This window comes from Chaetodon auriga, chromosome 13, assembly GCF_051107435.1.
Source record: "Chaetodon auriga isolate fChaAug3 chromosome 13, fChaAug3.hap1, whole genome shotgun sequence".
NCBI lineage: Eukaryota > Metazoa > Chordata > Actinopteri > Chaetodontiformes > Chaetodontidae > Chaetodon > Chaetodon auriga.
This window is the reverse complement of record NC_135086.1, coordinates 19,904,944-19,977,032: the sequence shown is the minus strand read 5'-3', so window position 1 is coordinate 19,977,032 and position 72,089 is coordinate 19,904,944. Positions and strand designations below refer to the sequence as shown.

The window sequence follows — 72,089 nt, the reverse complement described above, 5'->3', positions numbered from 1 at the left end:
CAAAGAGATTTTTTTGACGTTTTACAACCCACCGTTTCCCCTACAAGACATAACAAACCCATAGAGAACTTTAATAGACTGCTAGTAGACAATGTATGACAATGGGATGTATGTGACCATAGAGTAGACTTGTCTTTTTGGTCTTAATCCAGGTGCAATGCACCGCAGAGTATAATCCTGAATCCTTCAGTACATTCCAGTCCTACAATGTTACAAAACTTCAAACCAACTTTAATCAATTGCAGCCATCTGACGCTCAAAAATAGTCAATTTGTTTCAATTTAGGCATCTCAAAGGTTAAAGTGCTTCAATGCAGAAGCATTAGCGTTGACATGTCTGTAATTTAATGATAATACAACCATGTAAGGCAGAGAATTACCCTATCAATTTTTTGATCAAGTACAGAAATACAAAGACAACGATCAAAGATGGTTTTCAGGTGATGGAACGGAGCCCCACTGCAGACCAGATGGTGGTGCTAAAGCAGTTTTCTTGTGTACTAACCAGAATGGAAGGAAGAAGAGACACCACTGTTAAATTATTATCAAGGGTTCAGTGTGCATGGAGCTACCTAGGATATGTTTGAATTCACCTGCATTTGTGTGGCCATAGCCTGAGTCAGACACACACCTACAGGCCAGTTTATTAGGCACACCCAGCTAAAACTAATGCAGGCTAATACAACAGTCCTGCAATAAATCCTCTTTTCATGAAGGTTATGATGTTCAAACTGTTTTAAAGAGTTGTTGATACAATTCGTAATTATTTTGGAGAATGTAGTTCATGGTGCTGTTGAACTGTACTGTGTTCTACAGAGAAGTGTTTCTGTTATTTTGCCTACCCTCATTGATATAAATGAGGTGGACGAAAGACAGAAATACCTGTCAGTGGAACACCATATTAATAAGAATGTTGCCCAAGATCTTCCTTACATCTCACTGTGTGTACAGTATCTTTCATCTTTCTGGTGTATACTGTGTGCTTTGTGACACAGAAATGCCCTGAAATATCAGATGAAGATATATTATAATCAGATTATAAATTAGATACTTGGCAGGATTAGCCCATTCATACTGAGGCACTGAGGCTGAGAAAAAGTGTGTTTAGAGTATTATGTCGCTCAGTTGTTGCTTTTGATTATTGGAAACAAAGATGAAATTTCACTGTCTAAATATATTCCAGAACCTTCTAAACATCTTCAAAAGACTTTCAGCACTCTTAAATTAATTTCACCATTTTTTCCCCTGGCAACAATTGACAGCATTACTCCAACGAACGTGACACTTTTTTTGTCCGCACAAGTTTGGTCACGGACGCACTATGGACACAAACTGCCAGCTGGCCTGCTTTGCGTAGTGTGCAGCTCAGTCTAGCCTCCGTCTCCCTAAAACAAGCATCTGGAGGCCTGGGGAGTGAATACAAGTGTGAATATATTCATCCTCATGCTGCTTTGTTAAATCTCTGGGCGTAAAGCTGTTGTACCCCCGTGCCCTCCTTGGTGACCCCCGAGGATCAGAGACCAGGTTGTCGAAACATTTGTAACATTTGGCCAAAGCAAATCTCAGGCTGCCTGTTGAATTGAAGCTCAGACCAAAGAGGAGAAAAAAAAAATCCCCCTGGAACCCTCAAAACACTTCTTACGCTGGACCAGGACTCCCCCCCCCCTCCACTTTCGTTCCTTATCCCTCACACACACACACACACACACACCGAGCATGGAGGCTCAACCCCTCACAACCTCCAGCAAATCCCCTTTATCTTTTCCCAGCCAGATGGGGCCGCTGGAATAATAGCCGAAGCCCAATGAGTTCCATTCAATTTGTCATGCCGTCTAAAGGAGCTTGTAAGCTTCCCATTTGCAGTTATGTTATAGTAACCATGGGAGGCTCTGCAGTGTTAGGACTTAATTACCTCCTAATAGCTGTTGTAGAGATAAAGCCCCCAGCCCGCATAACCTAACACTGTCCAGCCCCTGAGATACAGAGGCCTGAAGACTCCCTCAGCAGCCAGGATCCACATGGTTCATCATGTGTTAGATGGCCTGTGCCAGCCGACATCGGTGACCTCTTCACCCCACATGTACAGATCTTTAAGACGTAGGTTAGCGCATTTGTCACCAGGTTGATCAGACAGTCAGACACTCGGGAAGAACTCCCTTGAGGTGAGGTAGAGCTGCAACTGTCTCTAAATTAGTTTTTTGTTAAGTACTTTTCTTGTAAAGGACATTTTCAGATTGTTTTTCTCATGAACCATCTTATGTATTTATATTCTGTACCTGAGTGTTTTCTTGTCTGTTTTTATCCACTGAGCTGACTGTAACTCACTTTGGTCCAGGCTGAATGATCTCAACATGTATGCATGGATGGATGGATTCCCTGGAATCGATAGTTTGGAGCAGGAAATGGCTAACCAATGAATCTTAAATGACTTTATTAGAAACTGGATAGCTGTTGAACTGAACATCTAAGCAATTAATAAATAAATCTAGTTAGGAGCGATTATTATTTTTTGAGAGATTGTTTTCCAAGGCAACCTGAGATTCTCAGGTACGCAGTGATGTTACCTTGACTTCCTGTTTGGAGCCTCCATGCTAAACACTCTTTAGAGATGGGCAGTATTTCTGTTACTTGTATTTGTCCATATTTCACTTTTGAGTATTTTGTAATGGTCATTTAGCAGGGTTGAAAACATTCTAATGTAACTTGTAACAGGATGCTTTAGAGTGGAGTAATTTTGTATTTTCAAAATACTCGATATACTGATACTGAATACACGATTCATAAAATATATATAAACAGGACTAGGTCAAAACCTAGTGTGAGGCTGGACTGTGTGCAAAATCCTGGAGACCTTTCAATATTGAAACAAAGGCTTTTTATTTTAAACATACACAGGACGTGGAGGCATTCATCTGATCAATGGTGTAACTTCATCAGTCACTCAATCATGCCCTTTTGCTTTGATAGGCCTGTCCCTGCTATTGTGGTCCAGCCAAAAAAAAAAAAAAATAAAATAAAATCATGTGGTACATCTTGAAATGAAAAACAATACACTTAGACACGCACACACAGCAGAGCCGGCCTGCTTTCTCTGGGGCTGTACACACTGATCAAGCTCCTTTTGGCTCGCTTTCACACAACCCTCCCCTCCTCTGGTGATATACATCCCTGCATGAAGGCTGCATAGCTATCAGCCACTCTGGAGCCAAGTCCCATCAATATCGATTGCCGTTAATTAATCTAATCAGTCTACCTATAGTACAGATATTGGTCATCCTCTGACTCCTACCTCTAGCGCCACTTTGAGGTTCATGTCTGTGGTTCTGTCTCAGAAGCTATCAGAATGGATTGCCATGAAATTTAGCAAAGACATTCATGTCAAAGTGAGCAGAACAGACAGCCTTCAAATTTATTGGCACCTCTTCATGTACAGGTGATATTCATCGGGCTGAAACAGGCAACTTGTGCCAAGTTTGTCGCAGAATAAAGTGAAGAGAGTTTGAGGATAAGAGAATGAAAATGTTCATGCGTGAGGTCCATTGATTCTGAGCATGCAGACATTACTCCTGGGGTGTTTTTAGGGCCAAGCAGTTTTTGATTGGCCAAGTCAGTTACATGACCTTAATCTGGTTGATCATCTGTTTCACCTGGTGAAGACCAGACCAAGGGCAAGGGGCCGGTGAAACATGAAGAGGTGAAGCTGCTGGCATCAAAGGCCTGATGGAGCATCACCAGAGACGAGTCACTGACTGAAGGGTTTGTCACACGTATTAAACCAGACGATTTTATCTGTTGCTATTTAACATTACTACTATGTCACTGGACAAGAGGGCAAGACAGAGACCTACTAAATGTAGGTCGACTTTTGCAGACATTGTGACTGAGAAACACACAAAAAGCTTCTGCTTATTCAACTACTTTCTATTGTTATGGGGAGACATATAGCGTTTTATAATGTATTTACCTTCTCTGGGAACATTCAGATCAACACCAACTCTAAACAATAAAAGCTACACGGCCTGAAAGAGACTGATGCAAACTCAGGACCCTTTTTTTTTTTTTTTTTTTTAGAACATTATTCCACTTCCTGTGCCAGCACTTAACTTTGTCATTAAATGTACAGTAAATCGCTAATGTAGGAGAGCGGCAAGTGAATCTAACTAGGAGACAATGTTACACACACACAAATACACACACACAGACAGAGTAACAGTGGTGGTGGCGGGCAGCATCTCACGTTCCTCACTACAGATTTCAACAAAAGCGAGAATTTTGCTTCATTTCGTTCCAAGATTTCGCAGAGAAAGGGATCGAGGGGGAGAGCCAGGACATTATTCATGTCTTTCAGTTCATTTGGCCTCAGCCGGTCAGCTCCCCAGACAGAAAGAGAAACCTTCTCTCGTGTTTTTCCACCCTCCTCTCTTTTCTGCTTTTTTTTTGTTCCTTTTCTTTTTTATTTTGGAGGCAGATTAGCAGGATTAAGTATGGCTCACATATGCTCCTCCTCACTATTGGTATTCACCACGGCACCGGGCCTACCGCCACCCAAGACTGATGGACAGAGAGAGGAAGAAAGATGGAGATGACGGTGAGGAGAGGGGGAGTAGCTGGTGAGAGTCAAATCGAGGAGGGAATGGGAAATGTTACAAACACCGCTGTCCACATACTTTTAGCTTAGGGCTGTTTTTCATAGTTTCATTTGGGCCCCTTAGCTCCAATCAAGTGGACTTTCAATGCCACAGTATACAAAGATCTTAAGTTTGTTGTGAAAGAACTTCACCGGACTGAACAGAACTCTGATCACAACCCACCCAACACCTTTGGGATGAACTAGAATACCGACTGTACGCCGGACCTCATCACCCACCATGAGTGTTGGAACTAATGCTCCTGTGCCTGAATGAGAGCAAATCCCAGCAGCCAGGTTCAAAACATGGTGGAAAGCCTGAAACCAGAAGAGTGGAGGCTGTTATAGCAGCAGATGAATGCCCACAGTGTGGGGACACACATGTAATATGTTTATTTAGTTATTTATTTTTGTGAAAACAATAACTTTTTATTGAAACTAATTTCAGGCTTTCCTCTGGAAATGTATTTGTCTGCCATAAATCTCACACAGTGTGATAACTATGTAACTGAGGCTCTTTCTGCTGCTGCAGATTCTTTGGAATTTATGCTTTTACATGTTTTTGTTGTTTTTGTCCAGCTCAGCATTGTTGTCTAACAACCTGGGAAATATTTCTGACCAGTCGTGATGTAACAATGCAAACTGCTGAATGGAGGGGTGAAATGCACTTTACAGTTTAACAATAGGACTACTGATTTATGAAAGTTACAGAAAATTGTGTTCTCTCTGATACGCATCAGCTTTTATCTAAGAAAAAAAAAAAAAACTGGGAGAGCACAATTCCATTTCTCTCAGTTGGGTGTTAAAGTTTAATATCACTAACAGCTGCTTTGACTTTTGGAGTCAAAATATCAGAGTTTTCAGGAAATTTGATGAAATTCACTCACTGTTTGATTTTTCAAAATCTCTCAGGTACAAGAAAGAAAGAAAGAAAGAAAGAAAGAAAAGAAAAGAAAAGAAAAGAAAACAGTGTTACTGGGTGAAAGTGGTGGATTAGGTGGATTTCATAACCCAGAGTTTCTCAGTGCTGGTTTGGGACTCCAGTGAGCGTTCACTGGATATTTCTAAAGCTTATGGTAAGCTTATATTCATTTGATATATTTAAAATAACACTTTGTGATGTAATATTCATCGAAATCATTCCAGGCTTTAAAAAACAGAATAAGAGCATTTCTATCCTTTGAAAGCTCTGTTACATCAAATATTTGGACCTAAAAATGAGACGAGCTATAAATGGTTGAGGAACTCTTTTTTAATCTGTGGTTTAACGCTAGCAGCCATATTAATATTTCTGAAACAGCCAGAGAGGGTTCTGACAAGGCCTCCACATTCCTGATAATTGTGGTAAATGACTTAAAAAGATGACGCGTACTGTCCAGTGGTCTGTGTCTCATTGTGAGTTCAGTGCAACAGTGAGACTGTGGGAATGTCTAATGAAGCAAGTGGTGGCACAGATACAAACCTCCTGATCTAAAATGCCACTTTAAGCGCCTTCATTACCATAATCTTATTTAACGGGAGTAAACACGCGAACGCAACGGCCAGAGGACGGAGAGAAACACAACGATGAGAGGAGAGGGGCCCGCGCGCGTGTGCGTGTGTGTGTGTGTGTGTGTGTGTGAGAGAGAGAGAGAGAGAGAGAGAGAGAGAGAGAGAGACACTCATCGGGGTATCGACCTTGATGTTGTGACATCGCCGTGACACTTGATTGACGGTTACGGTCGCGGAAAATATTCGTTGCTGATTGGCTGGCAGGTGACCGTTGAAAATAGTTCCGGTCAACTGTTTAACAACGTTCGAAATCAGTGCGCAAGGTATGTCAAACTGCAGGTAACCATGGCAACAGCACATCGTATTAATTCGGGAAATTAATTGGAGGTAAGTGACCACAGGAAATAAATACACATACAATTTTAGGGTATTTTGATTTTTTTAATTCATGCGGAACAAAAAAAAAATAGGCCCCGCACCGTTAAAAAGAAAAAAATATATATATGTAATTGAATGTTGCTGTATTTTCAGTTTGTTTTAACATTTGTTTTACATCTAAAGAAAATCTGAAATGTTCTGATCACTTATCTAAATCAAAAGTCACCTTTTAAAACCGTCCTACAGAGAGCTGAGCCTGAAGGTATTAACTTAAAGTTCTCTCGATCGCTTTTATTTCGTCAGTAAATAAAGCGCCTGTAGACAGGATGTTCAGACCAGTCTTATGAAAACACATCAACGTGTGGAGGCAATTAGCGCTGATTGCGTCTGACTGCACAGTAGGCCAACAATTTGTCACATTTTGGGACAATGCTGCTGTCAGTTTCAGTTACGTCCGAGAGCAAATCACCGGTTTGGGCCCTTCTGGCAGTCACAGGCCGTCTGAGCGCCGGCAGCAGGCCGCACTGTTATCTCTCACGCAGACTAATTGAAATGTTACCGATCATAACCGTTAAAGACAATTTTGCACACTTCATTAATTAACGTTAAAGATGCAGTTGAACAGCAGCTGCTGGCCGACAGCGGTAAAAACGGAAAACACCATATCAACAGCCAAACTGCATGCAGGAAGCATATTGCGCTGCTTATTAAGCTTCGATCCGTTATTAATGTTCATTTGAAGGGGCGACGTGGTTTCACGGTCGGATAGGCTGCAGCTCGGCGGGTTTAATAACAACAACAACAACAAAAAAAAAAAAAAAAAAAAAAAAAATGAGAGATTGAGATGAACGAATTTTCAGTCATAATAATGGCACAAATATTTTACGCTTTAGATTATTAAAATTATATATTATTAAATTACATTTTTAGACTTTTATTTATTTTTATTATTATTTTTTTTAAACCCAACAGCTTTTTAGTCAGTTTCTGCACCAAACGAATTAATTACCGCTGAAATCATTAAAATGTATTCTGTTTTATTGTATCACTGTTGATCCTGAATAATGCATTAGCCTGCTTTTCACTTATGAAAGGCAAAATGTGGCTTATTCTGCGTGTTATTCTAATAAAATCCATCCACACGCGGGCCAACATTTTCACAAGAAGGGGCCATATGTAGGAGGGAGTGTGTCTGATTTCACTTAATGCTGTGTGTTGGTAATTACATCAGGCTGGAGGACCCTCTGTCACCCTCCTCCCACGTCTTCCCACCCTCCTCCCTGCATGGAGCTGATTGGTCGCAGGGAGGCAGCCGGGACAGAAACGGCGTTGTCCTGGTGACCTGGCCTCTGTGCGCCTCAGCCCGCTATATAACCCGGCGGTGGCACGCAGGCGTGCCAAATGGGCTGTCAGATGCGCGTTGGAGTAACAAGTGGATTTCACGTTGAAGGTTTTCTCCCATCGCGCTTGGAAACACTCTTGTAAGTGTTTAATTATTTGTTTTTAATCATTCTGGTCGATATTGAGTGTTATCTTGCACAGATTTGATGGCTGTTCTCCCTCTGCTTTATTTATATCAACCAGAGGCGTGTAGAAACGATACGGGCACTCATTAATAACTTATTCCTCATCTGATGAGACAATATAATATAAAAATTTCAAAAAGCTACAGCAAGAAAAGCTGAAGAAAATTACTTGAAAGTTGTGTGTTACTGTTAAAGTTCTGCAGCATTCAGGATAAATGATCCGCTACCACTTCATCTACAGCCGAATCCAGTTTTTAACCTTGGCCTACTTTTAATTATTAATTAAGGATTAAACAGTAAGAACTTTTTACCATTAGTCCTCGTGACCCTCAAAGTAGATATAGTGGCGCTGGCACAAGATGAGATGTGGATTTTGGGGTTCAGTAAATTAAATGAACTAAAAAAGTGTTTTGTCTTCAGAGCACAGTGCTGGACCAGGACCATGGACTCTGATACGAGCCGCGTGTCGAGCAGACCGTCATCTCCCGAAGTGGACGACATCTTCCTCTCCACCCTCAAGAAGTCAGTGCACGGCTTCTCCGGCGCCGTGTCCTCCACACAGAGCGACTCTCCGTCAGATATCGCCAACCTGCGCGGCCTCTCCGCCGCGGATGAGGAGTCCCTCGCCCTCCGGCTGGCCAAGAAAGACCGTAAACTCCTGTCAGAAGGCGAGCTGCAGTCTATCCGCCTCAAGATCAACAGCCGCGAGAGGAAAAGGATGCACGACCTCAACGTGGCCATGGACGGGCTCCGGGAGGTCATGCCCTATGCGCATGGACCGTCGGTGCGCAAACTCTCCAAAATCGCCACCCTGCTTCTGGCTAGAAACTACATCCTGATGCTGAGCAACTCACTGGAGGAGATGAAGCGGCTTGTCAGCGAAATCTACGGCAGCAGCGGACACCACAGCGGCTTCCACCCGTCAGCCTGTGGGACTATGACACACGCAGGGCCCGTGCCGGGACACCCGGCGGCTTCCCACGCCACACACCCGGCGGTGCACCACCCGCTCCTCCCGCCGGCGGCCGTCTCCACCGCCTCTCTGTCCGCGCCCGGCATCGCCGCCGTCACCTCGGTCAGACCCCATCACGGACTCCTGAAAGCTCCCACTGCCGGTGCAGGGCCACTGGGCAGCAGCTTCCAGCACTGGGGCGTCGGTGCCGGGATGCCTTGTCCGTGCAGCATGTGCCAAGTCCCGCCTCCGCATGTGTCCAGCATGAGCACCGTCACCATGCCGAGGCTGGCCAGCGACTCCAAGTGACTCCAGACTCAGTGGAGACGAACTGTTGGGGCTGTCACAAACTTTCTCTCCCCACAATATTCCACTTTTAATTTATCTTTGTTGTTGAGTCGACAGAGCCAGTAAAGACCAATGCGTTGGTTTTCCTCACTGGGACTTTGGGGTTTTGCAACTAACTTAGTGTTTTCTGGTAATTAACCTCAACTGTAACAGGTGTTTCTTCACAGAGCTCCCAAAGCAGCACAAAACTTCAGCTTCTTACTGGAAATCTTCGATGGCCCAGCCGTCCGTGTGTCTCCACACTTATTTAAAGATCAAACTGAATCGCTGGTGAAGTCGCTTTTCCGCTCTGGGGGCCTGCAGGGGGAAAAGGTCCCAAAATCAAACCACAAATATAGAGTGTAAATATGTAGATGGATTATTCTGTTCAAATAGTGGGAGATATTATATATTAGAGTCTTGTTATTGTGTGGGGAGAGCCCCCCCCCCACCTCCCCACCCCGCACGTGTTGCACCTGCTTTATTCTATCGTCTCACTCGATGCTTCTCTCCTTCTTGTCTGTCCAGTAGGCTGTTATTCTCTGTCCGACGCGAACAATGACCACTTCTTTATTTTTTTAATAAAAAATGAAAATGATATTTATTTACTTATTTTGGACGGGAATTTCAGATGAATATCTGATTATGTTGGGGTTTGAAATGTAAAATAAAGACGATTCATTGAAAAGGTAAACAGACTTTGGTGATCTTCTTTTAATCTTTTCTTTTAATCTTAAATGATGAATGTGTCTCACTGAGGTTAAAGCAGCACTGATCCACCAACAGGCCGACGGAGAAACACTGAACACCAACATTACTACAGAGAACAATTATCTTCACATCACACAAACAAACAAACCTGAACAGGCTTTTTTTTTTTTTTTTTTTAATGTAGAAATACACCTGAAACAAACTGCTCCTTTTTGGACACACATTGGAGTAAAACATACAACGTACAGGCTTTAACAACTTCACCTGAAAGCTGACTTATATTATTATAATTCTTGGAATTTTTAAGCAAGAAGGCAACAGAGGGATGAGCAATAGCATGTAGAAAGGTCCATCTCTTTTCCACCTTAAAGAGAAAAGTGGCCTTCATTATATCCGCCATCAATAAAACAAAATTAAGAATCGCCTCATTTCATGGTTCTTAGCTTAATGAGACAGTTTTGTGATTTTGTGCTGGATAAATAAAATCTAGTTTATTTTATAGAAAATCATTCTAACAGTGTCTGTGGACATTCAAAATGTATCCAGGAATAAAAATATATCTGTAGCTTTACAGTTTGGTTCACAATAACTTAAATCTTAACCTCATGATTAGTCCTACATAAAATCATAATGCGTATTTCATGAAACAGAAGACAAATAAAAACAAGAATTTTGTTGCAGAGTTTTCTTACATTTAATGGAAAAAATAAAGCTGTTTGATCAGAGCTCGTCTCTCCTGCTGGGTGATACTTAGATGTCATCAGAGTCAGTGTTTTGTGATCCCTCACAGCTGCGCACAAGGTGACTTCAGCACGTGGAGGATCAGCTTCATCTCACACACAAACTCAACGCTGTCATTTTAAAGGCACCTGTACGTCCGAGTGAACTGTCTGTCCTGCAGAAATTATCCGCTATAATGAGCTCAGATATCGACACATTACATATTGATATTGATCATTGATATTCTATCTTCTAACCTGGATGCTGTGACAAGAGGGCGACCACGAAAAACTGCATTTGGAATCGTCAGTTTAGTAAATATGCGTGTAAACAGGCGTAGAGGACGCGCTCAAAAAGCTCTGCTGGCAGAAAGGAGCCAGTGATGAGTAAAGGCCGGTACACTTTAGGAAAAGGTAGCAGCTGCATAGCAGATTGTGCATGCTGTTGCAATGTTTTCCAAAGGCTTTTGAAGCTGGAACGATATGAACTAAATCTCTGAATATTCATGCACGCATTTGTTTATTCTTCTCATTACTGGAATTGAATTATTCAGAGTCCTTCAGCGTTTTGTAGGACGTTTCAGAGAGGAAGAGGTCATTTGGTGCAATACCATAATAATAATAATAATAATAATAATAATAATAATAATAATAATAATAATAATAATAATAATAATAAAACAGTCTATTTACAGGTCAGCAATGACAATCATTCTTTAAAAACTTGTAGGAGTGTGACTGTGGTATGTTTTCAAAGCTCATTAAGCCGCTTTGATGGCAGCATTCAACAACACTTTGACTATTTTTGATTTTCCTGCAGAATCAGATGGATCCATGATTAGTGACACACTAGCAGGCCACCAACCAAAAACCAGCCACAAAAAGTAGCACTTTTCACCATTGCTCATTTGTTCATTTGTTCTCAATGTAGATGTGATTTAAACTATGTAAAATACTGTTGAGTTCTGCCGGGGGGGGGGGGGGGGGCAGAGCTTATAGGACAGTTTTGATGTTTGACACTCACACCAGCAGCCTGTTAATTCAGTCACTTTCATGTACTTTTTCAAAACAGGCTGCGCCATGAACTGTGTTATTGAGGGCAGAATGGATTTTTTTTTTCTTTCTTGAAAACCATTTTAGAGAGCGAGAGAACCTTCAAACAGCCTTAAAAGTTCTGCAAACATACACAGGTGTTTTCAGTGATTTTGATCAGGCGACTGGTCAGCTTTGTGCTCTTGAATTCTTCAAGTTTTCTCAATGGCAACATGAAATAGTTAACAAAAGACATGTATGAAACATGAGTGGACTCTATAGATCCTTCAGACCTCTTTCATTATCATCATCCATATCACAGTGTATCTACAAAGCCTTTTTCACAGCAGACAGTTTAACTTGTCATACCATGAAATGCACAGTTGTTACTAACAACATTAATGATGGCTCTGCTCTGTTCAAGTGTGCAGGTAAGTCATGACATCATGCACAATGCCAGGACCCTGACACTGACGCATATGACATTTTCTGTTCAGATTTTACCACAATCATTGGCTGGCTAACGGAGACCTCATTGGTTACTCATATATACTGTATAATAAATAAATAAATAACCTTCTAACCTTCCTTCTATACTACCTTGTACTTTGTCTTTTAATTCACCAACTCAGATACAAATGCACATGCTCTTTATATGCACAACTGGGCAATGTAATTGCTACTTGCTGCTTTATTTTGTCTTTTCCCTTTAGTGTTGACGTCATGTTGACAGATTCCAGCACAGCTTCAAAACAGTATGACAGCAGATAGTTTTCACTTGACTAAACATCACAGTCAGTAAAAAGAAAATGGACCTTCTGTCAAATCTCGACATTTTGCCTGCACAGAAACATTCCCCATATACCCCTCACTCTGATAACTTAGTGCAGCCACAACACAAAATGACACACAATGACTCACTGACGTTTTGTGTTCTCTCCACCTACAGTTGGACATGGCACATCTGATTAAGTTCTGCAGGTGATGAAGTAGAAGAAGACGTGGTGGTTGAAGAAAAGTTTGTACAACAAAAAATGTAAACTACACTTTATAACAATATAACATCTGGAGCAGACTGGATAGACCGATGATACAGAGTGAGGATTAAAACACAAATATCAAATAATAAAGACATAAGCTTAGGATATTTATTCTTGGAACAGTGGTTTCACTTAGCCCCAGAGCCGCCCAAGCACCAGAGCAAAACACAGTTAACGTGGAGTACAAAATATCATGTTGCAACAATAATTAGATCCCCCTCTCCCCCATGAGCCCCCCTCTTTAGTCTGAATTTCAGCATTGATCTATTCTACTCTTAATAACTTGGATATGTAAGAACAGCAAATTCCAAGCTTTGCTGGTCAGGAAGTTGTGATTATACAACAAACAGCACCAAGTGACAGCTAGAATAAATCAACAGATCTCTGTTTTCATGGATAAAGCATTAGCTGTTACCATTGTTATTCGAGGTGAAATTTCAGCCTTACGCTCAAGGTAGGAGCAGTTATTCAGAAAGCTAGCTGCTGGCTGGCCATTCAGATTCATATCCTTATCTGTATCTGAGTCTAGCGGCCATTTTGGCATCATTATTAAGAATTAGCTTTATTGCTAGCTAATACATACAAAATGTCTATACACAAAACATAATTCTAATGTTAGCATTAGACGAGATAAGCCTACCTCTACACTGGTTACATTGGTACATAGGTTAGCAAGGGGTTGTGGTCTTGGTTAGATATCCAAATGTTTAGTTTGGGATTCTGTGAGTTTTTTTTTTTTTTTTTTTTTTTTTGGCATGTTTACTTTTTCAGTGTTCAACCTAAACTGCTATCTTTTTTGACCATAACCAAAGTGTTTAATGGCCTAAACCCCCTGATCATGAGTCAAACGCAGGTTGTGAAGCCCAGTCTCTGGTGTCAGTCCTGCACGTTACCCATCATCCACTCTGATAAGACTGGTCTTTCCTCCTTTGGAAAAACCATTTAGTATAAATGTTGTTTCAAGCAGGATTGGTGAATAACACAACTGGCATATGTGTCCAAAATCTCCCATACCTATTAAAGTGGGTTGAGATCTGGTGATTGTCAAAGCATAAGATCCACATAATGTTCATACTTATCAAACCTTTCATTCCCTGCTCATTTATTCAACTAAAAAGAACTTTAGTCCACAGTGACTAATAGATAGTTAGGCTATACTCAATCAGATGGTTAAGATTATTTGTCTTGTTGTCTTTCTATGTTGGAGACATTTTAGAATAAGTTGGCAGAAGTTGCAGCTCTGCCTTGGCCAATAGCAGCTGGGCTTCACATGCCTGTGACTGGATTTGAATAAACAGCTCCTTATACACTGTTGGTGGCAGGCTGACTTATCCATTGATGCTGAGAGTCTGAGGTTGATTCTGTGACAGTTTAAATATTCATAACTTTGGACAGAAGGGGAGCATCAGTCTTACGCTGTTGTAACTGGATTTAAATCTTCCTGAAAACACTGCACAGATGTACACTCTTTCAGCTCTGTACATCATGTTGTGTTAGCTGAAAGGATTAAAGGTTGGTGGGATGCATCAAAGGTGGCGGAATAACAGAAGGAGAAACAGAGTCTATGATGGAGCAAAGGAGGAATAAGGGGAGAAGATAAACAAACAGAGAAGCTGTCAGAGACAAAAGTAGGATTTAACACTTACAAGGGAATAGATTTCTCTCTGAGGTGAATATGAGACTTCAGAGGTCACTCTTTCCCATGGGACTGAAGTTTATTCCAACACAGCCTCATCTGCTCGGCTTTAACCACCATTAAACACTGCGGCGGACGCTGACACACACAAAGAAACACTGACTATGTGGGTTAGACAAGCAACAAGTGGCTGCTTAACTGAGTATTTAGCTGTTTTTTGTTTTGTCTTGACAACTTCTTATGCTGTTAAAGGAATATGTCGACATTTTTAAAAATGCAAAAAGATTGATGAGAAAATTGATTCTTATCTGTCTGTTGAACATGAAGCTACAACTAACAACTGATTAACTATTGCTCGGCTAACGTCTGTATAACCACAAATTGTTGTTTTGACACTTTAGTTGCATGAATTTGACAAACAAGATATGAAATGCTAATGATTGAGCTTTAGAGATGCTGTTCGGTATGTTTTTACCCGCAGACAGAGCCAGGGTCAATCTTCTAAATCTCGCAGCAAGAAAGTGGCAAAATATTGCTTTAAATATTTGTAATGATTCACTAACAAGTGAGCTAAGCTTATTCTTATTATCACACCAGCAGCGTGGCTCTAAGGATAGTAGTGTCAGTTTGTTCACGCACTACTTTGGTCCAAACTGAAATATCTTGACAATATTTGGATACAGGTCTGTATAATTATGTATAGACATTCATGTTCCCCAAAGGATGATCCTTCTTGTTGACATTTCTGTTTTTAAGTGAAATACCTGAGCCTGGTCTCGTTCCGCACCAAACACTGATGCAGATGGGTTTACATGGGATGGGAGTTAGTTCAACGCCCGCTGCGTCTCATACAGGCGCTCAAGGGTACCTGAATGTGTATGAGATCATCGTCAGCCTCAGGTGATTTTGTTTGTTGCGAATTAGCAAGTGTTTGTATGCTACTCCATGCCTCTGTTAACATTATACTTCTATATTAAACCATTGTCACATTTTAGAGAGTTCACTTTCGCATTTAGCTCAAAGCAACGCTGCACCAGGTGTTTCAGGCCCTGGTGAGATGATAAAATACCACCCAGGAATGTGGTTTAACAAATAGATCTGCAAGCTCAGAGGATTTTCAGACACTTAAACACAGCAGTTAATAATACTAGAATATAGGATTTTCAGCAACGCAGCAGTAGCAGAAGACTTGCAAGTGTATGAGAGCCAAGTATCCTTGTGTAGAGGGAGCTTCTCTCAAATGTACTTCTTGATTAATACGTTTAATGTATTTGTTGTAGAACTTTCAGATCACATTGATGTTGATTTACAAAAGAAATGACTCAGAGATGCTTTCTGCTGGATTTTGAAGAGGGTGAATGCAGGTGGAGATGCATGTGAACAAAATCTATTGAAAACATGAAGGGGTGCGGGCTCTGCCTCTGCATTCTGAATATGCTAGCACTGTGTTGTCTCTTTGACACACTTGTTTATTTTGCAGGATACTATGCAGCCATGCAGTCTCCAGCTCTTCAACATTTTCCTCGACAGCAGTCAGCTCTGAACCTGACTGATTATAGGTCTGGGTCAGTGCTGTGGGTCTGATATTAGCAGCCTGGGTTGGATCCAGAATGATTTAGAGATCATTGCTGATAATGGATCACTTATGAGCTTACAATCTGAACCCATGCCAAATGCCTAGCCTTGGTGTGATGTGCAATGCACCTTGCAAGGAGTTTATAAGGTGACAGTTAGAGCAGCTTAATTTCATTAGGTGAGTCTCCTGGCATTCCGAATCCATGTCAATAAATGATGTTTTCATATTTCCTCATTAATTTGTACCAACTTCACATGATGTTCACAACTGGGCAAAAATCTGAGGTGCAGGTAGTTGGTACCATTTATAAATTCATCAGGAGAGTCTTAACAACTTAACAATTGTGTGTGTGTTTGTGTGTGTGTCCGGTAATCTATGAACAGAGGCAGATGAACTCCTTGATCGGGTGGATCAATGTGTTTAGTAAAAGCCCAGGGGGACAAAGCCAGAAGGGAGCGAGAGAGAGTAAAGGAAAGCGAGAGAAACAAAGCAAGAGAGCAGAAGATCCATTGAGTGTGTTTTTTGTGGCTGAAGAATCGTCCCCAGTGGCTTTGAAAAGAGGGATAATCCTGTCAAGTAAGCAGACCTTTGGATATTCATGACTGGCCGAGCGGCTCTGCGGACTGAAGGAGGACACAGTCAGGATGGGATTAAACATCAAAGTGAATCCGAGGAGTGCAGGACTGGGACATGAATCAACCAATGCAAAAACACAGAGGTCTCAGAGGGGTGTGCTGGGGGCCAGTGGGGACCAGTTGTCTGGTGGGTGGACAGCACTTTGAATGACTCTAGGATGAGGCCCTCCCGAAGGCCATTCAGGAGAGTGATGTGGTGTGGTGTGTGCACCTGCCCCCAGCCTGAGAAACATATACACACAAGCATCGCATTTACTAACAAACTAAGTTCTTGCTGCTGTCGTCTGTCAGTCTGTCAGGAGAGTTTTGGTGGCAAAAATGATCAAGTGATTAGACACACCTGTGCTTTTTTGTGCTTTTGGTCTGGGTCTTTCTTTCATGCTTTGGACCAGGTCCCTCAGTTCAAATGAGGGGGAATCTTAATTCTACAGCATGAGATATTCTAGACAACAGTGTGTCAAAAGTTCGGGGAAGAACATTTCCTGTGTCAACATGACAGTATCCCATGCACAAAGTCAGGTTCATACAGAAATGCTTTTCCCAGTTTGGTACTGGGAACCTGACTGGCCTGCTCACAGCGCTCATCTCAACCACATTCAACACCTTTGGGATGAACTGTGGGTCAGGATGGAGGGATGGCTCAAATACAGGACTTTCATCCAGGAGACCAGGGTCAGTGTCCTGTTTCAAACCAAAAGTCAATGTTGACATTTCTAAGTTTACCTCCATATCTTATTTAAGTTATGTCACACACGTAACATATTTAACTAACATCACGTACTTATTTTAACAAAAACCACTAACTTTTTCTAAACCTAATTGCATAGTAAACTGTGACTATTTCACAATGCAGAAACACTCAGGTCTTAGACACTAAAGGATTCTGTCTGTGTCTGCATGAGATGCCGAGGGGCATGACACAACACACACATACATAGACAGGCACACTGATGTGAAGCCTATATTTTGGAAACCAGCAAAATGTGTGTGTGTGTGTGTGTGTGTGTGTGTGTGTGTGTGTGTGTGTGTATGGACGTGCACGGGGACATAAATCTGTTTTACTTATGGGAACAAAACACAAGTCCCCTTAATGTAGAATCATTAAATCTTAGGATGAAGAATTGGGTTAAGATTATGGTCAGGGTAAGTCTCCAGGGAGTGAATGGGTTAGGGTCTATATAATGTCCCCAAAAGTGATGGAAACACAAGTGTGTGTGTTTGTTTGTGTGTGTGTGTGTGTGTGTGTGTGTGTGTGTGTGTGTGTGTGTGTGTGTATACCATGTAGATGACATCCCATATGGTTTGTTGACCATCCCATGCTCTGTCCCCTGGCAGCGGCCCAGCCAGCTCTGACTGCTGGCAGCTGGGACGTTTGGACAAAGAAACTCAACATGACAGGACTCGAAGACGAAACTGAGGTGCTGTTTGGACACACACACACACACACACACACACACACACACACACACACACACACACACACAGTGTCCTGCAGTTGGCTGGAGAGGTTTGAATCTATGCTAAGACTTTTATGAGATGTCTTACACTGACATTTATGTATGGATGGATTTGTACTAGAGAGTGAATCACAAAAATATCGATTTGCATTTTGGAAGTAAACATTTCCATCCTTAAAAAAATGCACTGTTTCTCATTATTGATCTGATCTGACGATGCTGTCCTGGTGATGGAGGCCTTGTAAAACCGTAACATATGGCTGTCTCCTGATCTGCCACTGCCATGGTTACGGTTGGGTTTAGGCAAAACTTGCTTGCAAATGTACAACTCAACACAATACCTGCTAAACAAAAAGTTAACGTCGTCATTGTGACCATATTAGCATGCTGACATTAGCATTTTGCTCAAAGTAGGGCTGTGCTGAAGTACAGCCTCACAGAGGCCCGAGATACAACACACATTCTCTCATACCACTTGTATTTTCCAGAGCTTTCCGTAACTTTCTTGAGCTTTTCTTGGTTAAGTCAACCTAGTGTGATTTCTGCCTCACAGTAGCCATGCCACCATGAGATGATTTAATACCTACAACTCCAATTTGTCAAGTTACTGAAGCCCGCTATCATGTTGCGCTGCAGCATATGTCTGCTCTCTGAGTTGTTGCCTCCCCTGGGCTCCCTGTTTCACAAATCAAATTATCGCCACACACAGAATTGCTGCTATCTGATTTACAAGCAAACTGGACAGAAGTAAAATAAAATAATCTTTTTTTTCATGTTTAGGTCTGTATTCAACCATTTAATTAATATAGTCGTAAAAGAAAAGAAGTTAATGGTCGTCAGTGGGAGGCCAGTCATGAGTTGGGACAACATCTGTGATAAACCTGCTGTAGTTTAATCAGAGTGGGGGCTGAATAGAAAGGGAGAGGCTGCTTCAGTCTGATCTCTCAGGTCTTAGTGGAGATTTGAATGTGCTGAGAGGCTGTGAGGAGCAGGAGCACAGTGGGAGGTGAATGAGCTGCAGGAGGAGGAGGAGGAGGCTGTAAGGTATAGCAGAGGGGGGAGGGGTTAACTGGGTGTGGGTGTGTGTTTGTGTGTGCGGTACAGGGTGTGTAGGCTGACAGATGTGTCCATCAACGCCTGAAAGAATCATCTTACATCCACTGCATCCATCTGCCAGCTTTTTTTGTGAAATAAGAGCAATGTCTCGAAACACAAAATGATGTTTGATGTTTGATGTGTGATGACTGTTTATTCAACAAGTGGGAGAAAACGTGTGCAGATCACTTTAACCTTTGAAACTCTGCCAACTCCACCAGTAGGTGCAAACACTTAGTGTGCAACTAAGTGAAAGTAAAAATACATATATTTAGGTTCTATCCAAGACCACCAAGTTTCATTCAAAGAAAAACAAGGAGAAATTTCTGATTAAATTTGCCTGTTTAAGAGGTTAAAAAGACATGGAAACAGGCCATAGTAAATGACTAGACATTTAGCACAAATAATTTGTGGAAGGAGTGTAGTGATCAGTGGGTGAATGGCTGCTTGTGCACGAACTCTGTCCACCTTGAGCAAACTAAATTTCCATTTATCCACAGATCCATTGACCATCCATTCATTCACAGCGGAGCATTTAGAGCACCAGACACCTTTTACCTCAGCAGTGTCTTTCATCTCTTCCTGGTGGCTCCCTCAGTGCTCCCCGGTCAGCTGGGAGATGTGATCCCTGCAGCGTGTCCTGGTCCTGCCTCGTGGTGTCCTCCCAGCTGGCCAAGCGTGAAACATGTCCAAAGGGAGACCTTCAGGGACTATCCCAACCAGGATGTGCCCACACAAATGTACATAATTTTACTGTTATATGCCAGAGTTTTAATGATTGCTCATACACAAAACTACCAAGCCATGTCTGTCAAATGATAAGTGCAATGAGTGCAACAGGATTCACTTTCACTCACCATCTCCAGAGGATATTCTCAGTATTTATTCAGAAATTGTATTTGTTTGGATGATTGACCAAAGAAAAAAAAACATGCATAAAATATAGTGACTAAAGTGTGGATTCATTTATGAAGAAGAACAAACAAACATTAACAAATCCCTCAACCTGTCAGTATATGAGACATTATGAGATCAGACAGGCAATTACTCAATCCTGTCTTAGCTGCTCATTACTGCAATCAAAATCTTAAAGGATAAGTCTTATAGTTGTCAAACCCTCAGGATAAGTCTCCAAATAAATTGCTGAGATCTTGGATTGTGTTATCAGGGCAAGAAAGGAGAGCAGTCAAACGATCAGACAGGTTGTAAACAAACCAGCTCTTTATCCAAATTATCTAACACATTTCTAACTGAAAATGAGTGCACAGAAGTATTACAACTACAGCAAGTACATTAAGTTTCTGTGATGGATGTTTACAACAAACTGTTTGGGTAACAATTTTACACTTTGCCTTAATTTTTCTTTCTCCCAAAATAGGTTTGGCTAACTCAGAGGTTTGATCTGTTGCCTGACTTCTCGTGAGAAAGAAAAAGGTTTGTAGAGATGCAGCCTGTGAGTGTTGTTGAAGTCAAATTTTTGTCGCTTGATTGCACATTTTAAGTTGAGACTATCCAGTCTTACACAGTGTTCTGCTAATGGACCACAAAGGCGAACCCCACATTTCCACCCCGCAGCAGGTTTTTGTTGTAGCCTCTTTATTTAGCACAGACACATTCAATGTCTTTTCCCCTCTCCCTCTCTAAACTGCTTCACTTTCAGAAGTCTAATTTCAGGGACTTGTACCCTCATCCATCATACTGCTATCAGCTTTCACTTTAACAGTGACTTTGGTCTCGCTGCACCGCCCTCCATACAGATGGGGATAACCTCTGAAAACCCACTCTTGGCCTTGTACTGCTAATAAAACCCAAAAAGAAACATCTGAACCCGCCCCCACTACATTTGGACTTTAACTGGGGTGCTCCTGGCCTCGATTGCTTAGTGAGAAGAAGGAACTCTGTGTTTGACTTTGAACAAGGATTCCTGTGGAAGTTTAGTGTCTGTGAATCCATCATTGTCACGGTTAAATAGGATCGGGGGGTTTAAGGATACTTTGTGGGGGACGGGTTAACTAACACTTTCCTATTAGCAGGCACCCTACAGATCCATGGTGGCATTGTTTCAGAGAGGAACATCTGCTATAACAATAGACAGTCGCTGAGTTAGGTTATATTAAGGGTAATTTTAAATGACCTCAATGAAAGACTAGAGTACTCTGGCTGATAGTTGTAAACAAATCAATGTAAAACTTAAGAAAACATTCCAGAATATTTTTAAATGCCGCAGCATTTTCAGGCCTTTCCTTTCAGAGTAACAACAATTTAGGTGTTATAGAAAAACAGCGCAACAAAACAAGCCAAAGATCGGTGACAGAAAGTGTCAGTGGAGCACTTAGACACATGAAATATGAATGTGGTAAATGTCCATCTGTATTTAAACAACCGTGACCAACTGAGCGTGTGCAGCTATTGAGAGTGAGGCATTTAGGCTCTCTTTCACAAGCAGCCTGAGGGCTTAAACCTTACACCCCCTCCCACCTTCATTATCCCTGCCACACTATGATCAGCACCAAATGCCGACTATCCCAGGCCAGCGCTCACAAAGCATGCTGGGAAGCACAAAAGCAGACCTTCAGCTGATTGGTTCCACCTTATTAACAGCTTGTAATCTTCTCATGTCTTTGGCCAGGCCTCACAGAGCAGGAGTTAGGGCGAATAGACAAGTGTGTCCGTCGTCCCTGCTTTGATGCAGAGCAGCCTTTTCCCTCTGAAAAGTCCATTTTCATTGTTGCTGCTGCACCTGTTTGCCCACAGGGACACATGGAGAAATCAGTCATTGGCAACTGTTAATTTCTCATTAGACTCTCTCTGCGCATTGTAATCAGAGGACAGTTCGGGATGTAAAGCCTAAAGCAGGTGCACCTCCTTGTTTAATGTTCTGATTAGGTAATCTGTCAAATACCTTGGAGAGAAAAAATACAAGAAATACTGCTTATTAATCCAAACAGGGTTTTAATGGGTTTTGTTGTGGTTATTGTAACCCAAAATAAATGAATGAGCTTTTCAGAGTCTGATGCAATTTGCAAATGTTTTGGTGTTATTTTAAGGTTTGACTGTCTCTTAACAGTGGTTCTGGACTTGTTTTTTTTTTTTTTTTTTTTAAAGGAAAAGGAGAGTGGTACATTTTTTAACTGTCTTTCAACTTTTCAACCTTACTTGTTAACAAACTTGCAAATATGGCAAGAAATTGGTAGGAATTCTATTCATTATTGCAATCTCAGTGTCACAGATTTAAGGAGTTTTGTTTTTAATCCACAGATTTCTTGTGTACTTTTATTTTTTAGAGTCTAAGAAGTAAGTCAAATGTCATCCTGAAGTTGAGCAGGAAGCTGGTAGTGAAGGCAGAACCCCTCTGGAGGTCGAGCTGGAGGCTAGCAGTGAAGATGGAAGCCCCCTGAAGGCCAGAGATGTGGCTGGAGTTTGGGTCTGGTGGCTTGAATTCAGGACCGGTCACCGGAGACAGGTCTGAGTTGCAACTGGCAACAGGGATGCAGGACTAGAGTCTGGTGGCTGGGAGATGAGCAGGTAAGCTGGTCATGCTGTGAAAAGCAGGAGGCTGATGAAACACAGCCACAGGGAGACTGCTGGAGTACAGGAACTGGAACTTTTCTCTTTTTAATATGCAGGAAGTGCCTCCTGCTCAGGCTTAACGGGCTGCTGCAGCACAGGAGCAGGTTGGGGACCAGGAGCAGGAGGGATTTTGGTAGGAGGGAATCTGGACTAAGCTTGGTGGCGGCTGACCCAGGGACTGGAGAGATGATGGCTGGGATGATGGGAGCTGGGCCATGATGAAACACAATGTTGGTGGGAATCGTGCTTCCTTCTGGAGCACGTCCCAAAAAGTGGCTCGAGGCTAGGATCAAGCAGGAAAATGGTTGATTTTATGCTAGGAAGGAGGCAGGAGGCTAGCAGGCTGGTGGCTAGCTGGCTCAGAGAATGGAGCTAGCATCATGACCTAGCTGTCACACAATGGACTTTCAGGCTTTTGGAGCTCCTGTGGTGTGAAGGCCTTGGGGCAGTTTTCCCAGTTGATCATTCAGCTGTGGTGAGGTGTCCCAGGATAAGAAAATAATGGAGGAGGTTGATGCAACCTCAGTTGTGACTTCCTTTCATCCACCAAATCCATTAATTCCTATATTGGCACACGTCTGAGTACATTATCGTTCGTACCACTGGGGTTGAAACATCCTTTGTTCACCAACTGTTTCTGCCCCTCTCAACTTTACAATCATCTTTCAAAACAGTTTTAATGGAACGCATTTTTTTTTTCTCTTGACAGATAAAAACATTTACAAGAAAGATAGAAATAGAGGTCAACGGCCAAACAAGCAACTGTTAGCCAATCAGAGAAATATTTTTTTCTCTTTAATTTTGTTTTATTCCGTAGCTTCTGAGCAACAAGCAATACAGTCAGTGACAACCAGAAAAGGACACACAACATTGCTGTGTAATCGTGCCAATTTGGAGAGCCGTCTTCAGACATTGACAACATGATAAGTCCTCCCACCGAGGTAACAAGCACATCAAGTGACACACAAAAGAGCTCAATCAGACACCTGATGTAAATTGACTCCATTAAGTCAAGATTGTGTCCAGAGCAGCAGCAGCCTGTCTGCGGTTTGCCTTAATTTGTCAAACTGTCTCTTTATATCCAGTGAGGTGGATTCATAATTATGCCAATTTGTACTCAATTGATGACCCAATAAAGGCTGTTTTTTGTGTGTTTCAACAAGGAAACATGTCTTCTCCGCTGGTGGTCAATACTGAGGATTCAGTGCCGTCTCCTGAAAATAACATGTGATTTTATCTGTGATTGCTTATTAATATTAAAAGAAATGCTTATTAAAAAAACAATCATACAAAATTTAGGGCAAATACTTCAAAAATGATGTTTACAAAAGCCATTTGCACTGCAAATATCATGTAGTTAAATGTTTGGGGTTTTTTGTGCTTTGCTTTTAATTTTTCCCAGTTTTCATTTCAGTTCTTATCAGCACAGTCAATAAACCTTATTTACTGTAAACTTGGAAATGTGTAGATTTTAAATTTGGGTTCAAATCAGTTTGAAATAATCTGCTGCATTTAGCCATACATAGATTTGTAGGTTTAAAATTGTAAATGCAGACAAAAACAAACAACCAAAAAACACAAAATGAAAAAAAAAAAAAAAAAAAAAAAAAAAGCAAGTCAGAAATTCATTAAAAATGTTTATTTTAGTCCTTTTTCAGAAACATTTCTTGAAGTGGTCTCACTTTGGGTATATTTTTCATCCTGTATTTGAGGATAAATTGACTCAGGGGTTTGGACGAGGTGTCTTCCTGTCTGTCAGCCGCAGGAAATGGCTCCACACAGACGAGGCATTTAGCTCCCAGGTGCAGACCCACCATTGGATGGCCTTGCCCAGATGGATAGTACTCCTTCCACCATAAAGACACTAGTCTTTCCACTGCCCTGAAGCCACCGGTGCTCCTGCCCTGGTCCAGCCTCATCAAAAGGAGCCTGGAAGCTGGGAGGCGGATATGCTGGGCTGCAGCCCCAAATCAAGCTCACTTTTCTTTCCCTTGTAAGTGGTAGATAAAAAAAAGTGGGGGAGGTGCACTTTTCTGATAGACACCAGCTTCTTTCTTTCTCCTCTTTTCTGACTTCTGTATGTGTGGCTCCTTGCAGGTGTCCTTTTTCTTCTCGTGACACTGAAACCAGATCCCAAAATACAGTCAAAACGATCACAGCTAGTTTTCTTTCATTACACAGTTTATTACCTCTCATTGTTAGACAGGCACTAGAAAACAAATTGAGCTCACAGGCACACACACGAACACAGACACACACAGACGCGCGCACACACACACACACATTCATCCTGGCTGCCTGCACTCTGTTCTCCTGCAGGTGCGAGGGCCATCCGCCTGGCCCTTTTCATGAGGCCCTCCCTTTCCTGTCCGTCTGCAGCCGTCCATTCAGCTTCAATCACAGCACCAGCCGGACGCCACTGGACCACTGGCAGGGGAGGGAAGCGCCTCCACACACATCTCTCACTTGTTGAACGACAAGAGAGGTACGGCTGGGGAAAAAAGAAAGGGTCTTCCTCCTCTGCATCTCCTTCTGCTTTCATCGTAAACAACTTGCTTTCTGTTTGTAACGGTGCTGTCCTTCCCCTCTTCCCCCTGCCTTCCTTTTCTCCCGCTCAGATGGGCTTTACAAGGAGGAGGTGGGGAAGGAGTGCAAAAAGAGGACATCCAGGCACACTGTGCTGTGATCGGAGTGATGCTGAGGTCTTTTTGTGGCTTATGAATGGCACATTTGAGGTTTCCAGCCTTGCTCAGTGCCCTAAGCCAGCTTCACCTGTGGTTGGAGTCAATTGGCCTGTTGTCTGCCTGTCTGGAACAGTGCCCAGCTCTCCGCCAGCCAATTTGGTTAGTGTGGCTGCTCAGAATTGAGCAACAATAACCCCCACCTCAAAACCATCAATTAACTCCTAGCACACATTGATGCATCCATTCACTGTTTGCCAAAACTGTTGTCTGACACAATTAATACTCATGCTAATACTACTAATACCTACTCTCTGCCACAGAGCAAACTTCTGATCATTTTAATGGCTTCCAAGTAGTGAAATGACAGCAGTGGTACATTCCATTAAGCTCACAATGTTGTGCTTTATGTGTGCTTTCAATGCACTGAACACACAGACAAAGTAAAATCATATAGTTGCCAAATATATATTTCAGGTTGGGATCAAAGTTCTGGAAGGACAAACATTACCACAAGAGGTTTAAGTGTACAAAAGGACAGCACAGTAAAAGCTATATAGTCATGCAAATAACTTGTCAGAGCAGTGACAATGTCCTTGTTTCCCCTCATTCATTAACTTGACTTAAGCCACCTGCTGCACTGACAGTCTGTCAGTGTCTATCACTGCTTCTGGTTGGATTTACCAGAATTTCTCATCCAATTTAATCTGCAGGGAAAGGAACATCCTCTGTTCTGGGATAAGTGCGTCTTTAGTGTCTTTCACTTTTTGCAACAAAAAAACTCACTGGACGGGAGTCCCAGGTGTTTAACCTCTGTGGGATCACTGATGGTGATGAATGAGAGGAGAAAGGTTTTCAAGTTTCTACAACCAAGTCCAACCTGTTGCCCTTCATTCAACCTTCCTTCGATAACATGACCTGGATGACTGCGACTGAAATTCAATGCTGCTCACAAATAAAAAAAACCCAAAAAACACAGTAAAATATCAGTTCATGGTAGTTTTTAACTTTAGTTGTGCAAATGTTCGATCTGATATGGAATAATACAAAATTACCAAAAACTCTCAACTCTCAAAAAACAACAATCTCAAAGCACTGTGGATGTAACTGCCGGCTTTATATGTTAATTGAATGTTCGAATTGTGTTTGTACATCTGCTGCTTTTGTGCTTGATAGTCTTCTTGTGCACAGATTTCTCTTCAGTGATCCTGATGTCAGTGAAATTACCTCTGGGATTAACTAAATAACCCACAGATTTTTTTTTTTCCTCTAATGTTTTCTAATTTTCTAGCATCTTGCTTTAAATTGTCCCAATTTTCAAAGGGGTTCTGCTGGTGTTGCCACCTTCAACCAGTTGTTTCTCATTTAACCGTCAAATATCGAACAGCTGGACGTGCATATGTGCGTTTCTAAAGAGCACATCATGTGTCTGGGAGGAGTTGAGCTGAGGTGGGGGTATGTGAGGGGAGCATTTAGTTCACTTTTCCACTGTGTGAGCTGTCATTCTCGCCTCCCGCAGCTGTGGAAATGAGATAAAACTGAGCTGCCACTTTAGGAAGCTCTCACTCACTTGTGCAGCCAGAAACCTGTGAAGCCCAAAAGTACAAACGTTTGGTGTGTCGCTGTTGTTGGATGGCAGCTGTATTCTGCCAGCAAAGGGGGATCAACAGGAGGAGGGGATGAAGATTTGATTTTTGCAGTTTGTGGATTTTTTAAAAAGCACAAGTGAAGTATTTCTGCTTTGACTCTGAGACTATTTTTGTTTTGTCTCTCAAACTTCCTTTTGTGAAGAGGTTTTTAAGAAGACTGCACAGACCTCAGAAGACTACATCACACCTCTGAAGAGACTATGAATGTGCTGTCAAACCCAGTGATCAGGACCCAGGAGTCTCTAGCTCTCTGTGGCCCTGGGTCTGTCCAGGATTTGCCCCACTGCCCTCCAGGGTTCAACCTGAGCTCCCGCCTAAATCCCACACCCATGCTTGGCCTCCAGAGTGGCCAAAGATCAACCAAACCTCAGAGGGAGCTGAGCCCCGAGGAGCAGCAGGAGCTCAGGAGGAAGATCAATAGCAGGGAGAGGAAGCGAATGCAGGACTTGAACATCGCCATGGATGCCCTGAGGGAGGTCATGGTACCTTACGCCTCCTCGCCATCTTCTGCCTCCTCCTCTCAGTCCCACCAGCCCGGAGCTCCTCCAGGCCGCCGCCTCTCCAAGATCTCCACTCTGGTTCTGGCCAGGAACTACATTCTCCTCCTGGGTTCATCTCTGCAGGAAATGCGGCGTCTGCTGGGGGAGGTGAGCGTGGGGATGGGGGTGAACACAGGGCCGGTCCCCCGGCTGCTGCTCACCGGAGGGTGGCCCCTCATCTCTGGCCCCAGTCAGCTCCTCCTCACCCAGGACTCCCTCCTCACCTCAGCAGCCTCCTCCTCTTCTTCCTCCACTTCGTCAGCCTCTGTTGCTAAATGTCCCCTGTTGTCTCCGGGCCCAATGGAGGCCTCACTGGCCCCTGTGCAGTGGAGCTCTGCAGGGGCCTCAGGAGGGCCTTCATGTCCCTGTGGAGTCTGCAGACTGCCTAGATTTAGCCACTCCACTCCGGCTCCCAGATTCCCAAAGTGACACGTTGAAGTTGAAGCGGATTTCTGAAGGATGGACTTGATTTTTTTTCTTTCTTTTTTACATGAATTGTTATTTAACATTTTTAACATATTTGTAATAATTTACTGCAATTACTCACCATTATCCTTTAATCTTATTAAGCCCAATGGATCTATTCTGTAGTTGGTAAGACAGTTTCTTTGTGAAGTCAATCTAATAATCCCCTTTTGTTTCAGAGGTAAAATTCATTTCATTTTTCTTATGTCACACAGAAGCAGTTGACTGGATGATTCTTATAGAAAGTGTGAGCTGTAATAACTGTACGGGTGGTGTCTGACTGCAGTGTTTGACTTTTGTGTTGTTGCTTGTTGGGTGAAAGACGATGACAATTTAATTTAGAGAGCGCCGGACTCTTATGAAATAAAACTTTTCATATTTAAAAGCTCTGTAAAGCTATTCTCAGTTTCTTACTATGAGCAGTGGAGTCCAACATGACGACAGTATTACCTGTCAAAGCAGTTGTGGTGTTTTCACATGAGAGATTTTTGGATTTGTGTTTGTCTGTGTTCCTCTCACTGCTTTGAAGTGGGCAGAGTCGTTTTATAAAACGGAGATGCCATTTTTCCCACACACTAATTACAATTTGGCAGTACACTCTAACAGTGTGATGACACTTCTTTGACTGCCTGCTTGTTTCCTGTTTTCCCCCAAAACTTTCTCTTTATTGATGCTTATTGAACAGTCAGTATTTAATATTAGACTGAGAGCAATGCTCCGTTTGGAGGCCCAACATTTCTACCTATGCTCATGTTTGAATGTTCAGATGAGTGCATCTATATTTGCTGTATTTCAGTTTGTGTGTGTGAGAGAGAGAGAGGCAGAGAGCATGCAGGTGTGTGTTGAGGAGAAGTTGTGAAAAAGATAAATCCTAACTCTGGGTGGGGAGAGTGAAGCCTGTGAGCGAGGCCCTGAACCCTCAGCTCACTGAGGCTCACTGAGGCAATGGCTCAGAAAACAAAGATAACAACTATAAAATTTTTAGGAAAACTGTGAAGTTGAGAGAGGGCGAAGTACATTTATATTTAGCATGCCACCATGGAGAAACAGTATGCTTAGGAAGTTAAGATCAATTATGCTGCATACGCTAAATCACGTGTTTGCTCTTCAGCTTGCTGCTGTGTGTGTAACATCAGCCGTCTCTCCAATCAGCATCAGACTCCCTCCTCTTCTAACCTCTCATTGAGCAAATCAGCAATTTCGTATTTTCTCCATCAGTTTCTCCAACAATTGTGAAGACACAAAGTGATGGCATTCAGCACACACAAATGTTTTTACTTGTAACTATGATGTCAAGCATCATATACCCTCCAACACCTTTCCCTACAACTAGAAAAATAATTGCTTCCTGGATTATGGTAATAGGCGACTTTTTCTCCAGTGAATGAAGCACTACCTTTATGTATCTAACCTGAAGTGGATGGTTGGATTCAGGCAACAGGTTAGCAAAAAACTGTTTTGCTGATGCTGACAAACACTTCATGAGCTCTCTCTAATCTTAAGTGCATTTCCTCATTATACTTAGAAAAATCAGAATCCGGACTGAATTACATTCCCCCTGAAATGTATTTTCTTTTGCAAATCAGTTGTATGTTTTCAACTTTTGGCCCCTCTCTCTCTGTAGTCAGTACTACATTGCCTGCCATCCCATAATATCTTGAAAAGGGATTCACTCACAGAAAGTGAATGGACACCATGTGCAGTGGGTCTTCACAGCTGATGCTGATGAGTTGCTGAGCTGAATTGCTTCTTCCACCCTCCACGCTGCCCGAAATAGTGAAACAGTCCTCATCTCTCCCCCATTCATTGCCCCAACAAGCAAAAGATCAAAACCCACCCGTGTAATTACTGCTCCGCAGAAAGGAGGCCTTTTGATTATCAGCCCCCTCTCTCTCCTCCATCCTCAAATTCTTGATGTTTCTCTGTGTTAAGGAGCTGGGATGGGTGATTTGGTGCTACTCATTACAATCACTCCACAATATGTTCAAACGCCCAGAAAATGTGTCTTGCTGAATGGGGTTCACTCCTGCAAACTCGCCACCCCTCTGGAAGAAAGCAGGCAGCCTCATTCTGGGCGAGAATAAGAGGTGCTGGTAGGAGGGAGGATTCTCAGCCGCAACCTGGCCCTTAGCACTGCCTGCATGAATAATAATAATGAAAATAATCATAATCATAATGCTGATAAAATACTCAAAATAATTGCTACCCCAGAATAAGAGGATTATGGAGGGTAGATATGTGAATAGTGGTGAGTGAAAGGACGGGAATCTATTAGCATCAGGGTGGACAAAAGAGGAGCTGGATGCCATTAAGTGAGATTAAGCTAAATAAGGCTTGATTTTCTTACAAGGAAAAGGAGGAAGGAGAAGAGGGTGAGAGTGAAGGAGGAGAAGAGGGGGAGGGAGGGAGAGCCTGATTCATAGATCAAAGTAAGATGGCCAAACTTCACGTCTTTCATTTACATATAGCTGCTTTATCTCTGGAGGGATTAGCTACCTTGCTATTTTCTCCGGGTTGCTCTCTATTCTGCCACCTTTGCTCACCATCCATTTCCTCCTGTTCTCAGGATGGTTCAGCCCTTCTCCTTTTCTTTCTTTCTTTCTTTTTTTTTTTTGAAGTTTGGCTCCTTAATTTCTCCCCCCTCTCATTCTCTGCTCATTCTCTCTGTTTCTCCAAGAGGCTCTCACTTTCTCCTGTTTGGTGGGTTCATTGTTGCAGCTACGCAGGGGTCTGGTCTGTCTTTGTGTTAGCACTTTAACTCATCTCCATTTCATCACTGTTGTTCAATGGGGCGAGGAGAGCTCCTAAGACAATGCACGCACACATGCACATGCACATGCACACACATTCACGCACACACACACACTGTGCTCACTGTGGCCAACGACCAGAAAAGCAGACTTAGCACTGAATTCTTCTTACTCCCCTTAAAGGCATAGCACATGTTTTCTATTTACCTCTGATTCACTGCATCAAAAAGTCAGAGTGAGATTAAAACCTGTGAGACCTGGCCAGCAGGGCGGCGTGACATAACAAGCTAAGAAAAGTGTCAAAAGGTACAAAAGAGTATATATAATACCCAGTTAAGATTCACAAACAGGTACAAGTAACCAAAACTATGTGAAGTAATACGAACTTACTATTAAAGGTGGGGTTAGTCATTCTCAAGAAAGATTGTTGATATTCGCTGAATCTGAAATTCATCTGTTAGCTGTCAGTTCTTTGTGTGCGCAAAAAAAAAAAATCTGTTATTTGTACACAGCCTTGCTCTGTAATAGGGAAACAAGTGAAATGACTCAGACTGAGCTACACAACACTATTCCAGCCAATCAGCAAAAGGCGGTGTTTGTGCTCATGTACAGGACAAGAGGAAGGGGCGGGCAGATGGACGGGTGTGAGAGGGTTGACAAATCTGACACGCTATCATGTAATCCCATTGTGAAGGAGGAGAGATGACACTCTCAGCTATCTTTCCCCAGAATGACTCAACCCACCTAAATTTGAAGCATTGACCAAAAATGCTCTTTTCAGATCCTTTAACACAAATTCACTAATAATCAACTCAAAGTCCTACTTGGAGTTAAAGTAATCTGTGCAGCTGTATACAGGTGACCGAGGTGTATAAGGACATTATGATTGACAGACCATAATAAATGTTCACAATGAATCTCGACATCTTCTTGGAACCTTCAGTGTTGCTGCTACCTCAGATGGTGAAGCTTAAAAAATAAGACAGTAAATTAAGCTCTTTTTTTTTTTTTTCCTAATTAAAGATTAAATTCACGGAGTGATCAAAGACATTTTGTGCACCAAATATCTCTTTATGTTTGATATAACTTTAATATAACTTTCACTAATATTTTGTACTTTCAGCTTCAAGTTAAAGGTGTTTAACAGGACGAGCCCTGTTCCACATATGCAAATTCTTGCCTGATCTGTTTTTGTCAATCACATTAAAGAACCATTCAACCTGATTACCAGGCTATAACGGGACACCTTAACACTCACCCCACCTTTCAAAAGCAGTGCTCCTGTCAGCTCCTACTGGAGAAACTCACCATGACTTTACCGACAACAAACTGAAAAAAAAATGAATGAATATTTGAGTGCAGCTTCTCTTTGTGTCTCTAGTAAGTGATAAAATCCCAGCATCCCAGGAAAAGACCAAGAAAAGTGACAGCTGTTTACATTTCAGCAAATGCCCAAAAAAAGCCCTCAAGCAGCCGTAAGAATTATGAGTCTTGTAATTATAGAACCACAGAGGTTGGAGTGGACAGGTGGGTCAACACAACGAGGGACTTCAACACAGGAGACCACTGTTTGTTTTCAGTTTCCTTCTGACACTCAACATTTTTCTTTAACCATGACCATAATCACTCCCTCAGTGCCTAGTTTTTAATATTATTATTACACTTATTATTTTCATACTGAATATTAACATTCGCCCTTTTATTTTACAATCTGTTTCTAACCTTAACCAAGTGATTGAGTTGTCTAACCTTAACAGTTCTGTGTTGCTGTGTATCATAGAAAGTAAAGAATGTTAAAATGTTCTCAATGGACATAACTCAGGATTTGCAAAATGATCTAAAATCAAGCTTCTTGTCTGGCCGTGGTTTAAGTACAATAAGACACTCTGAGGGTTCCTGATCCTGACGACTAATGGACCTGGTGAGGAAAGCATTGGTCGCAGAGGTGGAGCTTCATGCACTTGAGGCCAAACTGTCTCCACAGCTGTTTTTATCCTCACAAATATTTGTTAGCACCCATGTTGCCAAAGTGACTTTATGCATCCATTTGGATTTAAGCATGTTACTGTGTATTCAACCAGTCACTTTCCACTCCAACAAGTGTCTCTGTTGTGGATCGGACACATTGTATTCCACTGTCCCCTCTCCTGCAGCCTCTCATCTCAGAGTGTTGTTTGCCTCCAGCCTTTGTCGTACTGTTTCACAGCACTTAACCAGTCAACGTGGGGAGTCCTTGGCTTAGGAAGTCCTGAGCCATAAATTTCATCTCCACAATGAGCAGAGCGCAGGGGCTGGTCAGGACCCCCATTTACTTTCTAACCCAGCTTTTATTCATCCCCTCCCTAAATAACATCGGGCCCTCCTGTGCTGTCCCACCCTGAAATTCCCGATCCCCTCTGTCACCCCTTCTTTCTCAGGCTGAGCCGATACAACAGGGTTACTGCTGAGCCCGCTCATTAAGCATCGTGTTCTCTCCCACCCATTCCAGCCCTCTGTCCTATTCACACCGTGGTCCTCATTACAACTTTACAGGCCACCATCGACCGTCACCTCATTACCCCTATCAAGCAGCTAAAAGACTTGCTGAGATGGTGTGTGGTCACAGGAGATGTATTGTCTTTACAAAATCCGCAATAATCTAAAGATTTGCAAATTATTTGGTTTTAAGGTGATATAAGTGTGATTTTAAGACGAATAGGTTCAATGATTTGCATTTATGTGTTAATGTAACAGGTGGTAACATTGAGCAGCAATTCACACTGAGACATCATGGGCATGATAATGGAAATCAAGCCCTGGTTTCCCTCTCCTCTATCACTATTAAATGTTTTTATTTGGAAAAGTGTATAAAATTACAAATTTGCAATTATTTATTAAAGTCTGATTATCCACTTAACCTGATCAGCAGATTGGAGCCTTTCCCAGCATGTGACAGATAGAGGGCAGGGTACAGACTACACCAGATTATCAGACCTTAAATTAGAGACATAGTGGTCTTGTTATTTTACCATACTTCTACATCCTAACACCAAACATTGAATCAGAGATCCAAAGCAAAAGTAGGGTTTCAAAGAAGGACTTACTACCAGCTGCCACATCAGAATAAAATCTTTATTTGGACTTTGTAAACCTGATTTTCTGCAGGCCAGTTTTGAATGTTGGGGGATTAAAGTCAATCTATTTCACAAGGTGGTTCAATGTGCAGATACTGTAGTTCATGTAAGTGCTTTTTAATGTTCAGGATTCAATCACATGTTTGTTTATTCAATTATGAGTCTCTACATATGGAGTTTGAGACACAGCACATGTGGCAGGTGTTAGCATGCAACTACTGCATGCTGCGTTCAAGTCAAATTTTATTTCTGATACTCAAACTTGGCCCAGTGTGGATGATGTGTGATGTATGAGTTTCATCAAACTGCAGGTATCAGGTGACAGGTATTTCATTCAGTTATGTTTTCAGTCCACAGACCACAAACACGTGTTGCTTACTCTGCTGATTGTATGATATGATATGATGGCGGTGGTTTGAGGGTCTCTTTGGAGACTACTTATCTTTTGCTCACATCCATGACTTCAAGTTTGCACTGCCTCTGTGATTAATTTTGACTTCAATTAATCAATTGAAGGATTACATTTGTAACTTTGATTACCAACGATAATCACGACTCATCACTTTGAATCCCTACAACCACACAAGTTGCAATGTCTGCAATTGATTTTGATACCAAAAAGCAATGAATGGATACTTGAATGGATAAGCGAATAAAAGAATAAGTATATAAAACTTGAGAGCAGCTGTTGTAGAATGGACAGCGCAGTGACATATGCAGTTTGAAAATAAGCAAAAATGAGCAAAAATACGAGTACGGTCCTTTTAAATGTGTGTGTGTGAGTGTGTGTCGCTGTGGCAATGAACCCCTGGCCCTCACTTTGCCCTCTGAACCCTCGGTGGCCTTGGAAGCAGGAATTCCAGTTAACACATCACAGATCAGTTTTCTTTTCTTCCTGTTTTGTGTTTCTGTCGCTTCTCCCTGAACGTCGGCTGGGTGTCGACGAGGCCTGACAGCCACCGGCCCTTTCCCTCCTCTGTTTTCCTGTCTTCTTTCTTCCCTTCCTTTCTCTCTCTCCTCTGTTTGGGCTTCTCTTTCTTGCCTCCTTTTCTGCTTAATTGAGTTGTTTGGCAGGCGGGCTTGTCAGACAGCACCGTCTATGTGGGGAGTCTGAGGGGCAGGGGGGCACCCGCCATTGTGCTCCCAGAGACGGGTTAGTTTTTCACCGTTACTGCTGCATGAGTGAACATGGCCCAGATTAGGACGGAGGGTGGGTGGGGGTGTGTGGAGCTGGAGTAAAATTTAGGAAATAATATTTTCTATTATTTCTGTTTTGGTCTTACCTTGCTGTATATTTTGTAGTGGCTCACAAAAACTATTTTTGGCAAATCTACAATTCATATTTCATTTTGTTAATACCCATAATTTACAAATTACATGACACTACATCCAAATCATCACATATTTCCCGATGCCAATTTGAATTAAAGTGAGATTTCTTTTTAAATATGATAAATCTGCATCCACTATGCAGATTTGAACCATTGAGAGACGAGAGAGTCTCCTCAGTGTGAAGTGCTCAGCAAACCCATAAATATCTTCTCCCTATACGAGAGTGAGGGGTGGCGTGAAGAAGGCAAACACTGACTGTGTGTGGAGTCATCAATCATCAGGACAGAGGAGAGGGAGAGAGATGCAGAGGAGGTCTCTCATTTCACTTTTTCTCACTTTGACGAGCATGTTAGTGGTGTGATCCCGTGACCAGGTCGGAGCTGCAGTGACCCACTGAGGATTTAAAGTTACAGGAAATCTCCAGCGGCGAAGCTGCAGATTTAAGATCAGCTCAGAGGATTTCATTGTCCCACAGCGTAAACAAAGCAGCTCATCATAGCTAGTAACTTCATACCTGTTTACTCTCTATGGCTTCATAGACTACACTCATTATACATCTTAATGTAAAGCCGTTGGATTTGCTTTGTTAGACTAATTTCACCAGTGGTTTAGCACATTGCAGCCTGTTTACATGTGAACTCAACCATTTTCCACTGTGTGCTGTCATGTCCAGTCAACCATTGGCTTCCCTTCATTCAGCATGAAGACAATGGACTTTTGGAATAAATCCAGGTAGTCAGGATGCAGCACAGGCCTGAAATGCTGACTGCAATGTACTTAGTTTAACAGTATGAATTGTTGTTGCTGTAAGAGTTACAGGAGAAAACTGAATGTATTTAGAGCTTCCTGATATGTGTGCATTATTCTCTCAAAAAATTTTTTTCCTTGGAGACAAAAATATTATGCTGCATGTTGGTGTGATATTTCTAAAACTTATCAAATCTCTTCTAATACACACATAAAGATTTTTGTTGACTCGATGTAAGTGGGCAATGCTAACATTAGCATTTATCATTATATTCATCTCCCTGATAAGTCTGAAAGTTCGAGCAAGACCCTGATACTAATATCTGAAACTAAACAACGCGAGTAACAATGTTGTTTCTATTGTTTTAACTGCGTTGTTATTCTTTAATCTCCTTGTTGTGTGTATTGTTTTGTATTTTGTGACTCTAAGAGAAGCAGGCTCCTCTCGTCCCTCAGGGTCGATGAACTTGTCCATCTGCTCTCACACACACCAAAACAGACAGCCAAGGGCAAAGGGGAGACTCTGTTTGTGTGTGTGTGTGTGTGTGTGTGTGTGTGTGTGTGTGTGTGTGTGTAATAAATATGAGGTTTTTGAAGGGTTGGGTGTGTAGTCAGTTTACATGGTACAAGGTCTGGATCAGAGCCACTAGACTTCATCTCCCTCCCTGAGGCTGCCCCACCTCTCCTTACTTTTAACACACACATACACATACACATGCACATGCACACAAACACACACACACACGCATAGACACACATGCACACACTCAGGCATGCTTTGACAGCTACATCCCTCCAAAACACACACACAGACACACTTGTGCCATCACACAGCCGTTCTCTTTCTGCTGACCAGCAGAAACCCTGGACGCTGCAGCCCAAGGACAGTGCGTGTGCGTGCATGTGTGTGTGTGTGTGTGTGTGTGTGTGTGTGTGTGTGTGTGTGTGTGTGTGTGTGCAGGAGTTGCTGGGGGCCACAGCTCACTCCTCCTCTCCTCCAGCCTGCTGGAATGCCAAAACCAGCCGGCAGGGTCAACACAGGAGTCAAAACACTTCAGAGGAACGAGAAGAGGCCAAGCAGCGTCGTGCATTTTTATCGCACGGGTACATGATTTTGACCCATTGAACAATAAACTGGAATGACTTTACTTTGAAGCCTGGAAAAAGCTCCACCGTAAGTTAAAAGGTGGAGAACGTGTGTTGCCTGTGCTGCTTTAAAGGTCAATAATGAGGGAAAAACTCCCCTGGATGTACTTGAACATAGATTCAGCAGTGAGTTTATCTCATTGCTGCAGTTTAACAGAATTTCTTCAGTCATATTCAATAATCAGAGGGCATGTTAATAATTCCTGAAAGGTTTTTAGTCACACTTCCATCATGGGTCTAAGGATGGGAGGTCAGTCATTCTGTCTGTTGGTTCAACACTTTGAGTCCAGAGTGAAATATCTCAAGGATTATCGACAGGCTACCACTAAAACAAAGTACTAAAACTTACTTAAATTAAGAAATGTTAAGATTAATGCAGGCATGTGGGGAAAATTCGTCACTCCTGTTCTTGTCTCATTGGTAGAACAAATAGACACAGACAGTCAGGTTTTAGTGAAGGAGACATGTTTACAGTAGCACACACCTCACTCTGAATGTTTTGGAAATTTTCAAACATGATGTATATTTACAGAGAGAATATAGACATTCAGACAGAGAGGTGATGAATGGGTGTTTTGGGTGTCCATCTGTTTGACAGAAAAACACCTTGAAAGGTGTTCATGATCTGCTGAATTCAGACTGTTTATATATAAGCATTATATTTTGGGCCATAATTCTGAATGTGAGTCAAAAATAAAGAACTCAGCTCAGCTAATAGGTACTGAAGGATCGCAGTGTGTGCCCGTGTTTGCATATACTAATGTGTGTGTGTGTGTGTGTGTGTGTGTGTGTTGGGCAGTGTACCCACCATCCTGAGTCCTCTGTTGGGAAGGGCATGGTCCATTCCTCCTGTGTGCAGGTGTCATGGCTGGACCTCTTCATTTGCATACATTTGCATGCTGTCAAACGGAGCTGCTGCTGACAGCTTCCAGAGCCGACTGTCTTCCTGGACCCTGGCCCAATCCTGTCGGCATGGTTACACGGCACGGTAAAGCGTGGCGCCGCAGGCTCGCGGCCAGGCCGATCAGCCTCGTTGAGAGCTTCAGGGAGATGTCTTTGAGCAGACAGACATCAACTCACACCAACGACCTCCAAATGTCACTGCGTGAGGGCATGAAACATAGGAGTGTGTATGTTGGTATACAGCAATGCAGAGACGCTTTGGCCCTTTTCAGCAGAATAGAACCAGGACATGAAATAGTAACTAAAGGTACTTTTTATGCATTAATGTTAGCGTCACATCAGAAGAACCATCAAGGTTCGGTAAATTATGCCAATCACATGAAGCAACACCCTTTTTGGCTATTTTTGCATGTGATGAAGAACACAATCCTCACATAGTTTTCTGTTAGCAACTCAGATGTTCACATAAATGTTTGAACGTAAAGGAAAAGTGCAGAGGTAGAATGGGAGACTGCCTGTGTTTGCATAGAGCTCAATTATTTTACTATTACTTTGTAGTGACAAAAAAACGAGGGCACCCGTGTCATATGGAGGAAGTTGAGGTGAGGGTTTGTAAGTGAATAAAGCGTAGGATCTTGACATGGGAGACTGGGGTCTACATCCTGAGTTCTGTCTGTGGTTACATTTAGACAACAGAAACACTTTGGTTCAGGTTTGGGTGACCTTACTTTCAAAGCCTGAAACTTGGACCCTGAAGTGTGCCACACCTTCATGCATGTGCTCCTACTCTCACCATAGGTATTCTCATCAGGATGGGCGGCAGGTAACTATGACTCATTGTCTAGCAACGGCCATGACAGCAACACACTGATTGACACATGTACATTATTTATGTTTTTATACTGGTTGGGTAATGTGGGTCAGAACATGATAAATATCTACATAAGCACTGAAAATAAACAGAAGAATATAATTATTATTTTAATCGACAATTTGGTAGTGAATGCTGAAAACTGGGAAATAGTGTTTTACAGATATTTGTCAGGACTTGGGACACCCAGCTTGAAACTGGGACAATTCTGGACAAACTGGGGTGTTTAGTTACCGTAGTTAAGGTCACTGGTTGGAATTTGAACTGCAGTAATTGGGTCTTTGCAAGAACATTTGGACATGTGGACCAAGGTCACAGAAAATACTGCATCAAAATGAAAATCGGATGTTTTTAGTCATTAATCAGCTTTTGAGAACAGACATAATAAAGTCAGAGCTGTCCTGATATAGAAGAAGGCAAACATAATGGAGGAGATGTTCTATGGCTTTGCTGTGTCAGTTCGATGCATCATGCATCAAGACACCTCTGCTTTATACTTTGTCTCTTTCTCACGTAATCCTGATCCCTGTTTTCTGCTGAACAAAAACTTATTGTCAAGACAGCCACTGGGAAAAGAGTAGCAGACTTCTTATTATTTATCTTTCTTTCTGGGACTTTCTCCCTCCCTCCAACCTTAGAAATTAAAAAACTGAAGGTGAGTCCACTGTCCAGTGTCCCTCACTAAAATAAACTGCCCTTTACCCCCCTCCTCTCGCTTCCTTCTGTCTCCATCCATTCTGCTTTTGGCAGTTGTGCCGGGACCTTTCAGAATGCTGTTTGGCCCCAGATTTCTGGACATTAGGCGCCAAGAGACACAGAAGCCAAAGAGTCAAAACAGGCTTTCTCCTCAGTCCCTCCCGCCCTCTCATCTCTGCCTCCTCGGCGGGTGTTTGTCATCCCCCGCTGAGCCAAACAGACGTGTGTTTACCAGTTTACTGTAGCTGGCCGGGGAGGCTTGTCGGTGTGCAGGCCAGCGCTTTGTCTCTCACACTGTGAAACACAACAGCAGTTAGACTTCTCCCTGACAGCATGCTAATCGTCTGATTTAACTCTCCCATGTTTAATCATGAGGAGAAATGAAGGGAGGGAGAGAGAGAGAGAGAGAGAGAGAGAGAGAGAGAGAGAGAGAGAGAGAGAGAGAGAGAGAGAGATTATGATAATTGGTTCAAAGTTCTTTTGTGTTGGATCCCATCTGTACACTTTTAGAATGAGGTGTCACTTCCAACATGTCTGTTTCTTCTTAGCTCAAATAAACAGGAGACTGAAGCTTGATACTGTTGGTTCTGGAAAATAATCTAAATGTTTTTCACTCTTACATTTTTATCTGAACTGTAAAAGATGTCTGTCTAGGTGCTGGTGCGTGAACCTTAGACAAGGATTAGTTTGATGTAAATCTGTCAAGAAGTAAATGAACTATTGTGATTAAGGCTTGAAGCTGCAGTCAAATACGTTTGCATGGACACATATTGTTTTCATAATCACAATGAGAAGTCAGATTTTTACAGCTCTACACAGAAGGATGAGGAAGATGACTGAAAGACCTCGGCCTCATCGGACCTGAGGCAAGAAGCGGGGGTGGACTGGTGCAGGAGATCAGGCAGCAAGTTAGGTCCTAGTTACAGTAAAGTTATGGGGTCTTGTTGATATGGTCTCTGGAGTTTTGAACATTGGTTGTTAAAGTAGCGTCAGTGTTGCCATAGAAGATGATCTGGGGGAGGAAGGAGAAGATTGGGGTTGTGGTTAACTCCAAGGTTGGAGTCTTGGAAGGAGGGACTAATATGGAGTTTGCATCTAGTTTTTTAGGCATCTGTCAGGCTGGTGGTAAGGGGTATAACAGGGGGCAGCAGAGAGGGTCTTTGTGGACCAGCAGAGCAGGAAATCATTAGCATAGAGGTTTTTCACTGCTATTATTGTAAAATTTCTAAAATACATGAATGTATGTTGAATGTCTGTTTGTCATACTTTGGTCTGCTTTAGTTTTAACACGTGTTGTTTGTTGTAGAGGTGGCAGATTAGAAAATGCTCATGCGAGTTGTCATTGGTATTAAGCCTTTGTGAGTTTATTTCTAACAAGGTGTTAGGCAAAATGATTATGTTTAAGGATCATTTTTGTGACATTTTGTCTTTATTCAATTGTTAAAAAATGAAAAGAAAAAAAAAAGAAACACAGGGAGAAACCAAGGTGGCCTACTTGCCAAGGATGCTTGAAAAGAAGAAAACAAGAAAATACAGGGCCTCTGCAGATAAACACATCACCACACAGTTCTAGGGGGTCATTTAGAGTGATTATTTAGAGGACTTACTTTTGTATGAGCCTATACATTGTTTTTTAGGAAAATCCTGCGCAGTATACCTTTAATGTTAAAAATTCGGATTCTAAAAATGGACTCTGAAAAGTAGAATAAAGCTCAGGATTGGAAATACATTGTGCTCTATCCTGAAGAGGTCAACATGACCGTTCAGGAGGCAGCAGCATCATGGGAGTCAGAGGGAGTTTTAGAGCACAGAACATGTGAGATTTACAGACACTACAGTGTGACGGGCCGCCACAACAATCCGCTCTCTCTGTGACACAGACAATGGTGGGACTGTTCAACCACAGACGTACAAGTGTCCCGGCCATCTGTCTGCATACCCCCACAGTACAAACATTGTGCTACACACACACACACACACACACACACACACACACACACACACACACACACACACACACACTGCTGCCACCCCAAAATATACAGCTACCCCACTTTCATGGATGTGCTTACTTTCACAGTGCAGAAATGTCCATCCTAACCAGTGATGAAGATACTGAAAACTTCAATGCTTTGTTAGAGTTGTTCACTTTTCATATTGTCACGTCTTTTTTGACGTGGCTAAATCACTTACAATTAGCACTAACGCTAATGTTTTGCACTTTAGTAAATATTTAGTCAGTTGATATAATTGTGATGATCAATTGGTGATGTAAGGGTGTTTGTTTTGTATTATTGCAGCTTGAACGTTGCATTATGAATTGTTGTTCAGAGCAATTTGAAGATGTCACCTTTGACTCAGAGAAAGTGTGAGGGGGAATTTTGACAATTGGTTGATATTTTGTTGGGAAAGAAAACCTGAAAGACCAAAAATGACTTTGTGCAGAATGATGATGGCAAATAATAGTAAGTTAGAGCTCTATTTCATTCACAGAGATACTGCCATTATAACAAAGCTGCCGTGTCTCATAGCAACACAGAGTAATTCCTTTATTAGCAACGACATGCTGAAGATCAACTAAATTCACTGTTGGGGGCATCCCTGTGCTCCTACTGACACACACACACATGCACACAGAGTTTTAAATCTAAAGACGCTATATGGAGTACGCACAAAGGGGTGTGTGTGTGTTAGTGTATGCACCAGCAGAATAAGATCAGGTCACCATACAGTCTCAGCGACAGTTGAGTATTGAAAGGCTGCTTCAGAAGACAGAAACCACTGTGTGCGTGTGTGTGTGAGTGTGTGTGTGTGTGTGTGTGTGTGAGTGAGAGAGTGAGAGAGAGAGAGAGAGAGAGAGAGAGAGCACAAAAAGAGAGAAAGAATAAAGAATGTCTGTGGCCTTCAGACACATCCTCCTTTTCTGTCTGTGGCTATGTGTGTGTGTATGTGTGTGTTTCTGTCTCTCTGTGTATGTGTCATTCTTACTTCGTGAACTTTTTGAATATTCTTGGAAATCAGACAACAATTGGCATGTCATGGTCATATGTATGCATGTATGTTTACATGTATGTAAAGAAACAGAAACCTGACATGAGATTTATACTTTTGTCCTAAGGGGTTGTGCTGTGGTGGCTATGTAGGCCTGAAGGTAAGGATGAAGGCTCTGCCATAGCATCTATAAAGGCTACATGGAGGAGATATGACATGGGGACCACAGGGTCTGTGATTGAGCAGCTTGTGTTTTCTCCTACAAGTTTCTGATGGCGGTCAGAACTGTTGAGTATGAAGACAACATTAAGGAGGTTTAAGGGTAACTCTTCTTTTCACTAACAAACATGTAGCAAAGCCATCTGCACTGCAAACCTCCTGCTCACTGCGAACGCTGCTCTCTGTGAGTGAGCGTAGACACAGTGATTACACTGCAGTAGTCTCTTATCCAGTAATCAGATGTATTGAAACAACTTTAGAAGTTACCTGGATGTAATTCCAGTGTCATAAGTCAATTTGTATAATAATGAAAGAATAGAAATACAGGTATTGTATTCATGTACCATACATGCGTCTAGTCTTGTGGTGGTGACATCAACCGGTGAAATCTACCTCAAATCAAATGTACACTGTGTGCATGTGTGGCAGGACTCCTGTTAACCCCTTGTGCTGACTGTAAATCCTGCTTTGCTCCTCTGGTTCAACGGGTGTGATTTCCCTTTAAGTCAACCCCTCCATCAAACAAAGTGAGTGTGATGCTTCTGAGGAGCACTCCATCCACTGAGTGATGAAGAATTCCTGCGGTATCTTTGGTTTAGCATGGATTTTACTGTGGAAATCAGTGAAAATCTGCAAAAATATTGAATTCAAACGCACAACACAAGCAGTTGTACATACTGAAGCTTCTGTAGCCATCTCCGGAACTTGTGTATATATTCAGATTAGATTAATTCATCCTTAGTAGGATACACAGGAGCTGTCATTCATGCTGGTTTTCGACTAGTGAACACAGGCTGGTTTTGTGTGTGTGTGCATGTGCGTGTTTTGTCCTTATTCAGTATGTCATACAAAGACAAAGACAAAACAGCCTGGGAGACGAAACACACACCTGCATCCAAACACACAGAGAAGACACTCATGACGAACTGAATGGTGTCACTTCTTTCTTTCTGCCTCTTTTATTTCATTCTGTCTTTAATTCTTTCTTTCTTTCTTAGACTATGAGCGACAGGCTGACCACTATAATCTGTGTACCATCAGCATACTGTATACAGACACGTCCCTGTTTTCAGTATGAGAGACAGTTGGCGGTAACAGTGTAAATCACAGTGAGTGCTGCCACAGTGAAGGAAGCAGAGACACATTCACTGTCTAACAGATGGCTCATACATGCTGTTGAGACTGAAAACCGTCTATTCTCACACTCAGGCATTTCGAGGAGCAGCAACTGTTTCAATGCTTGTTTGTTTTACACAGAAATGACAGAAAACACATTTTCAGTTGAAAAAAAAAAGTCTTCTCCTTGTTAGCATCATATGGAAATAGACATAGCTGGATTTCTGAAAAATAATACTCTGAAACTCAACCACAAAAAGTATTCAAAATCAAATTTTCATATCAAATTCCTGCTCAAATATGACATCATCTTTGAGACATTTCCTTTGCAGATACAAGGTCATAAAAGAAATTGAATAATCTGCAGCTACAGCTTCATGAATTAAGGTTTGTCAAGGGTTAGGCACCTAAAACTGTTTAATGGTTAAGATTAGGCACGTGACGCCATCCACACTAACCTTGCAACTTGCATAAGATAGTAAGTTAAGATAAGTTATTCTTGAGACCAATAATTTTATGCATTTGAACAAACCGGTCAGGTCCAGATGAAAGCACAAAGCTGCTCCTCGGAAACATTGCAAATTACCAACTTAAGAGGACGTATGCAGATTGGAAATATTGAAAGCACCATAGCCAGAAATTGTAAATAAACTTCATTAAGAAGTAACTCCTGGATTGGACTGAACATTGTTAACTGATGATATGTAATAGTGAATTTAAGAGAGTAGGATTAGTTTTCAGTTTTTCATCTGTTTTTATTCTCTATATGCAGTAAATTGCTTAGCTAACTGCATATTCTCTCTATCTGCATAATCTATCAGTGATACAGCTTGAAAGAATAGACAACAGTCTTCCTCAGTCCTCATTACATTATTTGCTTTCTTGTCAGGATGAAGTTATATAGAACATTAATGTAGAAGTTACCCGAGTCTGAATGATAAAAAGACATCGCTTTAATAGATACATGAAGCCAGCGTTATGTATTGTGTGACTGAAAAGGGCTTCTGTCTCCTTTGCTCTCCCTCTCTCTCTCTCTCTCTCTCTCTCTCTCTCTCTCTCTCTCTCTCTCTCTCTCTCTCTCTCCCTCCAGGGCTCTGGAAGCTGGAGACACTCAGGTGTGCACTGCTGCTGAGGAATGAATAAATCTCCCAACAACTCTCCTTTTACACCTGCAGAGAGGGAAACATCTGACTGAAGTTCACAGAGCACTGTGAAGACTGTCGCTGTGCTCTGTGTGAGCACTCACAAAGTGATGCTGTTCAAGGAGAAAAACTATGCATGAATTCAGTCACTGATATGAATAATGTTTTCTGAATGAGCACAGAGAACGTTGTGCTTAGTTCTTCATGCAGGGCCTCAAAACCTCCAGTTACTGAAGATGAGATCTTTAAGATCTGAATGGATGTAGCAGTTGAGAGGAACAACGGCCCATAATTTGTATTGTGTTGAGAGATGCTGTTGTGGGAGGCAAAAGTGGTTGCATAGATCCTGAAGGAGTGTCCGGTGCAATGAGAGAGAGAAATGCTAGACAGAGGGAGTGCATGGTGGAAGTGTCGGTGAAACCAGGATTGAGCAGCCACTTGTCTACATAGATGAAGAATCAGTGTCATGGAGGCCGTAGTATGGTCACTTGATGGCCATCATGGAATCAGTGTAGGTAATGGTGGAAACAGATCATGGTGAAGGGAGGGAAGGGAAGGTTATGTTGTACTGGTCATGGAAGTAACGGAAACTGCTCCAAGCCAATCAGTAAGATGAGATGGTTGAAGGTTTGTTGTCTGTTCTGTGAAATGGAATTCCTTTATCTTTTAGCATTTTTTGAAGAGTGACTGCAGTCCAGTTGGATACTTCTGCTGAAGGCTGATCATGGTGACGCTGCAACCTGCTACGTGTAGTGAGGCTGGAGTAGTTGGGATGATGGCAGGAGGCTGTAATCCTCTGAGGCGAGATGAACTGGGTTGGATGAAGACCATGGAAGAGCGATGTGGTCCTGCTCCTGAAACTCTGCTAGATATGCATCAGGATGTATCACTTGCTCCGCGGGTCAGACCTGAGCTTTCCAATCAGAAAATTTATATCGTTCATGTATTTTTAGTTTTTCTGCTAAAAAAAAACAAAAAAACAAGCACAACAGTGGAAGAAATGGAACCAAAAACATGGACGTAGATATGACACAGTAAGGTTTATGTGATCGACTCAACTTGTAAGTGACAGATCAGCACTTGTTCTGTAATGGACACCATAAAACTATAGAGACCCATGTCTGGATATTGTTTCCCAATTAGCCAGAACGGCAGTCATTTCTACAGAGACTGTTGCCAACATCTGAAACAACAGCCAGTGTATTTAGCAATTAGCGGCAGTGTGGCCCAATGGGAGTGGGAGTGTCCTGGCAGAGAGAGAAAACATCAGGGACGGACCTGGAGACGGAGCAGGGTAGAGACGACTAATTTCCCTCAGGAGGACTCAGATGCACACACAAGCACAAACACATGAATACAAAATATATACGCACATACAGACATATGCACACAGACATGCATTCAGCCACACACACACACACACACACACACACACACACAAACACATCACATGCACCACCTCATTTCGTCTTTGATAAAATCCCAGGGGAGTTCAGGGTTGGAGCTAGTAGCTGCAAACGGAGTGTTGACCGGTGTGTTGTGTTCTCACTGTGTTGTGAATCTCTTGTCTAATGAGGAGGTGCCAGTCCCACCAGTTAATTCACCAGAAGACAATCGCACACTGACTCACACTGACATTTATAGGCAATTAGGACCTGCCTGGGAAAAGTGTGTGTGTGTGTGTGTGTGTGTGTGTGTGTGTGTGTGTGTGTGTGTGTGTGTTTGTCCGTGTGCATGTGTGTGTGTGTGTGTGTGTGTGTGTGTGTGTGTGTGTGTGTGTGTGTAAGCGCTGCGATTAGGTCAACATTTTTATCAGTTCAAAACTGACAGAACAGCCCTGTAGCTAATTTTGTTTGCATGCAGATAATGGGGAGACATTATTTTAATTGCATCATGACTTGTAGACATTAAATTCTGTGTATTTTACGAGGCTTGTAACCAGTATCCATGGAGGCGTTGTTACACACAGATACACTGAAACGTGACCTCACTATCATGGAGCTGGTGTGTGTATAGAAGTTTACTTGGAAATATGTTCATATTAGTTGACAAATTAAGTTACTTTATATCTTTGAAACAAACATAGGTGAGTAAGTAGTGGGGTCGTTTTACTTCCGCTGGTTCAAACCTGTGTGCCGACAGGAGTTGGATCAACCAATCAGCTTGCTTCTTCAAGTGCAGGTCCTCCCAACGCCTGCTGTAACCAACAATTATCCATCACATGCTTCACAGCACAGCATTGCAAAAAATAATTCCACCATAACACGTCAAGACAATTATACATGCTTAATGTATAGAGTCGCCAATTCACCTGCATGTGTTTGGACTGTGGGAGGAATCTGGAGCATCTAGAAGAAACCCATGCAGAGTGATTATTGCTTGACAATGAAACAAAGAATAAGTAAAATCAGGATCATTTAATCTTTGAATTAAAACGCCTCAAATTTTCCATAATTTGCAAGCTGGTGGGGAAAACTCTTAATGACTAATGTAAAGCAAACTGTAGGACCATAAACTTCATTTAGTAATTTGCCCCTTAAAGTTATTAACACATGCGCATGTTTATTTTAATCAGTATTGAACATTTTTGGACCTTCTAAGGTATAAAATCAACTTTTAAAAATAGTAAAAATGACCTCCAAAACGTGTATATCCCAAAAATGTTCAATATTTCTCAAAATTCACATTCACGATGTCCCAGGAATGTGTTCAATGAAGTTTTGAGGAGAAAGAAAAAAAAGTGGCTTGTCTTTTCAGTCCTCAGATGAACTCATAGTGTCTCTTACAGCCAGTCCAACGGTGCTGAGCGGTGTAGAAGCCATTGCCTGGAGGATCATATGTGATGTAATGCTGCTTGCATCACACTGTATCTCCCCCAGCTGATGACAGTCAGGCCTGTTTCCCCTGCCAGCACATCCCAGCTGCTATGAGGCAATGTAGTCTGCCAGGCACAATACGGCGTGTCAGCCCTCAACAATGGAGGACTTGTGCTCCCTGGATGGCATCATTGTCACAGTTTTTTTTTCTTCTTCTTCTTTTGGAGGGAGGGCTTTGTGAGTTGTTGTTGTTGTTGTTATTGTTGTTTTAGCTACATGTCTCTCTAGGTTAGCCTGTTATTAACCTTTGCATTGTTGGCTGGGAGACAATAGATGCGGTGCGTGATGATGCACGGTTCAGACACGGACTGGATGTGGGTCATGGGAAGAAGACAGGGAATGATGGTGTCACGGGTTTGCAGAGAATCTGTACTTTAGGTTTAAGGGATGCCAAACCAGGTCAGTAGAGTCAGACACAGTAAGCCGAGCTGAAGTTCACCTAAAGGGTTGAACTTAGAGCAAAACTATGGAAAGAGGAAGTTACATAATCCTCACCTTCACAAATGAAAAGTTAAGTTCTTATTTTCATAGATTGGTTCTATCACTAAAAAGCCGTAGAAATGAGGGTCACGGGTGGTGAGGGTACAATTTAGTGCTATCTAGCAGTTTGCAGATTCCAAGTGATCACCCCTCTCTTCACCTCCCCACAGTGGCAAGGAAACTCGGGAAAAACATGCATTGCGCTTTCTAGAGTCAGTGTGTGGTTTGTCCATTCTAGGCAACTGTAGAAACATGGTGGTGCAACATGGCGGACTCCGTGGAAGAGGACCAGCTCCCTCTGTAGATATAAAGAGCTCATTCTAAGGTAGCAAAAACACAATGATTCATATGTTAGGTGTTTATACACATTTATTTTTCTGAGTTGTGTCTTTTACGAGTGTTGGCCTGCAGTGTCAACCTGTAAAACCTGAAAATCCTCCTCAGAAAGTCTGTCTAACAATCTGACGAGCCTAACGAGCCTCCCTCCTACATAAACAGGTGCTGTATTAATGACACTGGTGATTGGCAGTGTGTCTTCTCCTAAATGATTCATTGAAACTTTAAAGAAATAATCCCATGAGTGTGGACTAGGTTAAAGATACATTCATACCTCTTTTTTGTATCTAGATGGGCCCAAACTGATGTTTAACTTATATTTTGTGTCACTGTAGATCAAAAAGTAGGCTTTAGATATTTGAAGTTTTGAAGTTTAGAATTGCAAATTGATTTAATTTATCACTGTCTGTTCTCACAGATAAATGATGTGATAAATAAATTGATATGACAAAATTAAAACAAAAATGATGTTGAACTGACAATAAGCTCATCTCTCACTGACTCAGTCCAACCCAGCAGCAAATTGTTGGTCATGATTCCTGTTTCCCTTCGAAGACTTGGTTATGCATGTCCTCAGAAATGAACACTATGAGTCTGCAAGATGTAATCAGCTCTTTAACGGTGGGGCGGGTAAGGTCAGCAGGAGACCTCAAACACACAGCAACAATGGTATATCATGTGACTTGGAGTCGAGGTCTTCACACACAGAAGTTTGGACTTGACATTAAACAGACCCGTGGGAAACTTACCTAAAGCCGACACACATGTTCCCACACATAGACAAACGTTTTCTGATCTGATCTGATCTGATCTACATCAGCAGGACAACGTCACCAGTCTGTGCCCTCCAGAACCTTTGTAAACCACTGTTGAACATGATGTTGATTTATGATGTGACAATGCTCTGGTTAGGGTTTGCTTAGGTTTAGGTACAAACATGAACTGGGTAGGTTTAGGCTCTCGTCATAATTACTGTAGCCATTAGGCAGCCTCGCCATTTCAGCGTAAACAGATGTTGTTTTTGGTGTTCGTGCTGAATGAATCCATTCTTCTTGCAGGACGGTCTCCATTTTCCCCGGAGTATAATTTGGACCTGGACCGACTTGGGTCCCAGATCTGGTCTCGGTCAGCAGGCACCAAATGGACCTGTGAAGACCCATGAAGAAGACTCCCTTTTTAGTCTTTCAACCACACATGTGTTGTCACAAAGTAACTCCTGCTGTGTCCCCCGCTTTCTCCCCCCTGTTCCCCTGATATGGTGTTAAAGTCATAATCCCTCCTCCCCTCCCTCACCCCTCCATCTCACCACGTCCCCTGAGCTTTGCCCATCCTCATTAGTGGGTATTTTTCCCATGTTTGTTAATTGTGTCCTGCTTTTTGCACCACCTGCCCCGCCCCCCCTCCCTCACCCCCCCCCCCCCCCCCCCCCCCCCCCTCATTCTCTGTCCTCCTCCTCCTCTCCTTCCCCTCTCTGTCTCTCTCTCTTGTGCCTCCTATGCTCATCTGTGCTCTCTAACAGCCACTAATTGTCATCATAAGGATGTGTTCGCTGTCACAACTGGAGAACAGACTGCAGACCGACAGGGTGCAGCCTGGCTTCTCTGGCCCCTGGAGGGCTCTGCACTGGTGTCTGGGGGCCCAGAGGACCTTGGCAAGCAGGAAACCTCCCTCTGCAAGTGTAGCTAATGAAGACAGGAAGAGAATTTTACCTGGCTGAGAGAGAGAGAGGTAGTGAAGTCAACATAGGCAAACTGGAAATCACCTGTAAATGAGAGGAAGGACAGATAGGTACAGTGGCTGCTTAACAAATACAACTATGTTTATCAGAACAAAATATTACAGCAACAGAGCATAAACTGACACGATCTCCCACTGTTCATGATTTCATCCCTCACACTCTTACCATGACTTACCAAGACCTCCATTTGTTTCTGATATTTTCCTCCCATTGTTATCTTGTCTCTGTAGATTCATTAAGTTCAATCATGCAGTCTCAGGAGGTCAAATCAAAATCTCCCCAACTTTGTCTCAATGTTTTTAACCCCTGGATCAAACTTGTGTCTGTTTGCATCCCTTCACCTCTCTGCATTCACGCTTCTTCTCATTTAATTTCTTTACATTTAGATTATTTAGTTGTGTGACAACCACACATACTGTATTTAGCACCTCTTTGTTTTAAGACTTCATTAATTATGAAGCTGAGTGAAATATGTATATCCATTATCCACTGTTTTTATGAGTTGGCCAGTACATCACATGGAAAGTCTTTTGGAAAGTGCATTATTTATTTGCTCTGTTATATGTAGCCGCTGTCTTAGGAAACTTCTCTATTATAATTTAAAACAAAATTCTGCAAGTCTGAACAAATTGTGTATGCACAACGTGATGCTTATAGAGCAGATGCGTATATTGTAGAGGTTGTGAATTCTTTCAACAATGTTTGTTGAAAGCATGAATGTCATCTGTTGAAACAATTAGTCTCTGAATTCTCTAACTTGTTATTTTACTAGCTTGTTAAGGCAAGAATTAAGGCAAGAGATCTTAAGAAATTCCTTAAGTCATTTTACTGTTTAGATATCAGGATTTTCAGTAACTTCTGAACAGTTAACAGTTTTTTTTAAGCAGATTAGTTTTTAATCGCAAAACTGTGGCAAATTCAGTCACTTTCGACTGCAACACTGTAATAACAAAAAATTGAGCACCCTGAAGGGACTGATTAGATGACTCAAAAATGAATGCAGCACAGCTGCAGTATTTTTAGTTTGTGTAAAGTTGACAATTGAGATACCTTTCTGTGTTGTAGGCTGCAGTATAGGATGTGCATCTGCATGTGTCTCCATGCATGCACATGTTAGTGTATGTGTGTGTGTGTTTGTGCGCAAGTGGGAATTTGTGCTTTGTGGCATGTGTGCCCTCAGCATGGGGCCATGGCGGGCCCCGTGCCGGCCAGCTGGAGGCTCAATCTGTTGAGGGGGTCCGCTGCTCAGTGGTGGGAGGTCGGCTGGACCCACAACGATGCCCCGACCATTTGCCCCGGCCTCCCCTCTGACCAGGACGTGCAGCTTGGCAGGCCCAGCCAGGGACTGACAGCTCTGCACAACCCAATCCACAAGACACTGCCATGGAGGAGGAGGAGGAGGAGGAGGACAGTTAGAGAGATACAGGAGAGGAGGAGGTAATGGGCAAGGATGTGGAGGTGGTGGCAACTTTAGGGAGGGAGGGAGTGAATGGGAGACTGCTCACAGCAAGGCAGCAAAAACAGCAAAGTCCAGGCATACTGCCAACTGCAGAGAGAGGCAGATTAAGACAGACAGGAAGGCAGAAGAAACATCAAAGTAGAGACAGGAAGAAGAGGAGGAGGAGAGGAAGGTGAAGAGAAAAGGGGAGAGCTGGAGGTAACAAGAGACAGAGCAGAGAGCATACTTACTGATCATGGCTGGTGGTTATCCATTTCCTATGGAGTGAATTTTAGATAACCTTGCTCTGTAGCTTGGAGCAGGCAGAGACCCTGCCATGGAGCTTTGTTTCTCTACGTGATCCTGTGAAAAATCCAACACATTTATTTCCTCTTCATGAAGCATGAGAAGGAACATCCTGGGCCAGAATAAGGATGAAACATAGCAAGTTTCAGCTCTGTATAACATTGCAGTCATTAATACTTTGATATTTGACTAATATAAATCATTTAGTTTGGAATGTGACATTTTTCCATTGAGGTACATTTTTTTTATAATGATTACAAATCAAACTCTGAAGAATCACTCCTTCAATCTTTATTTTAATCCAGACATACATCAAGGGAGAGACCTCATTCACAATATAGCTATTAGAACTATTAAAAAGCCAAATCAATAAAATAATGAAACCATAATTGAAATATATAAAGCAGTTGAAAGGAACAGAATGAACAAAATTTGGTTTAATACTGGAAGGTTTTCAATCATACTCTCTGACAAATTTTGTTCAAATGAAAGACTATTTAAGATTGTTTAAACACATGTTTAGAGTCATTGTTATTAGTGAGACTTGGTTAACAGATAAAAAGGTGCTGCAGAGTGACGGTTTTAGTGTATACTTTTCGAACAGTTTCTCTTACAGTACCAGTCAAAAGTTTGGACACACCTTCTCATTCAATGGTTTTTGTTTCTTTCCTTCTTTTTTTTTTTGTTTTTTTTTTCTAAATTGCAGATTAATGCTGAAGACATCCAAATTATGAAGGAACACATATAGAATGATGTAGTAAACAAAAAAGTGTTAAACAAACCAGAATACGTTTTATTTTTTTTAGATTATTCAAAGTAGCCACCATTTGCTTCGATGACAGTTTTGCCCACTCTTGGCATTCTCTCAATCAGCTTCATGAGGTAGTCACCAGGAATGGTTTTCCAAAACCTTCCTTCCTAAACCCCAAACCTTCTCAGTTGGGTTTAGGTCAGGTGATTGTGGAGGCCAGGTCATCTGACGCAACACTCCATCACGCTCTTTCTTGGTGGAATAGCCCTTATATAGTCTGGAGGTGTGTTTGGGGTCATTATCCTGTTGAAAAACAAACGATGGTCCCACTAAACGCAAACCAGATGGGATGGCATATCGCTGCAGAATGCTGTGGTAGCCATGCTGGTTAAGTGTGCCTTGAATTGTGAATAAATCACCAACAGTGTCACCAGCAAAGCACCCCCACACCATCACACCTCCTCCTGCATGCTCCACGGTGGGAACCACACATATAGAAACGATCCGCTCATCTTTTCTGCATCTCACAAAAACATGGCAGGTGGGGCCAAAAATCTCAAATCTGGACTCATCAGACCATAGGACAGATTTTCACTGGTCTAAAATCCATTCCTTGTGTTTCTTAGCCCAAGCAATTCTCTTCTTCTTCTTGTTCTTCCTCAGAAGTGGTTTCCTTGCAGCAATCCGACCGATGGAGGCCTGATTCACACAGTCTCCTCTGAACAGTTGATGTTGAGATTTGTCTGCTACTTGAACTCTGTGAAGCATTTATGTGGGCTCTAATCTGAGGTGCTGTTAATTTGCAGTTTCTGAGGCTGAAAACTCTGATGAATTTATCCTCTGCAGCAGAGGTAACTCTTGGTCTTCCTTTGCTGTGGCGGTCCTCATGAGAGTCAGTTTCATCATAGCATTTGATGGTCTTTGCGACTGCACTTGAGGATAAATTCAAAGTTCTTAAAATTTTCCGGACTGACTGACCTTCATGTTGTAAAATAGTGATGGACTGTCATTTCTCTTTACTTAGTTGAGTGGTTCTTGCCATAATATGGATCAGAACAGTAGTCAAATAGGGCTTTTCACTTTATAGATCTTTGATCTAGATTAGATTAGTAGTAATAGTAGTTGTACTAGTCATATTGTGAAACTATTTTACCATAAATATTTTTGTTTTTGTTGAGTTTTGTTAGTTGTTTTTCATGTAGTTGACCCTGTAGCTCGCAGCTTACTCCAAACACACATGTATTACCCTCTTAGACCACCACCCGAAAACTGGGAACCATTGTGACCTTTTATCTTTGAAGTGCTGCATCAGTAACTTACATGCAAGAGATTGATATTTTACTGACAGCATCTTTTAATTTTCATTTTTTCATCAACAAGCACCGTCTTTCCCCCATAAAATGTACACAGCAGAGGTGCAGAAATACTTTAAGAACAATTGGCCTAAAAGACCTTTTCCTTGAGCTTTTATCATATCTTTTCTTTTGTGGAGGCGTGTGTGTGTGTGTGTGTGTGTGTGTGTGTGTGTTTGTTTTGGTCCCTTCTGTGTGTCTTTACCAGACTGGTTCGCTGCTCTCTCTGACAGTTTGATGCAGGGCACCGGGGTTACATCTGAGAGAGTGTTTTTAGCGGTCACCAGTCTGCAGAGCGGACGCTAGCTGGCACCATCTGGTCATGAGATCCAACGTTTATCTGGCACAGTCTTGGCCAATGTCCATACCTGCTTGTTCCACACACACACACGCATGCACGCACGCTCGTTCACGCGCACGAGCATACACACACACACGCACACTTACTGGGGGTCAAGCTACCCTAAACGACAGGCTGAGAGCAGATGTCCGTCAACCCTCCCAGTCCAGTTAATTAAGCAGCATAACAAACAGCAAGGAGACAACTCTCTCTCTCTCTCTCTCTCTCACACACACACACACACACACACGGACAAGCATACTGTACATGCCCACAGACAGTTTGTCCTTACTGGAGAGCAAAAGAGAATAAGCATGGATAGCCACAAAGGCAGTACATATCTGCCTTTGAGACTGACATATTGTGCATGATGGCTTATGCGTCGGTGTTTTGTTTGCAGTGCTTGTCCTGCAGATGCTCTGTCACAATAGATTTTTTTAATCCAGTTTTTAAGCTACATTTTAAGCTCCACTTTTAGATCCTGCCTCTTTTTCCTGAATCGAGGTGAAAGATTTTAATCATTGTCCTTTCAGACCTTCAGAGAAAATGTAGAGGAGATGAGAAGCTGATTGAAATGCTGCTACTACTGCTGCTGCATCAATGCCAAACTTCTGCAGTGTGCCCAGTTCTGGGCCTGTGCTGGTACATTTTGTCCCCTGAAGCTCTTCATCAGTGCACAAATACCAGTAAGAAACCAGATCATCACATGCGTGTAAGTGCCATTGGTAACTTCTTGATGGCATCTAATAGCTCCTTTTAGTTCTGTGTGTTGGCAGTTATTTTTCCCTCTCTAGCATACCTCCACTCATCCCAACAGAACTATACAGTTTGAGATCCATTGAAAGTCTCCTGGATGATGTCCTCCAGTGGCAGTCCCAGGTCCTCTCTTGGTTAACTGTGCTGCACCAGGATATTCCCTCCAGGTCCAAGAGCGACAAAAAGGAACGTGACAATCCAAGCCCATCCACTGTCCATCTTGTCTCTTTACATCCATGAAGAAGGGGACAAGGACTGCTCTTCCTTTGTTTACACCACGTGGGAATGATGACCCTGTCCCAGTTGCAAACTACTTTGCTCCCCTTGAGAAGCTGAGTTAGCAGCCACTCGTTCACAGACGGTTCTGGAGCAGCCTGTCCTGGTTCATTCCTTCACTCCCACCACTTTCTCTCATCTTTTTCATTTCCAGCCTGCCTCTCATGTGATGTTCGCCAGGGGTCACTTCTTGGTCCTATACTATTTTCTATGTATATGCTTCTTTTTGTCAGATTGGAGTAGTATTAATTTGCACTGTTATGCAAACTACACGCAACTTTATGCTCGGCTGACTCGAAGCAACATTGGCAAATTTTCTTTGTCTTTGTCTTAGGTATCAAATGCTGAATGCCACAAAGCTTCCTCAGGATCAATGTGTCCAAATCAACCATTAATCAGCCCCCAAATGGACTTGAAAAAGAGCCTTGTCAATACAATGAGTCCTGCATGGCTTTTGCATCCTTATCCATGGGACACAAGGATGCCATTTGTTTTAATAAGTAAAATTGGCAAAATTTGTGAGATGAAATGATCTCATATTACAAATCTGGCGAAACTGGCCCTTGATTCATATTTTGTTTTCCTTAGAAATTTTGAAATTTGCGTAAATAATGCACATTTTCACTGAATCAAATGATTCCCCCATTAGTTCTCAGTGTATATATTCAATTGCCAGTTTATTAGGTACACCTGGCTAAAACTGATGCTGTCTAATCCAACAGTCCTGCACCCCCTCTTCATGAAGGTTAAAATATCCAGATTTTTATAGAAACAATTTTAGAGTGGTATTGATTCATTTTTGGAGGATGTAGTTTGTGGTGCTGTTCAATTGTATTTTGTTGAGCTGCTATTTAGTCTACCCTAACTGATGGAATTGGGGTGATACATAATAGACACGCCTGACAGACATCTGCACTGCCCATTCATGATGAGACTACATACGGCAGTTTATTCCAGTTGCAGATTAAAGGATTTTATTTAACAACTGGCCTCACATCTCAAACATGCTCTTCTCATTAGACACATTACCCAGATTTGTGTGTGTGCTGTTGGGCTGGCAGCCTTTATACTTGATTGTGGCATCATACCAGGACTGGTGAAGGGCCTCAGTGTTTCTCCTTCCATTGTAATCCCAGCTGGGTGAAGTAAGGGATTGTGTGATCCAATGAAGCGTGCTGTTATCAGAGACTTCAGCCCCGGTCATGAAGCTGACATCATCCCATTGCCTCAGTTTAGAGCTGCATGATGCACAGCAGGTCACTGAGGACGGGAGGGAGAACCCCAAAATCACTGCAAAGCCTGTGTTGTTAATGAGCAAAGTCTTCCTCTGTTGATTTAAAATCTAGTTTCCTTGTGAGGAGAGTTGTACGCTGGCCATGTGAGACTTGGACTTAAGTCAGACTGAAGTCACAAAAAAGGCTTCAGACTTGATTCTTTAAATTACTTGACTTCAAAAAAATCAAAAACATTTGAGTCAAATATTGACCAGGAAAAATCCTGGAACAATATCCAAGATATTAACAGACAGGCCTCGCGCAGCCACGTGGTTTGACTATTCATTATTAGGACTGTACACTGAAAGGACTTGGTCATAGTTATGTAAAAACTGTTAACAATATTAATGTTGCTATGACAGTGTTTTGTTATAATGTTTTAAGACTTGAATGCCTTGAATCATTAATTGCACTTTAAAAAGCCTGACACATGAAGTGTCTTTAGAACGTTGAGAAGTGTAAATTGAGCTCTGTGGGTTTGACCAATGCCTGATTCAGCAGCAAAGTTGGACAAATGGAACCATTGGCAGGTACTTGAGAGTATAAGTAGTTAAATCACTATTATTTTTGCAGACTATTCACCAGTACAAAACTAAAGCTCCCTGTGGTTAACTCAAATCTCAGTCTCAGTGTGTGCTTCAGAGGAATAGAATAAAATCACACCTGCACTGACTTATCTGTGCCGCTCTGGAGAAAAACAAGGCAGAACAGACAAACAGACAGACCAGAGCCAAAAGATTTACTGTAGTAGCGCTCAAGCTGGTCCCTGAAGTGGAACTCTTGTGCCCTCTACTGGCCAAAAGCCAGAACTTGCGCTTGATCTGCCATCTGCAAAACTGTGCCTAAGGCCCCATTCAAGATTCATCCAAGAGGAACTGGATAATAGACATAGTGTTCATTCAGTACACTGAATTAATTATTCATAAGTAATTGCTAACTGCTCAGCAGGTCAGCAGAATAATAATAAAAATTTCACTACAAGCAAATTCTACAAATTCTAATATTGCATTTCGTTGTCTCTGTGTTGCACTCTGACGTACTGGCGACAGTAAAGTTGAATCTAATCTAATCTAATTCCAATGATAAAGTAATAAGGTTTAAGTTATGTTTTTACTGTATTTCAGGGAATTTCCTCTGAAAATCAACAACAGGTTATGAACTCAACACAGGTAACTGTGAAACATATGAAAAACTGTAATATTGTTCATTCTTTAACACAGTTATTGTTATGTAACTTTTGATACTATTGTTTACTTTTAAACATACAATAACGTTTTTTGGCCACATGCAGTACAAACATGTTCTAAACTGATGAACTTTAAGGTTGTGTTATGTATTGCCTATTTTATTGGCCATGGTTTTTTGGCTGGGTGGGCTCATGACATAATACTGTATGTGTTAGTGTTATTATTGTAGTGCCAGTGTGTCTTTTGTATGTTGCCTGCTATGACCTCTGTCTCTTCTGTTAATTGCCACTTTTCCCTTTAATCTAATCTTTACTCAAGTGACTGCATCAAAACAAGACAGTATTTTCCATATCACTAAAAACAAATTACAGTTTTCCTATGAAAATTATTCAGAAATAACAAACGTATTACATGAAACACCACTAAACGGTTTCAGTGTCCATCCTCTCCAGACAATGTAAAGTCTGTGGTTTTTGTTGCCACTCCATTTTATTCACAACAACACTGTACAAAGTGAATCACAGAGAAACACGCAGAACCCTTTATCTTCATGGTAGCACATTTTGCAAAGAGGACCACAGAGCTGAATTATGAAAAGTCAGAACCCTTCCAAAAACAAATAAAACTGATAAAGGGTTTTTTGAGGTAAGACTCAGAAGGGAAATAACATGCATCATTGTCCGCAAGCAAATGTAGTCAAAATCTTAGTGCCTTGTTATTAGGGGCCTCCTGCATGATGTTGTTGGTGCTGTTTTTCCATGTTTCAGCATGTTGTACGTGATATCCCGCACAATCCATTCAATTCTAGTGATCACAGCCAAACAGCTCCATGGATACCCTGTGCTGCTCAGGCAGGGTAGTTTCAGTAACAAGCAGCTCTGTGCTGTTAAAGCGGTAAAAGTGGTTCCCTACGATTACCGTCACTCCCTCTGCATTGCACATGGCAGTATCGACCTTCTCAAAGAGGTGCATTGAATGCTCCTTGTGTGCAACACGAGGACTGGCCTTCAGGTCCACTTCAGAGATGGTCTGACCTGGAAGACAGCAGGCAGGAAGAGATGTGAGTGCGTACAGTATCTGTTTAGCAATTGTGGAAATAAAAGAGTTTAGAGGTCCAGGTTAGGGCTAAGGTTAGGTTAGGGACTTTAGGGTTGCACATAACAATTGTTTCAACATCATTTCAAGTGCTATATTTCACTGTAAAGCAGGTCCCAACTATGCATTGAAATGTTGGGGAAAGCGGTTTCATGGGAGAGCCTGAACTGAAGTGTTTTGAAATTCAAAAGTGAACGTATAGAAATGCACTTTCATACATTTGCTTAAATCTATTTACATCATTTCTAGTTTCAGTGCTTGTAATTGCATGGGCTAATGTTTTCAAAATTATTCTGTAGCTCTTTGATGGATTGTCATCAGCCTTGCATGTCATTTTAGGCGCCGTCTGTGTCTTTACCTTGAATAATGTGAGCAATGTGATGATCTTCACAGACGAATGCAGCATCAATGGGACCCTCGATGCCCAGCTCCTCCTTCACAGGCTTGGGGTAACCGTCCAGGTGGGTGTGGGGCTCACCAACTTTGTAAAGAAACATGTGCTCATCCTGAGGAGAAGAAATAATAAGTGATGTGTGTTCTCGATATGAGAAAAAAGTAATGACAGAATGAATATGATGTGTGTGCACTTGACTCTGTAGTTACCTTGATCATGTAAAGGTGATTCTCATAAGAGAAAACAGCATCCACCTCACTGTGCAGCTCCTTGAAAGCGTTCTCGATGGTGTCAGCCGTCAGTGTGTCATTGGCCCCATCTTCATGGAGGAAATGATGACCTGCAAGACAAAGGAATCACTTATGGGATTGGATTTGTACTGAATTAGTATTGGATTTCAGATTCAGAATCTGAAGCTGGTTCTTGCGATGCCCACCGAAACTTGCCTTGACCTTAGCGGAGCTGATTTCTATAGAAAGTTCCCTCAGATGCACTTGGTATGAGACATCAACAAACACACTCAACACCCGTGGCCAAAGAACGGGATCCCAGCCAACTCTTTTGGACTAAATAGATAATATAGATAAATCCTGAGACTTTTAAGCCAGGATCCAGTTCAATCCACACAGACCTTCAGTGGCTTATGATTAAATGGTGTTTCAATAGGATTTATTTGATTTCATTGACTTATTGACTTTCTTGCCAACTGTTACATGGAAAGATCAATACCCTTCCATGTCTGGGCACGAACTATTGATATGGAGCCAGGAGGCAATTAAGCATTGATTAGCACAAAGACTGGAAACAAGGGGAAACAGCTAGTCTGGCTCTGCCCAAAGCTCAAAAATCTGCGTACCAGTATGTCTGAAGCTCAGTAATTAGTACACAAGCTCAGTAATTAGTACACATTACATCTCATTTGTTTAAGGGGAGTGTAAATCTACAATTCCTGATCCCAAAGTAATAGGGAACCATTTCCAAACAAGTGTTTTGTTGTCAGCTCTCACCTCTGAAGGCATACATGTTCCCAGCGTCGTCAGACGTGATGGCATCCAGGTGGACACGGCTGCAGCGCTCTCTCTCCACGTGCTCGCTCTCTTCACCTGAACAGCAAATATAAGCATAATGGTGAGGATAGCTATGTATTTATCATCTTTGTCTATGCTCAGCATGGCTTCCCAACTGACTCCAACATGCTTACCAGACCATTTCATCATCACTCGCCACTGGGTCTGATTTGGGGGGAAATCTTATGCATTATTTTACAGCCAAAAACAGATGCTGTTCAGAGATAAACATCAATACAAGACATCGACTCATCACTTACTGAACTTGGAGCATCTCATGAAGTAGTCGCGTGCCTCTTTTGGGTATCTGCCATGCACTTCGCCGGTCTTTGGGTCAAACTTGGAGAACATATGTCCATGGAAGCAGTAATAGTGGTCCATAAAGCGCAAAGCAGACGTGCAGTTCGGCATGGACTTGAACTCTTTCTCATCTACAGCCTTGGTTTTAATGTTGTAGTGGTAGATCTCGTCTCCTATAGAAAAAATTACACATCATGTAAGAACATGGCCTTATCACTCTACATTATTCCATTTGATGTAGGTAGAACAAACAACAAATAATGTCAAATTAAACCTGAAAATAGACATAAAAGACATAAAAAAAAAAAAAAGGATTCAAGCCAAGCATTGTCCATTTGCTCTGTTATATAATCTTTCACCAAATTTCATTAAAATATTTCCATGAAAAAAGACAACAGGACATGAAAACAACCCCTTGGCAAACGTAATCATGGTTCAAGGATTAATGTTTTCTTTGGGCGGGGAAGAATGTACACTGACCCTTGAAGAAGATGACAGAGTCGTGATCACACTCTGGATTGGGACACTCCACAGCAGCATCCAGGTGGTCAGGGATTCCAGGGAAGACTTCAGAGATGTTCTTGGGGTAGCCAATCTCAAGCTTGTGTTTGTAATACCTGAACACCATGTGGTCCTGTATTGAAGGATCACCGAGATAAGTATGCACAGGTAAAATACAGAAATATATAAATCTGTGGTGACACCATCATATGTGTAGTTGATGAAGTTGATGATTGCAGAGGTGTCAAAGTTCTTAATTTTCTGAAACTGGGTATACCAGCCTCTAGATATCTTTTCAGAACCTGCAATTCCCTCCTTGTCCAGCAGTAGTCCCCACTATCATCCAGCCACCTTCACAGTCCCCATGCACACCCTTTGCTAAACCCTTTAGTAGTAACTTGCCTGTTCTAACTAGTGCCTGCCTGTGTCCTAACAATCCTGTAAGCTTTGTTTTGACTTTGCCAGTTATCTCTGAAAAACATGCATTTGTCTACTTATATATTTCATTAAACATGAGTAAACTTAATATTCTTAATTTTGAGCTCGGTAACTTACAGTTCAGACTCCAAAGTGATTATCTCTTCAGCAAGATGGTTCACTCTAGGACATGAACCTCCACTGTGTCAGAGCTGATAAACAGTTCTGACACAGTGGATATCTCCAACTCGTAAATTCTTCTGCAGCCACTGCAGGTCTTTACCCATAATGTTCATTTTCAGCAAGGAATGTTTTTAATCTTAATCCTGAGAAAGATAAGAAAAGTCAAAGACTTCACTGTACCAAGAAGAAGAACATGTGGTCGTGGTCGGAGGGGTTTTCCTCGTTGTGCATGCGGAAAGCGGCGTCTACATGGCCCAAGTGGTGATGGTCATCCAGCTCAGAGAAAGACTCATTAGACAGCTCTGCATGGCCATGGAAGCCCTTGAACAGATGGTCACCTGGTAGGAAACAAAGCCCACAACCTTTAGATAGAACAATCCAAATTTTCCTCCACAATTTCAGAGTTGATACTTGAGAACTTGCCATGAAATTATAGAAGCCTACGCTTAGTTACAATGCTCTGCAATCATTTGATGCATGTTTAAGCATGATTTATTTTTGAGCAAAAGGCAATGTTAATTTACGATGAATCCCACCCATGATTCCTCTATATGTAACGACTTACCCTTGAAAAAGTATGGGACTCCCTTTTCATTCACTGCAACAGCGTCCATCTCAATGCCTTGACAACGGTCAGGGGCAGCTGCAGAATATCACAGTCATGTGAAATTATAAAGAAAGTTCTGAATGAAGTATAAATAGTTTCCCTAATGGCCAAGATGCCAAACTAATGGTGCCAAAATGAGTATGAATGGTTTCCATCAACTCACCTGATGCATGTTCATGTTCATGTTCATGTTCATGTCCATTTCCATGTTCATGTTCATGTTCATGTCCTTGCCTGATTGAACAGAGCAGAAAAAGAAAATTCTTCTCATTTCAGATCTTCTGTTCATTTTGCAGAGTATAAGCTGCTTCACATTTCAAATGTGAGATGCAGTTATAGGTGTCGTCCCTCCAGGTTAAGTGCAAGAATACTTACGACAGAGAGATTGTCAGAGCCAGGGCCAGGCAGAGGATATGGGCGAGCAGCTTCATGATGAGCAGTCCTAATTCAGGAGAGGCTGGAGAAGCCGGTACCTTAGCAGCTGCTGCAGCAACCATTTATATTATAACCCAGTTTGCGTGGGCAAGGTCATGTTGGGTACCAAAGGAGGTGGAGCTGATAATGTGCAGCCGTGCTGGGCTCATCAAAAACGCCCACAATATTTGATGTGCTACAGAGCTGTGCCCCAGAGAGCTCTACCCCAGTCATGCCTCTGCTCAGACCTGCTACCAGGAAAGTGAGTCCTGGGGCAGCAGAGATTCATAGAATTCAGGAGGATCCCTTTTCACTGTGAAAATCTAATCAATAGATGTGTGTCTGCTGCCTCTTAAATTATGCTATGTCCTAATACATACATTCGGTGACGGTACAGCAGCTGTTTATGAAGGAGTGATTTCCATGGTAAACCCTTGTTGTCATATTTTAACATTTGAGATGATACCAACACATTACACATTATATAGATTACATGTGGCTAAAATGAACTAAAGACTGTTACTCTAACCATGGCTGACTGGGTTTGTACTGATGTGATATAAAAAGTTCATAGAAAACTCTACAGTATGCTTAAGTCATTTCTGGACACCTTGTAGTTTTTTGTTTTGTTTTGCTTTTTTGTTCATTGTTTTGTTTTGTTTTGTTTTTTCTTTTTTTTTTTTTTGTTTTTTTTTTTTTGTAATTTTGCACATAAGTTTGAAAAGTAGAAATACATTTGAATTCGGATTATCTGATTGCAGTAGCTTATACACTATGCTCATAGAAACGTTTGATGCCCCAGAACATTCCAGAAGCTCAAGACTGATCAAAAACCCAGACCTGGTCCAACTGTGAGAGGTAACTAACCCAGTGCCCCAACAAAAAATAAATAAAAACTGCTGACCACTGCACTTCACAGTCCTAGAAAACCGGTGTTGTATAATGTTTGTGGGGTGAATATTAACAGAGTAGTGGATTGGTGTCATTGTATGTAATACTGAAATTAGAGTGTGTAGCCCATGTATGTGCTGTATATTTAGTTTAAGCTGTGGACAGAAGACACCAGTTCCATGTTTTTGCATTTCAGAATGACTGATGAAAAGGAATAAAAAAAGAAGATGGTGTGATAGACACTAACGGAAATGAAGCCCTTCTGTGAGAAAGAACATCCCTGCCTTTTTTTGTTTTTACAGCAGCAGCTGTTCTCAGCACAGATAAGCTGTCACACCGTACCCTACCTACTCAGCATCAAACACCAGACAGACACAGTAAAAGATCAACTGGTGAACATAGCAAAAGAAAGAGTCATATATTTTAACCAGGGGTTGTCGAGGACTAAACCAGAGCTAACAGGAGAGTGAATAGTGGTCCATCAGGCAGACAAACACAACTCTGACTGAATGTGTTCCTACTTTTCTGCTGGATAAGCAACTTTTCTAATACTTGAACCAGTCAGAGGTGTGTGGTTTTTGACTTGCTGTGGAGTTCCCGTTTAGGCACTGGATACATGTCATTTAGATTTTATTAAAGAAGAATAGCAAGAATAAGATGAAAAGGATGGAAACTGAGTAGGAGTAGAGTGAAGAGGACTGATGTTTCTTGAAACAACTAAAAAATGTACGTTAAGAGAAATTAAAATGCAACAAACAAGAGAATACAATTTTTAAAACGGGCAGAATCTTAAATGGAGTTCTGTCCCTGTATAACCAGGGTGAATGCAGACAGTGGTGCTTTTATTTGTCTAGATTTTTGCCACCACCTCATAGAGGTAAATAGATTTTTAAAATTATTCTTCCTTTTTTTCCAAAACTTTATTTGTGTCTCAAAGGTGACAACAGCACAGCTAAGCAGATTTCTTTTAATATTATAGAGTATAGTTTAGAGCAGGGTTGTATGAAAAGTGCCCCAAGATAACATCTGTTAAAACTGACTTGGCTTTCTGGAGGCATTTTCTGGAAGCACTATTGTAAGAATTTCAGAAACTCCCTCTTTCTCTGATCTCTCCATCCACCAATCCTTTTTCCTTTCTCCTCCCATCTACTCCTGAATTCCCTCCCTCCTGGCATGCTTTTCCCATTCCTCCCTAGTCATTATGTGTCGTCATCTCTCTCCCTCTCACATCCTCCCTCCATCTCTCTCTTCCCTACACCAATTTGTTTGAAGAGTTCAAACATGGGCTTCCCTAGTAAGTAAATCCTCACCCTGAAATCCATCCAATTTTTTTCCATGTTGGTATTCATGAGGGTAGGTATGTGTTCATACGCGTGAAATATACAAAGAAAGTAACAAATTGGTATCTTATTACAAGATTATATTAACATTACATTGCAGAGCAGTAAAACCCTTTTCTAACAACATACCAGCCCAAAACACAGATGTGCTTTTATTGGAAAGGGTCACCTGTGGTTACAGATGACCATGTTGGGGGAGACAGAACTACGCAAACGCTCAATGAGTCACCATTTAGCAACGATACTGAGAGGACTGCACGCATGAGTAATGTTGACTTGGGCTGAGACCTTGGCTGACTCAGACAGTACTCCAACTCTGTCACGTTGTGCACAAAGGTGCAGCAAAGGTTTGGTGCGCTTTCAATAAATAGCAACACTGTCTTGCTTTTTTTTGTTAATATTTGACAAGTCACTGCAGGACACATGTTGGCCTTTGGGAATTTATTGATCATTTTGGATATTAAAAAAGCAGGTATGTCAGATGAAAAACATTACCGATGCAAAGATTTGAGCAGTTGCACTGATTATTGATTTTATTTAAACTTTTTTGATAAGTCAGAAGGCCTCTGGCTGATCGGCAGCATAATATTTTGGCATTGCAGTTATATTTGTGTCTTTGGTAGTGGTAGCATTAACTGAACTAATCACATAAAATGTTGTGAAGTTGTCTTGCAGCAGGAAATATGGGAAAACAGAGTCTGGATGAAAAACATAAACTTGTCTACTGTTTGTGAACAATCAGGGTAAGTATGAGCTCTAACTAGCTACTGTTACAAAGTGTCTCGGAGGTGAGTCTAGGACGTTTTGCTGGTGCTATTTTTCTGGTTGTGGTGCTGAAAGATGATGTTCCTGTTCCTAATTGCGCCTACAAAGCTCTGAGTGAGTCATTTGTTTTCCAACCATGGAAAGAGCCATCAATGAGCACACCAGACCCACTTGAATCAGTGGAGCCTGGAACCAGGGCAGGCCAAAACTAAATAAGACCCAAGCTGTACAGAAACAGATTAATCCTGAACATTTTTGTCCCCTTTAGATGCAGGTTGAAGTAACTCATTCATTTCTTCGTTCATTCATTCCAGTGATTTCTCTCTTTTGCACATCATTTTGATACATTTTTGCAAAGTCTAAACCTTTCAGTCTTTCATTTCATGTGGTTGAACCTCTAATCCCAAAACCTCCCCTTACACACATGTAGAATGCGTCCTTCGAGATGTTGAGGTGAAGAAATAGATGAGCCTGGAGGCAAAGCTCTTGATGTACCCTCTCACCCTCACCTGTATGAGACTGAGACACACTCAGGTATGTGCCTTTGCCGGCCCCCCTCACTGAACTGTCTTAAAAACCTTCCGAGTCTGCCTGTGTGTCTGCCTCCAGCATTACTGGACCGCTATAGTGCGCATCACTGTACAGCACTGACCAGGAGTCACCTGTCCAGGCCTGTCAAAGGACATGTGAGCTGGCCAGCTCACTTTTAGCCAGTTTTTATTGATGAGATTTCCCATTCAGGGATGAACTGGATTAAATAAACCCCTATGAGATGAAAACTAGGGATTGGATATTGATCTTTATCTTGGATGTCTTCATTATTAGCAGAAGAAAACTTACCTTAATTTATATCAAATGACACCCAGTAGCATCTGACTGAGTATCAAAATCTGAACTACTGTTTACACCAAACCTCCCAGGAATGTTATGTAAAGATATTTCACTTGATAGAAATAAACCTAGAAGGCAAAAAAGAGCTATGCCCCTTACACACACACGCACGCACGCACACGCGCATGCATGCATGCACAGGCTCACACATGAGGTTATGAGATCATAGCTAGTAATTTATGGAAGATCATTATCGACAGAAGCGTTGAGGCAGAGAAAATGAATCTGCAGTCAGAGCTCCTGGGGACAGATTTGTAACAGCAGAGCAAGTTTTGTGGGCGAGCACAGACAGCATCATGAGCGCAGTCACATTTTTCACCCCACAAGATAACAGTGATTGAACACAGCACCCATAAAATCAGGATTTTAAAAATTAAACCTTGTCCACTGCTTACAAATCTGTACTTCAAGCTCTGAAGTCCTGACTTACAGATTGCACTGGATTTGCACTCATTTGTTTCATCACTAATAATATTCTGCAGTTCACAAAATCACAAAAACAACAGAGCAGTTTGTTCTCTGATTTTTTTAAATTTATTATTTATTCTTTTTTAGAAATGGCATCAATAGTGTTAAGACTGGCAGCATACAATCTCGGAAACCATCAGCTATTATCTCATGATGATTCAGCCTCTGGGTGTAACAAAGGATGTTTCGAGGCTTCCAGTGAAGCCAGTGGATGTCCAGATAACAGATGTGTGAGCTGAGTCTTCCTCTTGTGTGTGCTGGTCATTATTTGCGGTCTCGTAAGCAGCTTCACTTTCAAAGTCAACAACAACTTGACATTTCAGCTAACCTCTGTAAACAGATATCTGCACAGGAACGAAGATTAACTTTTAAAAAAGCCAATGGAATCTATATAGTTGTCAGACAATAGCCGATGGGTTCCAAGATTGCTTTTCAGCCAATATGTTTCATTTCTTTTGCTCTCCACATGGACTGTTTGCCTGAATACAACCCAAAACCCACTAATACTTCCTTGAGCTATCCAGACATGCTAACAATTGGAGCTTACATAAGGGAATAAACACACTGCTTAATGCATTGCTCTTGCCTTTTCTCTTGCGTTTTTGGTTTTGGATTAAAAATAGAGACCACCGTTCAGAGTCTTTAAATGCAGAGTATCGCTCTTGTTCTACTTCAGAAAGCCAAAGCTTGTCCAGCTATATTGCTAAGTTATGATTGTACAATTGCCGTTCAGCAGAAGGGTTTAGCAAATGGCCCATTGTCTCCAGCTCTTCCTCTTCCTCATCATCACCTACTTGTACACCTGCTCTTTATTGCCCAGTAGCCTTATAGTACATAAACAGCCCACCAGCAGCTCACATTACGTAGCTCACATATCCACATTTTTTGTCATGCCACTGAGTCCAGCCCTATTTTGTCTGCCTGCATATCATATATTTAATTTTTGGTTTTTGATGACCTGCTTGCTCACTTTTTGGACTCTTTTGCCTTCAGTTCCTTTCCTGTGTGCTGTCTCCTCGTTAACCTGCTCTGTGTGCCTTCTGCATCTTGCTTTTGGGTCCATACAACACTTACCAGACCTGTCACAAATACATGCATGTGCATCTTAACTTCATATTATTGTTGTGCTCCTTTGTGTAGTCTGTGTATCATGGTCCTCTGGTGGTTATGAATATTACTGAATTTCCTTTTCTTGCTGAAATAATAATGGCTGTATTTATATGTATATGATACCTCCATTGTGGATCATTTCCTCGAGAGCACTAGGTATCACTGACTGTCGCAAGTGTTTTCCAATACAAAGTCCAACATCCAGCACTTTTCAAAGCAGTGGTTACATAAGCCTTTATAGAGGAGGCAAAGAAAATCTATAGAATAATAAAATCATAAAAGCATGACACACAAAGTGCACAAAAAACTAAGTTATAAGATCTCAAAAAGCAGTGTTTTTAAGAATGTGCCCTGATTTGGCATCTGTTGACCTTGAAAACCTTGTAAAATCAAAAGTTAGGCAGCAGAATATTTTGTAATCCTAACAAGGACAAAGATATTCAGCATCTGTGAATCTGTTCTTTGCAAATAAAGTCTTAGAATTTTGCCATCCACATTGAGTGAGTCACTGTGTTGTTTGGTGCAGGTATCTGCCGTATTTGTGATATTTCTTTCTGTGACCACTTTGAACCCAGATAACCGCCCTTCATTTGTTGACATTCAAGAACAAACATGTTTGCAATTCAAACAGGTCCACAAGTTCATGTTTATGTTGAAGAGATGTGTATTTAGATAAAGCTGATTAAATTTGAAAGCTTCCAAAAAAGTCATGGACATTTTTATGGACAGGAATCAGCAACTGTATGGTGGTCCAGATTTTGGTTTTCTAACAGAATTACACTCCAAATGGCACCTAATAAGACACTTCAAACTCAAGAGACCAGGCTCGTCAAATGAAGTCCCTCTCCATCAGCAAAGATGAGAGCAGCGATCAAGAGGAGAACTGCTTCATGTGGTGCAAGGAGTGAGCTGTACTAACAGCAGGTAACAGAGTGTCTGAGTCATTTATGTTTGGCAGGTTCAGGAATAGTCTGGAAAAAGAGCAAACAAATGCAAGCCCTCTGTTGGCAGTATGTTCATTAATTCTCCTCACCATCTTGACAGAGAACAGGAGTCTGTCGAGCATGCTCAAAAATGCTCCTCTGATCTTTCTGCACAAAGTTCAGATTTGAGTCGTCACTGGCTGTGTTATGAAAGAAACATACCCGGTCTGACCCTTCTTTACAAAATAGTGACAAAATGTGGATTTGCATCAGAGGGCAGAACCCTCCTCTCTGAGAACGACATGCTGTTTGTTTGTTTTCAGACAGAAAGAATTAGTTCAACAAAGGAATCCTGCAGAATTGAACCCAGAATCTCTTTTTCATCTGCAACGTTGATGTTGAGAAATTTACTATGGAGTCTGATATGTGCCATGGGTATAATTACACAGATTGACAGCTATTTCTATTAATCTGTTAATACATTGATACATCTGTAAAGATCCGTCTTTAGATTTGCCAATAAATATTACATACATCAAATATTTACTGCTCTTTGTTTATTGTCTTTGAGTACTGAATTAACATGATTTCTTTTCAGGAAAAGTCATCTTGTTGTTTGTGCTGCAGGATAAAAATCACCTGAAAACAAAATTGAAAAAAGCTGAAGTTTGAAGGGCTCACTGTTTGTCTGAGCTGTCGAGCAGGCCCAGCATACCTGCAGAGCCACAACCAATGCTCAGTGGAAGGTGAGCACCCCATCTTGGAGGAGGACATAATCGGGTGGAGCAGATCGAAAGTTTGATATAGCACTGGGGTAGATACACAGCTGTTTATGTAGACGTTACAGGGGCACAGAGGTTCTCTGAAACACTACCATCTTTTAAACACCAACACAGGACAAAGTGCTCTGCACACTGCACGCAGAGGTGCACCACTGAGGACACTGGGGTCATGCATCCTCTCTGCATTTTTTCAGGGAATCTGGGAAATTTAACAAACTAGATTAACATCCTTTAGTTAAAAAAATATACTTGATAGGCATCGAAATGGGTAATTCCAACTGATTTGGTATAATTAGATTTAACTGCTTTTAAATTTAGATTTGTCTTCCTTCACCTGAATAATTTTGACAGAAGTCTGTCATTACCACAGACATCCAGTAGAGGTCTCCCTTGTAAATATAGTTGAAGACTGTGATCGACCTCCTTTTTAAAAGAGATAGCATTGATTAAAACGTATTCTAACGATTTACTGTTGATTTTAGAGTTTGTTGTAGTAGTTCTGAAGTGAAATAGTAGCATTCAGCACGTCTGAAGATGGAAACAATGCTAGTGTTGTGCATTTTTGTTGATGTGTCTTTGGTGCCTCTTTCTACATGTAACTGCACAGAGCTGAGCTGCATCAACATATATTCATGTAAATCTGTTTTAATGATAAAGCCTTTAGTGGGAAATATAAAAAGCATTATTTAACAGGAGATATTTGTGGAATTTCTTATAGGTCTAGAAAAATATGTTAGAATGTGGAGAATTGGCAAACAGGGTGAAAAGGTCATTTGTCATTTCATTGTGAGTTCAGTTGCCAGCCTGGGGCAGTTTGGGGCCCCTGGTAGCTGAGAGCAGAGTTCACAAGGTTTGGACGAAACACATCATGTCTCCAAGTCAGCTGTGAAATCTGATGCAACTGTTGAAAGATTACTTCAGGAAGAGCTTAAGGCATCTCAGTGGGATAGTGCGGTAAAGACTGAAGACATACTTACATAATACAGGGAAATAATAATAAATAAATAAATAAATAAATAAATAAATTACAAATTCGCAAACTTTCTAAGTTAAAATTATGAGATAGTGAGTCAATATCTTAACTTATTTTATGTGTATAATAATACTTAATGTTACAGGTTATACTATTTGATCGTTTGGACACATTTTGCAAATCATATAATATGACATAAAGATCCAAATTATGAGATTCCAGATCACAATTTTATGATACCAAAAGTAAAGTTAAAATCACAAGATACTAAAATTGACTTTCTAAGCAAAAAGCGAAGAGATTATGTTACGACTTGTTTGGGCAAAATGAGGAGATTTTACGTAAAACATTCAATATTACGGATTCAGTCATTCATTCATTGTCATAATTTTGTCTTAGTTTGACAAGTTTTGATTGACTACCTCATACTTTCTGACTAAGTTTTACATGGCAAATCATAATTTGACTTAGTAAGACAATTTCTCGACGTTGTATCTCTGTATAAGGCAATCTTTGATTGTTTTGAGTTTTGTCATTCCTAACATTTCACATAAGTTTGTCTTTTCCCGGAATAAATACATCCTCATACTCTTGCAACAAAACGAAGACAAGCCTGCAGTCCACTCTCACACATGTGACAAAGCAGCCCTGCAGAGGATGTCGGTGTAACAGCCCTTTATTTCTTTTTCCTCTCCAACATTTGAGAGTGTGCAAGGCAACACAGCAG

The 72,089-nt window shown here is 41.7% G+C and overlaps 3 protein-coding genes across 3 annotated transcripts; 2 read left to right on the top strand and 1 right to left on the bottom strand.

Moving 5' to 3' along the window:
- Positions 1–7,856: 7,856 nt before the first annotated feature.
- olig2 (oligodendrocyte lineage transcription factor 2) lies at positions 7,857–9,994 on the top strand. Its single transcript, XM_076746156.1, has 2 exons — positions 7,857–7,976; positions 8,442–9,994. Exons 1-2 carry the CDS (start codon positions 7,897–7,899, stop codon positions 9,280–9,282), a joined length of 921 nt encoding a protein of 306 aa, XP_076602271.1. The 5' UTR covers positions 7,857–7,896; the 3' UTR covers positions 9,283–9,994.
- A 16,978-nt stretch (positions 9,995–26,972) lies between these two features.
- On the top strand, positions 26,973–28,490 carry olig1 (oligodendrocyte transcription factor 1). The gene has a single exon (XM_076747266.1). It carries the CDS (start codon positions 27,302–27,304, stop codon positions 28,067–28,069), a length of 768 nt encoding a protein of 255 aa, XP_076603381.1. The 5' UTR covers positions 26,973–27,301; the 3' UTR covers positions 28,070–28,490.
- Positions 28,491–58,719: 30,229 nt separating this feature from the next.
- Positions 58,720–63,302, bottom strand: hpxa (hemopexin a). The gene is made up of 10 exons (XM_076747592.1): positions 63,181–63,302; positions 62,969–63,039; positions 62,764–62,841; positions 62,379–62,536; positions 61,578–61,731; positions 61,058–61,270; positions 60,738–60,833; positions 59,940–60,070; positions 59,695–59,842; positions 58,720–59,275 (listed from the first exon to the last, which is right to left on the bottom strand). Exons 1-10 carry the CDS (start codon positions 63,300–63,302, stop codon positions 59,046–59,048), a joined length of 1,401 nt encoding a protein of 466 aa, XP_076603707.1. The 3' UTR covers positions 58,720–59,045.
- Positions 63,303–72,089: the final 8,787 nt, after the last annotated feature.

Excerpts from the sequence above, each read along its gene's own strand:
- olig2 (XM_076746156.1), top strand. The coding sequence starts at position 7,897 with ATGGGCTGTCAGATGCGCGTTGGAGTAACAAGTGGATTTCACGTTGAA. Across the intron at positions 7,977-8,441 it reads TCGCGCTTGGAAACACTCTT|AGCACAGTGCTGGACCAGGA; the intron begins GTAAGTGTTTAA and ends TTTTGTCTTCAG.
- olig1 (XM_076747266.1), top strand. The coding sequence starts at position 27,302 with ATGAATGTGCTGTCAAACCCAGTGATCAGGACCCAGGAGTCTCTAGCT.
- hpxa (XM_076747592.1), bottom strand. The coding sequence starts at position 63,302 with ATGGTTGCTGCAGCAGCTGCTAAGGTACCGGCTTCTCCAGCCTCTCCT. Across the intron at positions 61,732-62,378 it reads ACCACATGTTCTTCTTCTTG|GACCACATGGTGTTCAGGTA; the intron begins GTACAGTGAAGT and ends CCTTCAATACAG. Across the intron at positions 59,843-59,939 it reads ATCACCTTTACATGATCAAG|GATGAGCACATGTTTCTTTA; the intron begins GTAACTACAGAG and ends TCTTCTCCTCAG.